General features: G+C 39.1%; 4 protein-coding genes across 4 annotated transcripts in view; 3 read left to right on the top strand and 1 right to left on the bottom strand.

Annotated features, from left to right (window-relative positions):
* The first annotated feature begins 1,042 nt into the window (after positions 1-1,042).
* Positions 1,043-9,792, top strand: LOC108677962 (protein obstructor-E). The gene is made up of 6 exons (XM_018166286.2): positions 1,043-1,143; positions 5,838-6,107; positions 7,179-7,388; positions 7,656-7,869; positions 8,109-8,221; positions 9,229-9,792. Exons 1-5 carry the CDS (start codon positions 1,086-1,088, stop codon positions 8,209-8,211), a joined length of 855 nt encoding a protein of 284 aa, XP_018021775.1. The 5' UTR covers positions 1,043-1,085; the 3' UTR covers positions 8,212-8,221; positions 9,229-9,792.
* Positions 9,793-34,938: 25,146 nt separating this feature from the next.
* LOC108677951 (protein obstructor-E) lies at positions 34,939-47,301 on the top strand. The gene is made up of 5 exons (XM_018166273.2): positions 34,939-35,024; positions 43,722-43,928; positions 44,284-44,490; positions 45,300-45,513; positions 47,225-47,301. Exons 1-5 carry the CDS (start codon positions 34,991-34,993, stop codon positions 47,265-47,267), a joined length of 705 nt encoding a protein of 234 aa, XP_018021762.1. The 5' UTR covers positions 34,939-34,990; the 3' UTR covers positions 47,268-47,301.
* Positions 47,302-58,711: 11,410 nt separating this feature from the next.
* LOC108677921 (protein obstructor-E) lies at positions 58,712-63,377 on the top strand. The gene is made up of 4 exons (XM_018166238.2): positions 58,712-58,862; positions 60,768-60,959; positions 62,350-62,554; positions 62,918-63,377. Exons 1-4 carry the CDS (start codon positions 58,712-58,714, stop codon positions 62,925-62,927), a joined length of 558 nt encoding a protein of 185 aa, XP_018021727.1. The 3' UTR covers positions 62,928-63,377.
* A 5,372-nt stretch (positions 63,378-68,749) lies between these two features.
* Positions 68,750-72,089, bottom strand: part of LOC108677944 — a 14,505-nt gene continuing 11,165 nt past the window's right edge. The window contains exons 2-4 of the mRNA XM_018166262.2: positions 71,385-71,612; positions 70,272-70,460; positions 68,750-70,057 (exon numbers count right to left, since the gene is read on the bottom strand). Of these exons, the coding sequence (XP_018021751.1) occupies positions 69,384-70,057; positions 70,272-70,460; positions 71,385-71,612 (1,091 nt within the window). The 3' untranslated portion in view covers positions 68,750-69,383. The remainder of the gene's footprint in view (positions 70,058-70,271; positions 70,461-71,384; positions 71,613-72,089) is intronic.

The raw sequence follows: 72,089 nt of genomic DNA on the forward strand, positions 1-72,089 counted from the left end.
ATTTTGAGAAAAAAATAGGCTTATACATACTACACCTTTCACTATATATTACTTTTGTAAACTGATATATTATTATTTTTCTGTGATTACTATATTTATTGCTTTATTTTTAATTAACCAAATAACGCTCACCTCGATCGCAACCCACGGTCACCACCAAAAAGATCTACATAAAAATAATCGAAATTACCCATAGCATTATGCACCATCAATATGAAATACCGGGCCATAGTAGTTAGCGGTCATCTCGCATTATTACACGAGATATTTTCGAGATGTCGTACACCACAAAACCATTACCATCAGGGCATCAACATCATCACACTCTCACTTTTCTCGAAAACGCCATTGCTAATGATCTCACCTTAATCTTCACCACCGCAGCCACTCACCACCTTCACTACTCGCCACTACTCACCATACATTTCAACCCAACTACTCACCGCCTTCACTACTCGCCTCTCCCAAACACCATAGATATTCACCTTATCTCACTCACCACACCACCAAACCACCCACCACCATCACTACTCGTCACTCACCTCTCCCAAACACCATAGATATTCACCTTATCTCACTCACCACACCACTAACCACCATTACAACTCGCCACTCACCTCTCCCTAACCCCAAAAATATTCACTTTACCTCACTCAGCACACCACCACACCATTCACCACCATCACCAGTAGCCGCTCACCTCTCCCTAACCCCCAAAAATATTCACCGAACCTCACTCACCAAACCACTCACCACCATCACTACTCGTCACTCACCTCTCCCTAACCCCAAAAATATTCACCTTACCTCACTCACCACACCACCACACCACTCCCCACCATCACCAGCCGCTCACCTCTCCCTAACCCCAAAATATTCACCTTACCTCACTCACCACACCACCAAACCACTCACCACCATCACTACTCGCCACTCACCTCTCCATAACCCCAAAAATGTTCACCTTACCTCACTCACCATACCACCACACCACTCCCCACCATCACCACCACAGGGGAAGGCAGAGGCCGGCGCTGAGGGCGCCGCTCTAGTGTCACTCTGGCGCGGTTCTTCGGCTCGCTGGCATGGCGCACTCCGTCTGGCTTCTCGTGCCGCTGGCAACGATCCTCTTCGCCGTTAACGGTAAGTTTTACAGTTTTTGCATTAAATAACAATCATCAAATTTATGTTTCAGTTTTGCTATAACTTTAACGTCAAGTTATGTAAAGTTTTTTGCATTGAATTACAATCTTCAAATTTATTTTTCAGGTTTACAAAGACTGTAATGACATGTTAGAGTACAGAGATATGTTCTTTTTCACGTCCTTCAACTGAGTTCTGTAATATTGTACCGTATTATTGTCTGTTAAATAGAAAGGTGTCAAGGTGAACAGAATGCCTTAATGATGATAAAGTCGATTATAATATTATTGAACGCAGCAAAATTAAATTTTCTATAACCATCTTCAACAAAATCAAACCTGAGCAGCAAAAATTTTACGCACCATCGAAGCGTTCATTTTATTTTGCGATATTTAAGATGTAACTAAATTACCGGAGCTTACATTGAACTCGAAGTTATTCGTCGTTTGCGCATTGGTATTCATGCTAATAATTTAAGGTTTATTTTTTTATGAATAAGAGGAGTCTGTTTACTGCACATATGCCTTGGAACCTTCAAGTGATCCCTAAAGGCGCTGGACTAGAGATCCGTTTCCTAGTGCTGGATTGAAAAGCTGTCAATCTTGCGCATCTATGCTGCGTATTAAAGAACAATCACGTTTAACAAACAATTAATCTTAAGTTTTTTTAATTCGATGTACGATTTAAGCGTGTATTGACGTAATTATTTCGATAATTTCTTCAGTAACATCCAATATCAAACATAACGTACGTGAAGACTTTGGTAGCAACACATTGTTCCTAGTGAAACATACGTGGTTATTAATAGTTTATTGCTGGGGTAATTCACGTATACAGAAACGATTTCAATCGTACAGTCTCAAGGAACTACTCCATTTATTCATGACCCCACCAAGAAAATTAGTGTTCAAATCAAATTTATGCGTTGAATTTCAGTCTCATACATCAAAATCTCTTCCAACGTCTGAGTTTCTAATACGATGCGACTGCGCCTGCATGAGCTGAGGCTTTCATGCTGTCCGTTTTTTGCATGTTGTTGATTTGTCAATTTTGTAAAATTTTGCGTTCCTTCCTAGAAATGCTAGCGGACTACGAGCTTGAGTTTCTTATTCCTATTTTTCCGACATATTGTGCTAACAAAATATTTTTTATTTGAATTGAAAGTCAAAAGTTTTATCTAAACACTTGAATGACGCTGAGCAGCGGTATTTTTGATGTAGTATTTTTCACCAACTCAAAGTGACTAACGTTGAAAAGTGCAGATAGTTTGGTCTAGAATAGAAACTGAAAGATTTGGATACTATTTGTATTGCTCACAATTAGTGGACAAATGAGGATCATACTAATCACCTGCTGATGTACTTCATCTAGCGAAAAACACAGAATGACAACGTAGATCGCTATCACAATGTTCCCGCATCCAAATACATGGGAAAAGTCAGGTATTTTATAAAACTTAGCTTTATGATGAAATTTATCATATAATATATTAAAGAATCTTCACCGTTGAATGATCTGCTTGAGCTTCTCATCTAACCTCGTGCAGATGCAGACAATAGACATGGTTTGTTCAGACGAAGCACACGCTTCTCAGCGCCGCGGGAAAGCGTGACAGCGTCGCGGTCTTCGTTGGCTTAGAAAGCAAAGCTCGACGAGGGTGGAAAGCGCTCGAACCAACACGATCGCGTGACGTTAGAGTCAGCCGTGCAATACCTTTATAGAATAGAATAGAATAGAATAGAATAGAATAGAATAGAATAGAATAGAATAGAATAGAATAGAATAGAATAGAATAGAATAGAAATGTCGGCACTGAAGAAATAGGCCCATGGTTTGTTGCTGATTCTTGTACTTTTCGTGACTTGATTCACAAGGGATCCGGCCTTTGTAACCCGATCTTTCCGTAACTGACGATTGATTGAGATAGCTGCTGGACTTATTGCCTGGTCCCTAAGTTGCCACCTTTAGTTGAGGGACTCAATAATGGATTTATGGCTTACGAATACAATGCCATTTTATATTCTGAACAGTGAGTTAATTGATCAGGAAACAAAGCGTTTTAAGCTTTTAGTCGATGGCATTTGCTGTTCTAGAATAATTAGATATTATTGAAAAATCTAATTAAAAATCCAGACAATTTCTCAATTATTTAAAGCTACTGTTTGTTAAATACCAACAGGATTTCTGAATCAGTTGAAAGTTTTCTTCGTTCGTTATTGAAATAACTGCGATAAAATGTGAATATTTGCTTGCATAACGATTAGTTACATGGCCACTTTTTCACTAGGTTAACTGCCTAGTATAACTGCAAAGCAGTCCGTTTGGTATAAATAAAATAAATATTATAGAAACTGTAATTGGTCTAATGATTTGACCATAGAACCCTTAAATGAACATGAATGTGGCATTTTTCGTGTATAAGAAGCTTGTTTTGATTCCGGTGAATTTACCGACAATTGCAACTAAATTAAAATGAATTTTATTAATAAGCAAGTCTCATTAGTTTTGTAAATAAATAAATGCCGAAAAATTTTGCACTTCCTTTTTCTATGTCACCTGTCCAATTGATCTGAAATTTTGCACACTTGTTGGAAGTCGAAGGCAATGCATGAATCAATTGACAGAATAAATAATTTTGAAAAATAAAATTTTTTGTATTAAAAAAATTGAAAAATCATTTTAACAAGAAAAATCATTCCATGTATACATGACGAGGCTTAAAAAATTTTCAAATTCTAGTCTAACCAATGCCTTTTCTGTTGTTGTGTTTGCTTTCAACAGCACGTAATACTTAATGCAGATCTATTTTGTACCTTGCATCATGCCTCATTCATCTGCAAGATTTATTAAACAGTACATTTTATTATGCGCGTTGCTGCCTTGTGATGCGTTAGCCATTGTGATGTGCGTTGCAGTAGCCATTGTGATGCGGGTTGCAGTAGCCATTGTGATGCGGGTTGCAGCAGCCATTGTGATGCGGGTTGCAGATAGCCATTGTGATGCGGGTTGCAGTAGCCATTGTGATGTTGCTACAGCAACCATTGTGATGCGGGTTGCAGTAGCCATTGTGATGCGGGTTGCAGCAGCCATTGTGATGTTGCTACAGCAGCCATTGTGATGTTGCTACAGCAGCCATTGTGATGCGGGTTGCAGTAGCCATTGTGATGCGGGTTGCAGTAGCCATTTGATATGGTAATTGCAATAAGTATTATAATCAACTACGTTGATCTGAGGACAGCCGACGTCGACGGTTTGTCTAAGCGTCTAATGGCATCAGGAAATAATCAGTCTACTGCTGCATGGCGAGAAATTGACAGATTATACTGCTATTACTCACAAGACATCAAATTATTTACGTACGTCGTTCCGCAGGCAGGACTCACGGTGCTTACTCACGAAAAAGTCATTCAAAAATCCGTTGGTTATTTAAAATAATTTATGTGAATGTGAAAGTATTTTTACTTATTATTTGCATGCTATTTTCTGTTCCTGTATCAGGCTTTTGTCCACTGTACTTCTTTGACCTCAGCATTTACCTTTAAGAAATGAAGGCAAAAAATTCTTGCACGACTGAAGCCTTGAGTTAGCATAAAGAGTGGCAGGTTAAAGGCAGCAGCAGGCCAGGCAGGAACCGGTCTGTGCCTAGCTATCAGGTCAGTGCAAGTGCCTGACCGACCTTTACCTAGCGCGCGTCGAGAGGGCATAATCCTGACTGAATAACTTAACCCTTTATATTCTGACGGTAACTCTGGTAAACAGGCCTTTAGGTACGAACAACATAGATGATGCTTAGTGCTTCTGTAGATAGAAGGTTGAAATAAACCTTGCATGTTTCGAATACTTGTTGCTTCGTAAGATGCAAACGAGGCAGCCTGCGTGCAAGTCATTATTAATTAGGCCTAAGAGAAGGTCGTTAATCAGACTAAAAACTCACTCCTTCCCTTCTAAAATTTGGTTCGTTGACTCAAGCTAGGAGCAGTTCATATCTTTTATCGCCTCCACTATGATACTAAGTTATCTTGCTTGATGTAATTTGATATTGAGCGTGAATAAAGAATTTAGAGATGAAGGCTACTACAGTGAGAAGGTAATGAGAAACCGACGCACCTCTGTTTCCTAGAAGGCCCATTTTGCAAGCTGTGAATTTCATGTGCACCGAACTTATGAAATATTCCTGCTATTTCAAAATTTTCCAACGTTTTTTTCCGACCAATTCAAAGTCAAAGTTGTGAATGACAATGGAGCTATATGTAGTGCCTAAAGTTTTTGATAATATTACTAAGCTTTTGTTTTCATCATTGCTCCTGTTCTTCGCTATTTATCAAATTTGTTATATTTATAGCGCATTTTCTCATTTATGGAAAAAATGCACTATTGTGCTCGCCATGTTCATCTGTCCGTCCGTCTGTCTGTCCGTCCGTGACTTCTCGTTTTCGTCGACGAGAATAAATGCGCTCTCTGTCACTCACTGCAGGGAGGTACTGAGTTATATTTTTTTACTATTAATTTGTCGATCTCAAGTTGGACTTTGTCGATATTTAAACGAAGTCTAAAGCGTGTCACTAAAGCAGTGCAAAAGCCTCGCATCACTTCACTAGACATAGATTATGTTTTCTTTCGTGCCCTTTGCTCGTGCAACCTTACCTGATTCTTTATAGCAGAATTGATTATACTTTTATTTTTCTCGTGCACAGGCCAACTGGTTTTCAACCCTGACCGGCAGGCGCCCGAGGAGAAGGTTCCATTGCAAATTACCTTCGACCAGACCAACAAGGCCGTGTGCCCTGAGTCTGAAGGGGTCTACGAGGACGCCACGTTCTGTGATGCCTATTGGGTCTGTAAGAATGGCGCCGCAACCGAGAAGTTCTGTGAGGATGGTCTAGTTTTCGACCCTAAAAAGGCTGGGCATGCTGATCCCTGTGATACACCACACGTCGTCCACTGCGGGACTCGACAAGAGCTGCGTGAGATTATCAATGAATTATCATTATATAATTATCAATTATTATATTATCAATTGTGCATCTGAAAAGTTTTTGTGATCGTTTCTGAGAAAACAGGAAAGCTGGGCTCTGGTTTTATTTGGTGAACTTTGACGTTAGGCATTGCAATACTGAATATATTTCCAGGCATTTCCATGATTTCTAGGAAAGAATTGCAGGAACACTCATGTAGATTGGAACATGCATGATTACAAATCATTTGTTCTGAAACCTTTACATAACCTATAACAATATATTTATTTCATTCCTTTAGCTTCAGAAATAAACTATTTTGAATTAAAAGAAAAAACTAGGTGAAGTATGTCACGAATACTTTCTAATTAAAGTGAATAAAAAAAGCATGACTTCAAGTTATGCCGAAGTTCCTGAGTTGTCCGGAAATTCTATTAAATTTTATTATTAATTATGATTCTTGAAATTGTTCATGCTAAAAGCGTGAAAGAAATTAACAACAGCATTTACTTTCAATTAACGATAATAAATGCCTTACTTAGCAGGGAATTCATGGGAGATCGAAATGTTCGTCCGTCGCTTCAATTTATTATTTCAATATTGAAATTGATCATTATTAAATAATTATTTATTTACAATATTTTAATTCAATAATAAATCTTTCAATGTCTTTCCAGAATTTCCTTTTCTCAGGAGGTTCTTATAATTCACTAAATATAAATTACTTGGTAAATTTTTGGCTGAATTATGGAAAACAGCAATTTTTCAGCATTATGGGTATCTTCTCTCCGAATATCTCTTGCTATTTTGACAGTCGTGATTTCCCTTTCAAACTATTTCAAACTATAAATCTTTCAATTTATGTCAAACTATAAGTCCTCCAAACTATTTTCTCATACTGCAATTATTTTGAGCTATTTTAAACTATAAGTCATTCAAACTATTTCATATTATATATATTTCAAACTATGAATCATTCAAAGAACTTGAAACAATATTTATTTCAAACTATTTCATACTATAATTATTGTAACCATTTCAAACTATGCGTCTATCAAACCATTTACATTCTCACCGCAGAGGAACCAACTTTCCCGAACGAGTTTTGCCCTCGCAAGTACGGCACCTTTGAGCACCCAGACCCGAAGGTGTGCAACGTGTACTACCAGTGCGTGAACGGCGTACACACAGAGGTGACCTGTGCCACCGGCCTGTACTTCAACAGCACGCAGGGCTCCTGCAACTGGCCTGCAATTTCTCAGAGGACAGGATGTGTCGACAAGCCGAAAAGTGAGTAAAATTCGCACGTAATACGTTTTGATGAACGAAAATTTGTATGAAGAAATCTACTTGGCCGCATCTCAAAGCCCAAAACCCTTATAAATATAAAATTGATCTCCAAGCATGTCTATTGTAGATTAGTTTTGTGCTCGAAAAATTTTCCCAACTGATCGATAATGAATTTTCCCGCGTCTCTTAAATGAGCCTGAAAGTCTAACGCATCAACAGCTTATTATTTCACCAGCAGATTCACACGTACCCTGTCTTCCTCAATAGTGTCCAGCGATGGGGCTTTCTCGTGTCCCGGCGGAACCCACTTGGACGCGAACGGTATTGCGGTGCCCCACCCCTCCTTCCCCAACGCCGACGACTGCTCCAAGTTCTATGTGTGTCTCAATGGCGAGACGCCCCAGGAGGCTTCATGTGACAAGGGACTGGTCTTCGATGAGCGCTCTATGATCTGCGCCCTGCCCGAGACCGTGCCTGAATGGTGAGTGTCCATTCCACGAACACTCCTGCCATGTGAGAGTGTTATCTATGACTACATCTAAATTAGTAGAATAGAGTTAGAAAGTGAATTTCTTGTGTCCTGTATATAAGTTTGCTGTAATGATGAATGTGCTCAATTTATTTGTCACGTCTATAAACCTTAAATTCAAGCAAACATCCTCCCTAATGCTCTGTTCTATATTTGACTAATGACATTTTCATTGTCTTGTCCTATCCCAGCGAGGGCTGGTACGCCAACGACCCGGCATTTGCGCACTACTATGACTCAGCCCCGGCCACCGGCCGCGCTGACCCCGGCAGACAGGACGTCGCCGGCGGCTAGAGTCATGGAGGCTAGTAACGTAGGGGCTAGTGGCTAGTGGTCCAGGTTAGTCTTTAGTAATGTTGTTTAATAAGATAATTATGTGCAAGCTACATACTACATAATACTGGGTGTGAATGGATGTACATACAGGTGGAATGAGATGAGGGAAGACAAATGTTTTATGAGTGGTGGGGATGAGATGGAAACTGTGGAACACTTGATGGAATGTGGGGCGTATGAAAGAAAGCGACAGTTTATGCTGGATGTAATTCTGAATGAGTGAGGTGAGATTAACGAAGTGGGATATGACAAAACTAGCGAAGAGTGGATGCCAATGATCGTGGGTCTGTCTGAGGGAGCGACTGTAGCTGTGTTTGACAGTGTAAAAAAATGTTTGGAGAACGTGTAGAGGTTGAGAGAGAGGAGGGGGATGATAAGAGTGGGTTTTGAATAGTAGTTGGTTGAGAGAGGGGAGGGTATAGGAAGGCAAAGGCGACCGTGCGGAATGTTTTAGGACATTGTTTCCGTATTTTTAGGATGTCAACATGTGAAAGTGAAGGTTTTAGTCTATTAGGATTGTAGTAAATACCAAATAATTGAACGTTTTTGAATTGCACGTTCAATGAATTGAACGTGCAAAGTGGGACGTGAACTTTTAATTTTTTTTGTTTTACGCTAGTAAAAGATTTTTATGCAGCGTGAATGCCGACCTAAAGGTTTTAACCGGAGGTCAGTACGCACCCAATTCCAATTCCTATTTCCTTGAAGCTATCATAGGTCTGTCACAACCTAACTAATACTTTGTAGATTGACTGACTATTTCTGGTAATTCAGAGTCAAATTTGCTTGTTGTAAACACTACAGTTGATATACAAGCTATAGTTATAGTTACGTAAGTGCATGACGCGCATTTTAGCGGAAAGGAATTCTAGAGTGACATGTTTGCAAATGAAAATCGGAACATCTCAGAATAACGAACTACTACATGTTTCTTCTTGCATTGTCTCAATAAAGTTCTATTATTATCTCTCACAGGTGCCACTCGTCCACTAGCGACCCTCGCTTCCAACGTCCTATTGGCGGCGAAATTGTGGGTTCTTGAATGTTTTGGACGGCAATTTCTTCACAAGAGCAAAATACAGTCGCACTTGGGAGCATGCGAAGTTCATTTCACGCACTATATCTATTTCATTTCACTACAGTAAATAAACGAACGATGTAAGAGACCTTATAGGATTTCATTCTAATCAATTAAATAATTATGCATTATTTAACTAAATTTAAAATGTGGAAATTATCGATATTATAGTGAAAATTGATATGTAAGTACCTCAAAGCTTGTCTGATTTATAAACGCCCTTGAAGAGGTTGAAAATTCTCTTTTTTTTCGTATCAAACATCCGTGAAAGACTCCGTTGTCACGATTTGAGAACTCCTTTTTCTTGTGGAAAATATGGTCGGGAGTGTACAAAAATGAGGTTAGCGTTGATGTTGGTTCACTTTGTGGGAGTTGAACGTTTTAGGAGAAATACTTTCTCGTAACGATACGTTATAACATAACATAACATAGTGATCTCGGCGCTGCAGCGTAGGCCTGATGTGGCCTGTCGCCGATTCTTTTCCTTTTCGTGCCTTGTTCACAGAAGATCGAAATCGTGTCATTTGACTGTATTTTTTTCATGACTGACGAAAGTTTAAAATAGCTACTTCAGCTTGCTTCAGTTAAGTTTGTAATGTTCTAAAAATAAATTCTCTGATGCACCTGTTTATTGTTGTGGTGATGTTTCTGATTTATTCAGTAACCACGGCGCGGATTATTCGTATTGCAATAAATTAGAAACGACATTTTTTTTCTTTATTTGTCCTGGCCGTAAATTATTGAAGCAGTGCCTGAAATAAATTTCACTTATTTCCGCTCACACAAAAATAGCCGGTAAAATATATGCTCAGTGTAAAGAGTATAAGTTATTAAATTGCCATCGAAAAATTTGGGTCTCGTTATACTGTGTCATTTGGAAATAAACGAAGAATAAGTGATGAAAGTAGCACTATGTCCTATATACTCATTAAAATCTATATCTCACATTGATTCATCGATAAATCATGTGTTTTTCTACGCTTGAAAAACGGTTCAAAACATAAGACCGATAATTACCTTTTTTCTGATCCGTTTAAAAAAACCAACCTTGTATTAAATAAAATATTTCACACATTATTTCGTTTCAAAAAGTATCCCGAGCACCGAAATGCTGTTCCATCAAGAACAAATGAACGAACTCTTCTGTATGAGCTAGATTGATACCGTAAGCATCAACCATTAATCACTGCTTATTCTATGGCCTTGTTCGTTGTTTAATTTTGAATGCGTGTTCTTGATCATGCGTAGAAGTCGAGAAAAAGATTCCGATGACTAGAAACGTTGGAGCTGAGGACTAGCAGAGCTCCGAAGAAACTTTGGTGACCAATGTTCATTCTATTCTAATATCGAAATAAAAATATGTGATTACTATGAGGATGCGATTCTATTAGGAAATATTGGGAATAAACAAAAAATAAACAGAGTGGCAAGAAAGAGAAATGATTTTAGGAAATGACCGGTCTAAAAAGAGCGCTATATCGCTATAAAAAGAGCGCTATGCCGCTATAAAAGGAGCGCTATACGCATAATTAGGTTACTGGTATGTACTTGGGGTTTGAAAATGGATGCATGGTTACAGCTAACGCCGAAATTACCCTGAAAAAGTGGATGAATTACCGAAAGAAGTAGATGAATTCATATGGCGACGGATGAATTCACAGTCTTCCCTTTAAGTGGAGCCAGAACAGTGCAGGCGGACGGCGCTAGCCGTTGAAGCGCGCGCCAGCTACGGTCGTAACGATACGCGCGACTCTTCGCCGGTCGCCTGCACAGCGGTTTTCGATTTCTTCGAAGACTCACGTTTGGAAAGTGCGTGAAAAGTCATAGGAAATAAGATAGAAAATACATGGAATTGATTTTGAATCCATTATATTAATTCAGACTTGACATATTTAATGGTCATTGAATGAACTGAATTCAGACGGGTTATAGAAGTTGAGACTTTTCGTTTGCTCCTGCATATTCGGATAATGTTTCAGCTTAATTAACAACCTCTGGCAAGTCAGGAACGACTTTTTTTATGACAATGCATTATCCTACTGCCACTGACAATGCATCATCCTCCTGCCACTGACAACGCATCATCCTAGTGCCGCTGACAATGCATCATCCTCCTGCCACTGACAACGCATCATCCTGCTGCCACTGACAACGCATCATCCTCCTGCCACTGACAACGCATCATCCTAACTGACAATGCATCATCCTCCGGCCACTGACAATGCATCATCCTCCTGCCACTGACAACGCATCATCCTCCTGCCACTGACAATGCATCATCCTCCTGCCACTGACAATGCATCATCCTCCTGCCACTGACAACGCATCATCCTGCTGCCACTGACAATGCATCATCCTCCTGCCACTGACAATGCATCATCCTCCTGCCACTGACAGTGCATCATCCTCCTGCCACTGACAGTGCATCATCCTAGTGCCACTGACAGTGCATCATCCTCCTGCCACTGACGGTTTAAATCCCACAAATGTCCCAAAACTGAAATTAAGAGACAAATATGAAAAGAAAATATTCAATAATCAATTAAGACTCGATGTTCATAACTGAGCTTTGAAACCATCGTTTACTGTATTGTTGTTGATATCGAAATTTTTGGAAATAAAAATGAGTTATTCACTTAAGTTGTAATCCTTTTTTCGCTTGATAAATTAAATCTTGTTTATTTGAGATAATGAAGTAATTTCATGCTTCATAAAATACAAGATTAATATGGCATAAAAGAAAAACAGGCAAATTCAAATTTCTCTCTATAAAAACGGATTCCAATATTGGTAAAATAAATGGGATTAAATAATTATTGAGCAAATGAAATCACATGATAGATCATCCCAAGCAATGAGCTTATATTCATTAATGGTATGTCAACGAAAGCTGCAGAGCCTTAGCCACATTAGACACACTCGGTTGTATCTCCTGCATATAACTATATAAATTATGTGTCGGTCGGAAGTATATATTTAGCTCATTTATTAATTACATGAAATAGCTGGGTTGAACATTAATATTTATAATTCTAAAAACTGCATATTTAAGCTTGGTTCTTCAGAAATGAATAAAAAGTGTGTCAAGTGCGACGAAACTGTTGGACAAATAAAAAAACATATTAGAAATTTGCACTCTTATTTTTCTTTGCACTGAACTGCGAGTCTCAAATTGTAAAAGAAAACTTTTAAATCATAAACTTCATTGATATTTGAGATAGGCTGTTGATTTATATACAAACTTTAAATAGGAACATTTTATTATAGACAAATGAAATCAAGCAAACGCGAACGAGAGCTTTGAAAAGATTTTTGAATTATAATTAAGGCACTCAATTACAGTGAAGTTTTGACAGAACAAGATCAGGCATGCAGAAGGGTGAGCAGACTCCATGTGCATTCTTTGGAGTGGTCGTGAAGTGGGATCACATACCATATACACTTCATTTAGTGTTCGACAAGAGGCATCAGACTCCATATGCATTACATGAAGTTTTTGAGCAGTGGGATCAGACTCCATAAACAGTGCAGGAAGTGATCATGAAGTGGTATATTTACACTCCATATACAAAATATAACTCATTTAATGTCCTAACATTCAGACCAGACTTCATGAAGTGGTCGAGTGAGTTGGGATCGCTATCAGATGATGGGGAGAATTTCTCGAATGAAAAAATCTTCTGAAATAAAAGATTGGCTTAAGCCACATAATTTATCCTACGTTGATCTGTGTGCGAGATGAAGGTGTAGCGTATGAGATCTTGCTCTAAATTATGATAAAAGTTTATCATTTGATTCTTTGTAAAGCAGAAGAATATGCGAGAGGGCCAAGCGTAATCACTGATTCAATTCAGGGTTGAAAGGTGGGATCAAGTTTGATTGCTGGGCCAGATGAAGGTTCAAGGTAGGCCTGGGGCAAAAGGCCTACTTGATTTCTTCATGGTCACTTTCGTTGCAAAGCCTGATCGTGTTCGGCTACGGAAGAAGTTCAGCTGCGAGCGTCGACCACAGAATGGATCGCCATAGAAGTTATTCTCCAAGGTACTCGAGATGGAATCATGCGATTCCAACAACAGCGATATCGTAGCGAATAGCGAGCGATATCGTAGCGAATAGAAATAAGCGAGCCTAGCTCGCTTACTCACGACTCAGCAATAAGTTACAGGTTAAAAATGAACCTGTTCGGAGAAGGGGATGCTACTATGGGCGCAAGAAGAAATTACTTACCTTGCGTACATGAAAATATTTACAAAATTTTTGTACCGGTCTTGGAGACATTGATAATAGATCTTAAGGTAACACTCAAATCCACTTGAGTGGTCACGTCAGAGTACTTATATTATCAGTTTGCTTATATCGCAAGTTCACCAGGAATTTAAAAGCAAAGAAAACGCCAAGATGAATTTGCTATGGTGAAATTTGCTTGGCGTTTTCTTTGCTTCTAATTTCCTTGTCACGTCAGAGAGTTAAGCAAGAACCCATCACACCGGACGATTCGTCTTGTGGTTGACCCAGCCTATGTACGGTGCTTCCTCCAGACATAAAGGAACCACGAAATTAATAGAAGTAAAAGGAACAACCGCACGCCACAACGCGACCCTGCGCGGTGCAGGTATAACAGGTACAGTGCCTCTGACTGGTGTAATTACTCTGTAGGCCCTGATGGCAGGAAAATTAAATGAAACGCGGAAGAGAATGTACGAATGTCAGGTAATCTTGGGTGGTGGCAGCAGCACCCTTCTGCGTTTGTAATGTTGCATAAAGAGAATTATAAAATTAGAAAATTTTTGGGAACGTACGTATAGCTGACAGCTACTCGCTGCTCATTCATAGTGTCGTAAATCTTTATAGTTAAAGAAATGTGATGGCAGATTCTTAAAAAGTTAAACCGTTAGCTTTATATAAAACGTTGAATTTGACCTGGATTATCAATTGTAAGTTAATAAATGCCTAATAATAAGAGAGGTTGACGTGATGTTTTACTCCGGAGACTCAGAGCTACCATCTCTTCTTTTAGACATGCACTCAAAATTATGTGACCTGAGCTAAAACAAATAATCGACGACTCGGGTTATTTCCGAACTTCTTTCCCACAGTCAGCGCCAGGAGCGCGTTACTGACAGATTCTTGCCTAAAATACGCCGAGCGTTTCCTCGATGATTACCGCCTGTTAGCGACCTAAAGCACGTTACTACGCTGATATACGTTGACCGTTTCCTAACTGATTAAAGTGATTATACACCGCCGGTTAGCGACCTATAAGACGTTACTGATAAGTTCCTGACTCTGAAATACGTCTAGCATTTCCTCACTGATTACCGCCGGTTAGCGACCTAAAGCACGTTACTGACAATAAATTTCCCTACGCTGATATACGTTGACCGTTTCCTAACTGATTATACACCGCCGGTTAGAGACCTATAAGACGTTACTGATAAGTTCCTGGCACTGAAATAGGGCGAGCGTATGCAATTTGGTTACTGACACTCCATGGCTTTAATTTGCACCTTGCTGTCAAATATCTGCCAGTAAATGACCTGTAAATGACCTGAAATGTCTAATCTGCTCCCCGGCTGAGGTAACCTTTCAAAATTCGCTACGTGAACGTAAGTATTTACGCTCTATTTTCTTGTATTTGAATGGTGGATTTTGCGTGAAAGGCCGTCAATGATTGGCTCATGAACTTACGATCTCTTAACTTTTTTTGAAAGTATAGGCCCTGGTCTAGTCTACCGCCGAGTAGCAAGCATGCAAAGCCCAACTCACTCTTAACAGAGGTCATCGCAGTCGGCAGATAAGACAGAAAAAGCCACCGCTCTTTACACTTGACCTCGTCCTGGCAAAAACCTGATCCCACTTGCAATATCGGCGATAGGGGTCGTTAACTTGGGCCGAACTGTCACCGATGAATGTTTTGAATTTGGGTCTGAGATAGCCAGGGGAATTTAGTTTTATTTTAGAGCACTGCATAGATCGCGGTCTTACGTTCAAGAGAATGTGGCCTTGTGAGACTTATTTGACCTCATTTTTTACTAAAAAACTATCGATTGTTTTTCGATGCGTGCCTGAGCCTATTAAAAATTATTTTGCAAGCCATAAAATTATTGTGGATGCTAAAAAATTGCATGCTATCATTACGAAGAAAATATTTTAAAATACGCTCCCCATCATTCATATTGTGTAACTTCAGCGTCTTCAATTCCAATTAAGTTTCATCATAAATAATATTCTCGCGAGTTCAATAAAATTTGAAGAGTTATACAATGAATTGTTTTGGCATATTTTTATTATTTTTTTGTGAACATTTACGGATATTATTAATATCCATTCACTTTCATCTGAGGAGATCACAAATTATTTATAAGAAGTATTAGCAAAAAAATTGTGCAGTGCTTTAGTCGGGACCGTCACACTGAATGATCTTTCAAACGCATTCCATACTCATTTAAGGAGTAAGCTTGAGGAACGAGGGCTGCAAGATTTATAGACGAACCGGTTGCTAGCTTAGCTTGTATCGCCCGACTTACCTCATAGGCCAACGACTTGAACACCAATGCAAGAACGAGCCCAAAGACTGAAGTAAAAAGTGACCTCCACTTCTGACGTAACTTTGAAGCGATGGGTCAACGGTTGGTCAGACGTTGCGTTCTCAAAAAAGTTACTGAAGTGTGCGTCGCCGCTGTAAGCGTAAACTACGGGCCTACGTGTGCAATTGTCAGGACGATTATTTGATATTATACCGTTGAAAAATAATCAATGTACGATATTGCTGGTAATTTTTACCGTCAATATGGGAGCAACTGACGGTTTGCAAACAAAGTTTGCAAACCGTCAGCTAATCCTTTCCATACGTTTGGGTACCGCGTTTCCGATCAGAAAGTTTATCAAAAATAAGGATATTAATTAACCGGCAGATCATCATGTCGCAATAACTTACATGTTGGAGCGCTCGCTCTCTACTGTAGGGCAGAGCAGGACAGCAAACATGCTTCACTTAACAGAGAGTGGTTGTGAGCCCCGCCACACCCAACCATTTCAACACTGCGTCCAGTGACAGCAATTCTCCTTGCCTGGCCTTTACATACTAACTGCACTGACAACGGTTAAAGTATCTAGACGATATCGAATAGTAGATATAGGGTTTATAGATAACAGAGAGATACAAAGCAGTACTGAAATACAATGTATCATCTACTCAAATCCTTATTTAATGAAAATAAAAAATTATTCATTGTGTTCACGTTTGTAGACCTATTAAAAATTAGTTGATCTCATTTGTGGTCATTTATCACTCGTAATTATAAAATATTTATTGAACTGAGTAAAAATAAATTTGCTACCCAACTCTCCAAGTACGTATGAAGCCTCATTTAACGACGTTGTGTCTGTTTAATTGCGCAAGTGCTGAATTTAAAATTCAATAGTGTGTATTACCGGTAAAAAAAAATAATACGAGTTTCGCCTGCCTATCGCCTCCTCTCTTCCTTCAGTGCCTCTCGACAAGAAACTTTCCACCAAATCTTGCTCTTCTTTGAAGCGTTTCATCCTAACCCTAACACTAGGTTGACCGTAAATAGCACTATTTCTTGATAGTTGAGTGTGATATCTTGTGATAAAGAGTGTAGCACTATTTCCTGATAGTCGAGTGTTGTAGAGCAGGAAACACATGTGTGTTAGTAAGTTAATTAAGCGCGAGTTCACAAGTGCAGCACTTCACAATTTCGCTGGTTAGAGATGGTCTTCTTATATTGTCGAACCATCTACACTAAGAATAGTTCAATCAAGTGATGAGGAATCGCGCGATTGTGCTCAAGAATACATTATAAATATATAAATTAATAAAGTAGATTATAAATTAATTATTCAATTTATATTACAGAAATTACATATAAATTATACAATTTTCGAAAACAGAAATAAATTGAGCAAGCGTCATCATTCGCTCGCAAAATTGGAATAAGCTTTTGAGGTAAATGTGAGCTAGCAAAACATAAAAAACTACTGAAACTTCAAGACTTTCACCTTTTAAAAATTGCAAACTAAAGAATCGGTTATGCTGCCGCAACACATTTCTTTTAGTCTTATCCAGTCACTTTTGCACTACGGTAATGATTTTATTTTTAGAAATTAGAGCGGCAAATAATTGAATTTTATTTTTCCCTTCCATTCTCCAACCAGCCATTGAATGCTCGTTCGTTCCTTCTGATTTTCATTATATCATCGATGATGATCTTGATGATGTTAGAAAACTATTCCTTAAACATTTGATTTCCGTTCCACATTTGTAGAGAAATTATTTGTATTTATTTTTTGGTGCTTTTTCTCTTGTGGAGATCAGAAACTTAGACATTTCTCCTCATTCAAATAGCGCGCATATTTATTGTAATTTAGTAACATTATCCGCAGTATTGATGAGGTGAATTTAGCAACTATTTATGATGTGAATTTCCAATTAATGGGCGGTGTGCTGCACAAAGATGTGCGACTCTGTTTCTGAAAGTAATTATCGTCATTTATGCGAAGGCGGGTCCGTTGTTCTAGGTAGCTGAAAGCTCGGTGAACTTCTAAGTCTTTTCTTTAAACTCAAAGTCTGGACCCCTGTTACGCTCGCTGCGTTATATTGGAATATATATCTTTAACAACTGAAACTTCAAGCTTTTCCAGTGCTCTCTAATGACCCACAAAACCAACATAATCATGAAATACACATGTGAAGCTAAAAAATAATCAGTATCAGCGACGAAAAATTTAAACACAAGCTTATTACAATGGTAGACATGACCAATATTAGACCTGCAATATTATATTGTTAATTGAGTAAACAATGCTGTGAAATCAAATAATTTAGTTCCGATTCTACTCTTGATTTTTTTGAGAAACCGTTGACATTTGACACAATTGCGATAACTTATAGTTTAGAATTTGATACAGTAACCTAAACTAATTGATTGAATTAAATAACTGATAGACTTCAGACTTGGACTTGACGTTCAAATGCCGGGAATGTCATAACAGCAATCGAGCACTTTTGCATAGTCAACGTCGCTCAATCGAGTACCGATGAGACGGTGCGGCGTAGTGCGTCCAATAAACGAATTTGGTTTATACTAGAATAATTTCATACGGTGATACATTGGAGTGAAAAATCGACAGTAACAATTTCGAAGTAATGAAATAAAAAAATGAAATTGAACGACAATATATTTATCATAGAGTAGGAAAAAAATTGGTAAAAGGGAAATAGCCATCTGAAATTTAATCATTATAACTGAGCACTCATTAGAAAAAACACAGAGGGAAATTAGTCGAGAAACGCAAACTTAGACATGAAGCTCTCGTTAGTCTTCGTTATCAATTGCGAGCAGCATTAACATCACGAAAGAACATATTTCTGAGGCTCTGTGAAGCGAAGTAGAAACTCTGAGCCAAGAGCCTACGCTGCCCTGTTTTCTTAAGAGAAAGCATCGTATATCCGCACGAGTGTCGCCGACTGCGCCAAAGAGAAAGAGCTGCGTCCTATTGACCAGATTTGTGGCTTGGTTTCACTCAGGCGCGCGTCATCTGCAGCCTGTAAACCCAATGCCAAGGCCGGAGAAAGTCGCAGCGTTTCTACGGACTCATCGGTCATGTGGTGCCTGCATGAATGGGAGTTCGCGATCTCACCTTGTCGTATCAAGTCGGAATTTAAAAAGATTTCAGAGGCGTCTTCTTCGAATTTAAATGCAACGTTAGTCATTGAGCAAGCCTGCCCTTGTACAGAAATTATCTTACGTGGTAAATCTTTGACAAATTTTACATTCAATAGCAGCATGTTCTTCAATTGAATCTCACCGAATCGGTTTTATTTACAGAGTGCCTACTACGCTTATTTTCTTACAAGCTTCAGAAAGAGAACATAGTGCATGCCTGTTCAGAACTGCAGCCTGTATTGCTTCATGCTATTATTGCTTATTTCAGTGCCTGAAATTATTCGCTTTTGTCAACGCTTGATGACTGTGGAGTTCGTTGCTGCTTCGTTGATTTTGCTACTTGACGTGTGCATCATAATACTTTCGTGCTCGGAGTAGGAATTGTTTCTTGATACTAGTAGGACCATTGTTTTCATTATACTTTTCTGCGCGGAGAAGAAATTTTCTATCCTGATCAGTGTCTCCATGATACTTTTCTGTGTGGAGTAGGATTGAGTTATACAGTCAGTATACAGTTATCCGTATCTCGGGTCGGCGAGTTCACCTGCCGTTGAAGCTTCCGCCACTGTGGCTAATCGCAAGCCTTCCTGTTGCAAGATAAGCACTTGCTATGATAGATGTAGCGTCCTAAGTGAACATTAACTAGAATCTGACGAATGTCTCACTGCCGGTGGTAAAAACTGGAGCGTCGGCACTTCCTCGATGCGTCTCGAGTTGCCCGTGGCAAAGCATACAGCCTAAGTCGGGCCATCCTCTGTTATTAGGTTTGATTCGGGCTGCCCTGCAACAATGCTTGAGTCACACCACCCTGTGACATGGCCAGAGTCACATGGCAAGGTCTGACTCGGGTCATTCTTTGACTCGGGCAAGGTTTGACTCGGGTCAAAAGGCCTGCGTCGGATTAATCCTGGAACAATGCCTGAGTCGACCACCCTGGGACAAGATCTATTCGAACTATCCAGAGACAAGGCCTGCCTCGGGCCACTCATTGACAAGGCCTGAGTCAGACCAACCGCATAACAAGGCCTGAGTCTGCCCACCCTCTGACAAGATCTGACTCGTGCCACACCAAATACGAACTACATGAAGGAGTCGCTTAATATTCACTCTCTTTTCTTGAGGCTTGGTCAAAACATGCAGCATTTGAATCAGCAGTAGAGTCCTGCACTACTCGTATCGAGCTCTCGTTGATAGAGTGCCACTGCAATCAAGTCTTGCGGTAATAATGCATTGACCGGTTGTTCTGTGGTATATCATCCATGTGGTATCATCATGTTATGTGGTATATCATGTGGTATATTTTATATGTAGATACTAAAGCAGGAAGTACGAGAGCTAGTGTAGGCATATGAACTTCCTGAACAAACGATGCCTTTATGATCGAGGTGTTGTGACAGGAAGCGGACAAGACAAATCATGTCGAGCAGCCCTCTGTCATTTGCATATGAAACACCGGAATTAAGCAATTTATGCGCAAGGTCATGGATTAAATCATTTAAATCATAGCTTAACCTAATACGAGCCTTTGCATTGCCTAATATTGCAAGAGGCGCTGGCACAACGATTTCGCTGTGATAAAGCGGGCAAAAATGTATATTACACCATTGCGATATTTTTTGTTTCAATTGCGTTTGAGAAATTTTTATCAGAGCGCACTTTCTAATCAGATCTCTGAAAATAGGACTATTTTCGCCGGAGTATTTAAATTTGTTACGTACCTTATTGTCTATGTTGAATTTAATCTCTATGAAATTTGCCGAGAACGAACTCGATGAGTAATCTCGTGTGAAAAACTGATATTTGCTTCAAGTGTAGTAGCTATAAATATAAGACATAAATGAGCTAGCATATTCATCTCAGTTTTTTAGTGTACAACACCCTGTAAATGTCACGATCTGCCGTAGCTACGATAAGTAAAAGTTGTGGGTTAGTCAATAGAACTGCGTTTGAACACAGCACACTGATGCTGCAGGCTCCATAATTAAGCACTTACCGCTGTGGCAACTGCCATCACTGCATTGACGTAATGGCAGCATTTACTGGGATGGGAGTGCAATGCGCTTGTGAAGAGATAATATTTGACGTATCAAGCAAGCTCTTCTGTTAGGTAATGCATCTAAACATATCTAGGTGGTTTTATACGCTCCGTGTTTAAGGTTGAAGTTATACCTCGCTACATGACCATTTGATATCGAGAAATGATGAATATCCAGAATATCTTTCAAAGGCAGTGATACATATAAAATAATCTATTATTTCCGAATCACTGATAGGTTCCGCATTTAATTGCCTATTTGATATAGTTCGAATTCCAACCCCGAATAAAAAAGTTTCATGGTGCTGCATTGAACTCAAAATTGTTTTACTATCTTAACGTACGCGTAACGTACGCGTCTTAACGTACGCGTAAGTCTCCCTCTCCCCTCACGCTGCTCCCTCAGCAAGACAGCATGACAGTCTCCCTCTCCCCTCACGCTACCTCCTCAACAAGACAGCGTGACAGTCTCCCTCTCCCCTCACGCTGCTCCCTCAGCAAGACAGCATGACAGTCTCCCTCTCCCCTCACGCTACCTCCTCAGCAAGACAGCGTGACAGTCTCCCTGTCCCCTCACGCTACCTCCTCAGCAAGACAGCATGACAGTCTCCCTCTCCCCTCACGCTGCCCCCTCAGCAAGACAGCGTGACAGTCTCCCTCTCCCCTCACGCTGCCTCCATCGCCTCGTGAGGTGCCGCCTCTCCGTGACTCACATGCCTCTTATGAGGCAGCGATGAAAGTCGCGACCCGAGTTCTGCTCTCTGCCCGCGAGATGAAAACACCAACAGGAAAGATGAAAGTGAACTCCCACTCATATGCTTCCTTCTTGCTCCCTAAAAAAAAACAATGGTTCGTATTTCCGAGGATCAACGAACATTGCGCGGTATGCACGCACGTGTACAAAAGTACTTAACAGAGTGCAATGTTACATTTTCGTGGATTATTTCTATATTTCTTTTGTTTTATTTGATCTCTATTTTATGTGCAAAATGTGTGGCTCTTAGCGTGGCTCAACATCCCTTAATAAGTAGCTCAGGAATTAACGCCGCATCTGAATATTTTATGTCCATCTCATAAATATTATCTCGAGATTATACATGAAGGACGCGCGACTTAAATGGAAGCATTGTGATGGTTTGGGTGACTGAAGGTCAACGGGTTGAAGTATTAACTTAAGTCCAGGAGCACCACTAGAAGTGACTCTTGTGACATTTTACCATGTGACTACTTACCTTACATTCAGGATACGTTGGAGTATCTCGATCACGATGTATCGGACAGTTCTGGAACTTCTCTGATGACACGCAGGTAAAACGTTTCGGGCTATTTTTTAATGAAAATTGCTGTGCCGTAATTATTTGTGGTGAATAACTCTAATGTGTTGAATAAAAGTTTTCTTTTGCTTTTCAAAAAAAAACTTTACGTTTTACATGTTTCACTTTATGTGATCGGGAAATGGATGCTGTGATGTGATCGGGAAATGGTGTTTGCGAGATAATAAGGTATTTTTCTGGAGTTGCGCCAAAATATTTCAAGTGTCGGGGAGCGACGAGCGCCTGTTTTATTCTACATGGGAAATTCAATCGTCGTCGACGATTGAATTTAAATCCGTAAACTCACCTCAATGAGCAGCAAGGCGCTCAATTCGTGTCGTCAGTTATTAATTTCTTCTTAAATCAGTAAACTTTCCTCCGGGAGCAGCAAGTGGCATATAAATATCTTGACTCAATATAAAAAGTATCTTGATATAAATAAGAAATATAAATAAATATAGGTATCTTGACTCTCTTCGGCTACGACTTCTGAGGGTTTTTAGCTGTTGGCTGTTTGTTCATTGAAGGAACCATCAAGGATGGTTCCTACAATGATGGTGAAGGAACCATCAGCTAGCCTTGTGAAGAATATCAGGGATGCTTGAGAAGATCCATCATCAAGGAGAAGGTTCCTTGGAGAAGATGAAAAGGTTTAGGTTAGGTATTTGGACTGAAGCATCCTAAGGAAGAATAGAATGTCGAGCGTGGCAGGCTGATGGCACCCTAAAGAAGGTACAGAGGGATGGAGGCTGATGGCACCCTAAAGAAGGTACAGAGGGATGGAGGCTGATGGCTCCCTAAAGAAGGTACAGAGGGATGGAGGCTGATGGCTCCCTAAAGAAGGTACAGAGGGATGGAGGCTGATGGCTCCCTAAAGAAGGTACAGAGGGATGGAGGCTGATGGCTCCTTAAATAAGGTACAGAGGGATGGAGGCTGATGGCTCCCTAAAGTAGGTACAGAGGGATGGAGGCTGATGGAACCCTAAAGAAGGTACAGAGGGATGGAGGCTGATGGCTCCCTAAAGAAGGTACAGAGGGATGGAGTCCGTAGAGAAGAAGAGAAGGTTAAGGGTTGGACTCTTATGGCTCTCTAAGGAAGAAGAGAAGGTTGAAGGATGCGGAGGGCGCTAGGCTTTCACTAGCCAACAAACAAGAATATGCCAGACGAACATAAATCATACCAGGTATGTACACCTAAACACCGCTCGGCAATAAGCACTGTAGACTTATTTTAGGTGAGGAATGCGCGTAAATAATGAACAGCATGCAATGGGAAGAAGACTTATTTTCTTATTTTGTGTGAATTTAATTAATCTCAACAATATTTTATTCGTCGCTTTCAGATTCTGTTAATTCCAACGAACCCTTATGTGATTCATTATAAAAATTAGACTCTCGATAAAGATTTTGATAGTTTGAAACGATTCTGTATATTGCGTACAAATGTAAATCAGTTGTGAGATTTAGTTTCGTGCTTGTATGAATTGAGCTCAAACGTTTAAATTGAAACTTGAGGAGGAGGTATTGTTGACTTCGTAACTTGTATTGTCAATAAAATAAGCCAAGGTATTATTTCAGAGATGATGTCGCATGACTTAACAATGGAGTCCATAATATCTAAGAGTGTTGTCTCGTGGTCAATATTTGATGTTAAATAAATGCGCCCGAGTTTGTTTCTGCACCCACATCGCTAGCTATTTATTGAAGTCAAACAGAAACAACTGCTATATACATTGCCTTGAAATTACCAGAAGCCGAATGATGATAATTGCACATTTCTTTGTCAGCAAGTACGCGTATCACATAAATAAATAAACGTACGGAAGAAATTAATGTCACGAATTGACGCCTGCCGGGAACTCGCGTGCAGTTCAGGCCGCTGAGAACTTTGTACAAATAACTTTATAATTAAAAAAAAGCAAGACAGTTTGCGCATGTGTTGATGAAAATGTTATTCGCAAATATTATTGCAACACATTAAATACACGAATTTCCTAACGTAATATTACATGATCAGTATTTGGGGATGTAATTTATGGCAAGACACAATGCAAACATCTAACACTGAAATAACGTCAATGAAACATTGTTTTAACCAAATCAGCTCATAATCAACGTTGTTTTAACTTTATTTGCCAGAAGGGTTGGTATTCCGGGAACGGGTGTGGAACGTGGAAGCTAGTGTGATGGAGTTAGCATTCAGAGTGTGAAGGCCGCGGCGGCAGACTGGTTCATGACACACGGCCACTTCCTGGCGCTGCCACGCGGCCTGCGTCGTGTCTGTTGTGGCACGAAACTTGGCCACATGAAACAACGATGAAGACGAAACTTGACCACATGAAACAACGATGAAGACGAAACTTGACCACATGAAACAACGATGAAGGGAGCAACGAGATTATCAAAGCCTATTGGAGGCATGGTCACATCAATATTGCGGGTAAATTCGAATAACGGGATTTTTTCCGACATGATGTATACTGATGTTTTCATAAAGAAACTTAAATTATAATTTTTAATCATTGATGGATTGCCAGGCGTGGCATCACATGTTTGGGTATTATTTAGCCAAGAAATATAATTCTGCAATGGAATTTTGCTAATAAAAATTGCCAACTCTCAGGTGAACAAATAGGAATCAATCATCAGCTGAATTCATTGGAAAAGGATACAAATAAATTTAGCAGTTCTTCCATGCGAGGTAATTTTTCCCGTATACGTAAGCAAGTAAAAAACAATTGCTTAATTGATACCATAAAATTGTACGGTGAGTGCACTATCCTGACCGCCATGGTGGATAACGATACGGTTTTAATATTTAATATATATAAATTCATGTTAAATAGAAATATTTTGCCGGGCATTGAGGGGAGCAGCCAGGTGTGATGCTGCGCAGAGCTGCTCTGCTTCTCTCAAAGTTTTGATTTGATTATTCATTGTTTGCAATCTGTTGATGATAATTTGCAATTCTCTTAGAACCCAAAATAATTCATGATAAACGCGATTAAAGTAATTTTTTCTTTCACAATTTCAATTTATATTGGCTGGACACCAAGCCACCAATAGGCTTATAGAGCAACTAAATAAAATTCAACATGTTTCCCTTCAGCAATGTTCCTTCAATTAATATTTCCGTCAAATATTAATGAGATTTTTTAATGTTTTTTGATCATTTCAATGTACATAAGGAAATTCAATCGTGCAATAAGCAATAAATTAAATAGAAATAAATGGTACGATTATTATTTAAGTAGCTCGCCCATCTCACGAAGAACTGTAATGAAAGTAAAAACAGGAGCAGAAGTCGAGAATCAAAAAAAGAAATCTTTTTATATGAAGGTATAAGTTGTGATAAATGACTTCATTGCAGAGTGCAACCAAATAAGGCTATCGTACTCTGATGGCGCAGTGAGACTCTGCAACACATGCTGAGGGTAATCCCTCACATGGCGGCCAACAGATGATATCAGACGTCGCTTCACAACGGTAAACTTACAGGCCCGTGACGCAACCGCGGGCGATTCCGGGAGGCGACTGAAAAAAATTTCTGGCACGTCAGTGAGCGAAGAACCAATCACAGACGTCGGTCCAGAGAAATATATAGATTCATACCTTATAGGATTGGCCTAATTTTTAACGAGATTTTATTTATATATCATGTTATGCATATGGAGTAAACTAGCTAGTTTTTGTCACGCACTAGAGTTGAATTAAATAACATCGAAAAATGTTGATGCGTTTATATACCAATAAATGTAACTTCTCAAAAATTTTATGAATATTCCGAAGCGATGTAGGTATGCCTTCAATTTTTGATTCGCGTAAATTGTACATGGTTGAACGCTGTGTGTTGCGAGCAGTGTTTCAAGTGAAGTGCTGCACTAATAAATAAAAGCTAAAAAATTATGTTTACATATACCGAAGTGTTTCTTAGAAGACCTCAACACAAGGAAATACAAAGAATACGAGGTTATAGCGTTTTTTATTTAGATTTTTAGTTGCATAATTGAATTAATTTCCACATTAGGCAAAGTCCTTGGTACACTCGCCCGGGTGACTTGATCGCTGCATCGCTAGCGCCAAGTCGTCGCTTTATATTCAAGACGATTTACTGAGTCAAGATTTCGCCACCATCTTTTTTACACGTACAAGTCGAATTGTAGCTGCAGCTGATGTTCTATAAGGCTCGGATTGACTAATATAATTCAGCCTCTAGCCCCGGCAACCTGTACATTAAAATTTAATATAGAAAATATTGTTAACCAGGTTTTGACAACCCAAATGTAGATGTCTATAGGACCATTCGAGTTCTCTTATACTGTTATGTAAAGTTTTTGTTGCCATATAACAGTACTTTTCTATATGCAGTTATTGTTACAAACGGAACGAAATGTAAAGATGCAAAAATAAACCAATGTAAGAAAACATGAGATAATCAAAGAGATTTCTGGAAAAAAATGGTAGGTTAATCGACCACTACTATGAAGTTGCTGTTTTCTGGACATTTTCATTTGAAGAATTTTCGGATGCGCCACATTCCATATTTTGTCCGAACAACTTGACGCCACGTTAATTACTCGTTAAGAGTTAGAAAGCATTTACTCTGCTGCCGAAATGCATCTTTAAATATCTGCACAAAGTTGAACACGAATTGCATTGTAAACTCGATCGTTGTTCGCTTAAAAGGAATGAGTGGATCCTACTTTTTTGCATTATTAATATTATTATTATGAAGGGGATGCGGGACAACGAAATTCGGGGAAACATATTCCAAAATTGCAGGGATTATATAGATTCAGGTCGAGACCGAGCTAACTTGCTGGTATTTTCATATAAAATTCTGTGCGTGCATAGTAAATTTTCACGTATTTTTTTTCTTGTCCACAAGAAGCCGTGAAACATAATTTATTAATATTATTATACTTAGACCATAGTTGAGTACTAACTTGAATCTCTACAATTTTAAAATGAAAAATGTCTCTCCATGTGAAAAGATGGCATGAGCTAATTTCGAGCGCGACAAAAGGCTTCGACAAGGCAATTAAATGCGCGAATGATGTTTAAGACGAGCATATGTGCAGTAATCGGAATAACAATCACAATCAAAGCCTAACATAACCTTTAAAGTGGAATATTTTAGTCTTCCCCATTATTTAACTGAAATGTCTACAAATGAAATTATTGATCCACATCCAAATCGAACGATCTAAATTTTATTCCGCGATCAGGAAGCAGAAAAATACCTAACCTCCGAAGCCCGCCTCTGAACTTCAGCCCTGCACCAAGGTTTGTTGTTGGCATTGCAGTTGCTTTCAGCATAACACGGGCTAAGTTCCAACGCATCCAGTGCATGAGCATGTGCAATGTGCAAGGCGAAGGCGGAGCGGCCTCCTCGGAACAAAGCAACAGGTGCGGTGTTGACGCTAATTTCCTTTTTAGAAGTTTTCAGCCGTCCATATCTAATCATCATATTTTCAGCTGTCCATATCTAACTTTAGATTATGTTGAAATTATGCCTTTTGTATTTCCAAAGAATCATTACATTGGCATATGTCAGTGAATCACGTCCTTAGGGCTTGACAATGATGCAAATTTTTGACATATATATTTATGTGCAGGCCTTCGTACACAGTTTATCATGTTTGATTCGGTTAGTTTCCTATTATGGAGCTACAGATGTTACAGGTATTTAGTCCGATAGACTGTAAGATTCTCGCATCATTTAGACACTGTTTATCTTATTTTGGTAGTATATGGTCTTGATGTTTCCATTTAGCGCTGGCTTGCTGTCAGTTCGATTTTGAAACTCTCAATAATTTAGAATTTTATGAAGATTTTTTGCTCGCATGCCAATCGCTCATTAGAATTTGTTTGCAGGTTCGAAGCTTGATATTGAGACCATTAGCGCGAGCACAAGTATTGTATGCTCGTTGTTTACAAGCACTAGTATTGTATGCTCGTTGTTTACCAACACAAGTATTGTATGCTCGTTGTATACGAGCACAAGTATTGTATGCTCGTTGTATACAAGGGCGTATGGTGCTAGTTCATAAGCGCTGTTCACATTAACTTACTTCACTCAGCACAATTCCGACGCCTGTAGGCTCCCGCAAAAGTTAAGCTACAAAAGAATTTTCCTCATATTGCACTTGTGTGTCAAGGAAGGGCAACGTGCGATTTTATCTGAATTCTTTTGTTAACTTCGCTTCCACATCAAGATAAGTTCCAGAGCTCTTTAAAAATTTTTAAAGTTTTTCTTTATATTTTATATAATTTATAAATTTTAAAAATAAAAAAAAAACGCGTGCGAATGTAGTGGATAAAGCATCTCCATTTTCGAAAAATTTGAACATGAAAATATTGAACCATGATTCACCCTTCTTTTTACGCGTGTAAACCATCCAAATCCCAGACGGGTTCCCTCCCCACCCCTCGCCCACAGCAATCAAACCCCACACACCAACAATCAACCCAGCTCTGCGCTATGCGCCACTTTCATCTCCTGTCTTTTCCATTTCTCCTTCCTTCCTGCCCACTCTGTGTCATTTCCCGTTTTTTCCCACACGTTTCTAGTGGCATCGCAACAACAACAACAACAACAATGTTTTTCGTACCGAACTGGGTTGCCAGCTGGTCTTTTTTCGGAGAAACGCCGCGATTTTATTTCATCCAATTACGCCGGCCGGCAAAAAAATTCACGATGGCGGTACTTCCTTATTATATTTTAAAAAGTGTGGACAAAAGGAAAGCGGTATTTTTGCACCGGAACCTACAAATATACTAGTTTATAGTGACTCTCTGGCCTTTTTGACCTTTTTTGTTGCTGGACTTGGCCGTTTTTTAGCCCTTATGGCAACCCTGGACTCCCGAATAACAACAACGATGTCCACGGAAGATTTACTGTAAAACTCAGGCTTTATCTATGCTTCTTTCAACAATTCAACAGAGTTAGTAGAATTCAACAAATGTTGAACCTAGATGACCGCCAATGATCAAGATCAGTTATTTCAGCGTAGTCGCAGGCAAGTAGATTTAGAAATTATTTTTCTCAATGCATATCATTTTTACACTGAATCAAGAGCAAATTTTTATCCTACAACTTTCAAAGATTCGTTTTTAATGGCCTTTAAATGGCAACGGATCGGTAAGTTTATCGGTAAGTAAGATTAAAAGGCACGCCTCGCAGCTTCTATTGCGATCAGAATCTTCTTTATCTTTCAAAACTGAAATCCCATTTTGAATTCACAGAAGTAGTGAGCTTCCAAGTCTTTGTATTTAACCGTTACTTATTGCCTCCGTTAGTCATTGAGACGGACACTTATAGCTTATTGTACCTCGAGTATAGATATGCTTGATACTATAACTATAGATACCACATCGTCCGCACGGCAATCCGAACAGCTAAATTCCGGATTGTAGAATTGAAGTCCTCGCTGAAAAACACAACATTTACGTGACAGCGTGTCTGGGTCATTACTTTCTTAGAATTGTCGAGCAAGAAACTTTGTTTTAGTTCTATGTATTATTCAGTGGAATTTTAGAGGATTATTCTTGTTAGTTGCAATTATTTTCGATTCTAGATTAAGTTAAGAAATGCTCTCGATTCCTTTACTGACGGAAGAAATAAATGGCCCGCTGTGAACAAAGATAGTGAAGTGCAGGAGGTATTAGAGCGTTGAACTTGAGCTATTGCTGCGCGTATTGTTGGTCGTGTGCGTCCGTGGTGGCCAGATTCATTTTTGGTCAGCCAGTATCTTTGAATACGCCCTCCGATCAAGCCAGCAGACAAATTTACCTACAATTTATTGTTCACCTAGTAAGTAACAATTCTAAATGATTTTTTCTTCAATTCGAATGGCTTTAGTTTCAGAATTAATTGGATTAAATTTTTTTGAGCGAGAACGACGATTGTTCCTCGCCCTATGTACCCTACATTGACCATAATGTTGTCTGCTGTTTGGAGATGCCAAATATAGGGGTTTGTCCCATTGCGGATCCACGATACCGGACTATATAAAGTCTGGTCAAAGACATGCTTTGCACCGACAAGGAAGGGCTTTCCATGAGCCTTCTGAGCCCAGCCAATTTAGCCAATTAATTTTTAGTTAAATTTCGCCGTCATCATCGATTTTCTTTGAAATTTCGATAGAACTAAAAATCTTTAACAAAATGGTTGGTCTCCGAAGGCTCATGGAATGCTCTTCCGTGTCGGTCTAAGACATGTCGGACTGGCGAGGCTCTGGTGACCCCAGTAGCTGGGATCTGTTCTCAGTGATGGTCCGGGGTGACCCCCAGGAGCGGGGCAGGAGTGAGGCGCCACTCCTGCAGAAGGGGAAGAGATTCACCGCATTCTTAATTGCGGCGGCTCTTTGGTGGCTGCTGCAGGCCAGGCGGCGATGCCTCCGAGAGCGACGGTGGCTGATAATAATAGAGAAACATCTAACCTGCTGGGGGTGGAAGGGTCTTCGGTGCCCAATTATTAAAATATCCTAACTAAGGAATTAAAGGTGTATATGAACCCCGTCAATCTAGAATGCTTAGACACGGGTTTTCCCATTTTTTTGCTCGACTACCACTTTGTGGTCCCTCATAGTAGCAGGGACTTGTCATTTTTAATATGAGTGCGTTTGGAGCCTTGTTTCGTAAATTTATAGAGGTTGTTCTAGCGCGTACATGGTATTACTTGTACCTCAAAGTTTATCCATATGGAAACGATTTTCACATCTTTAGTTAGTTTTGCAATTACCAATTTAAAAATCAAATTATATTTTTGTCCTTATCTTTTCCTCCCTGTTTTGCAATGCCTCACAATGATCTCACTCATGAAAAATATTACAGGACAAATTAGTCAGGTATAAAACTGTGAACTTCTACGATGCGTGGACAAAAAAATATAGCTCGGCTGGACCCAATCGTTGACGTGCCAGCGTTCGGCCGACATAAAACTTAATATTCATATGGTCAAGTTCATTCAAGCACAGGATGCGAGCCGGAGTCCAATTAAGTATTCTTTAAATATCTGTAGTCTGTACTGTAAGCGTATTTAAATATTATGATCACACCAAACCTGTTCAGCGCCGTCACGTCAAGCGAACGCAAGCATGTCGATCCTTGCTGGACTCTTATTTTTGTCTCATTCATCGAAGTTATCAATTATGAAATTGTAAAAAGTGTTAAAGTTTGTTCATGCAATAAACCTGAGTTCTGGTCAATTTTGAAAGTAAATTTAGGGGTTAAATTTTCCGGCTATTGGATAGATGCGGATAATGAACAACGAAAATGATTTGATGTGATCACAGTTACTTTTCAATGAACTTTAGCTACGACACTTCATGTTAGAGTCACACCAGAACTTTGCTTCGGGCCGCATCTCAAATTACGATGTAACTTCCGGTAAGTGAAACATAAATGTTAAGCCGAGCTCTTTAGCTCACTTTATATACATCCGGGTTGTTAATGTACCTAAACAGAAAGAGTATATTCTCTATTATTATTTTAGTCACTTTAATAATCCCGTAAATCATTAAAGTTATTGATACAAATTAGGACATGAGGATAGGTGGAAGTTTAAATAACTCAATTATTTACACTTATCGGCATCTAAATGGTTTCGAAAACATTCAGCTGCACAAAAATTATCTGATATTAGTTTATTGGTTGACATTAGATAATAATTGAACAAAAACGGTGGTTACTAACATCATAACTGTTGTCATTTCTTTAACATGAATCGCGAAATTTCTTGTGGCGTTGCATGGACCTGAAAAACGGCGTACCAAGATTACATTTTGTACTGAGAATCGGTGTAATAGAAAATGTTTACGATTAGGAGTTCTGATTTTTCTCATGGGCTATACATTAGGTGCGCTTGTTATTAATGCATACAACGAGGTTGAAGATAAGGCCAAATAAAATGCGATTTAAACCTGGGTCACTAGGCTCAAGCGATTCAGTGTGAGGAAGTCATACCAACTCTGTTCATTTAAACTAACGCGGAAAAAAACTTTATTTTTTTCCCACTAGCTAAGATCTTAACCAAAACTATACAAGTGATCCGATTCTTTTCATCAACTAAAATTATCAGCAAGTAAAATATCATCTGTCAAAAAGGTTTATTGAAACAACTATACCCCCGTGAGGTCGGGACCAGTGGTCAAGAATAAAAAGTGGAATTTCGTCTGTCCCCGTGACTGGCCAGACGAGACAGCAGTTCACGGAGGTGTCTGCATGGTCGCCTGAGGTGTATGTATGAAGCAAACACATTCAACACTTCTGGTGTTTCCGTATGTGTGTACGTAAGTGCAAGGCCGTCATCCGAATGGCACGTATCTTATTCAAATTGGAATGTGGATTATAGTCGAGTGATCGTCCGTCATTCAGCGGCCAACGAAAATTTGACCAAGAGTTCGCAGCAAAATGTCGCTTGTGGCTTCCGAGAAAGGTTGAGCTGACAACGCAACTCCTGCTTTGTCCTATCACGGACTATTTAGAATAGAATAGAATAGAATAGAAGTGTCGGCGTTGAATAAATAGGCCCATGGCCTGTTGCCGATTTAGGATGAAGTGTTTGTGTGTTCCAGATGGAGATATGTCGGACAGTTAACAAAAAATTATCTGGATGAACAAATTAATGAAATTAATGCTGGAATTTTGAGAAAATCATTGAGGCTTGCTGTAGAATAAGACATTATTCCGAAATATGATAGCGATATAAGGGTGACTTTTATTTTTTTCATAAGATTGTGTAGTAAATATGTAATACAATATGTAGATGGGTGAATACAATGAATGGGTGAATATAATGTGAATATAATCGAATGGGTGAATTCAATGGCAATTTTCGTTTGAGTGGGACTGAGCTGCTGCATCCTGGGTTTAAACAACGAATAAAGCATTTCCCCATAGTAGAAGAAAGCGGTGATGGTTATAGCAAAAAATTCAATGACATTTTCATATTTTCTTTTTTTCCGCTGTATTTTCTCTGTATAATTTCCTCTACGTGTTATTTCCTCTTTTGATCATTCCTTTCCAATTTTCTCGATATTTTCTTTTTCTGGACGGTTTCATCTCTGAAAATTTTTTCATTCCAATTTCCCCGTCGTTTTCTATTTTTCAATTTTTTATTTCAAATCATAATATATAAAATATATTTTTTACCGATTTCCTCAAAATGTTACCCTTTATTTTTTCCTCATTTCCACGACATTATCTTATTCCCGACATTTTTCGCACCCTATTTCCTGATCAACTTTAAGCCACGACAAACTTTCAAAGTCCTCTGACAAGGAAAAGACTTAAAGTAAACGTTGGTGCAATTCAGGCAATTGGCGATTTGTTAACGTTAAATAGTTGTTCCTTGTTCAATTCATTTTACAGTAACATACTTTGTATGTTGCTGTAAAGAAAATTGTAGGTTTTTGTTGTTTTCATGTGTTAAAGCGAATGTCGTTGCGATGTTCAAGCGGTACAAGGCTACGTACGGGCGCAAAGCACAGGGCTACGTACGGGCGCAAAGCACAGGGCTACATACGGGCGCAGAGCACAGGGCTACGTACGGGCACAGAGCACAGAGCTACGTACGGGCGCAGAGCACAGGGCTACGTACGGGCGCAGAGCACAGGACTACGTACGGGCACAGAGCACAGAGCTACATACGGGCGCAGAGCACAGGGCTACGTACGGGCGCAGAACACAGAGCTACGTACGGGCGCAGAGCACAGGGCTACGTACGGGCGCAGAGTACAGGGCTCCGTACGGGCACAGAGCACAGGGCTACGTACGGGCGCAGAGCACGCAGAGCACAGGGCTACGTACGGGCGCAGAGCACAGGGCTACGTACGGACACGGGGCACAGAACTTAATGTTCGTTACATTTATAATGGTATCGCGTTTGTCGATTAAGTCGAAAATATCGCAATATTGACTAAGAAAGGAAGTATTAATCGCATAATATGAACTTTTTGCATGGGTTACATTGCTGACTGAGAATCTGTGTATCATTTGCACTTCGATATGCAAAAGGCAATACTTTACTAATCTCTCACTCGCCGCCAGCAAATCTTGCACTATTCGAGCTTCTTCTTCAGTACCTTGATTACATTTAATTTAATCCTCATAGTTTATCTTTCCTCGTTTCATTCATCATTAAGGCGTTTTTCAGAGAAATTTTGCAGTTGTACAGATAAAAAAAATAACGTGCATGTCCTCATTTATTCTGCAACCTGTACCCACTTGATAGGAGGCTAGACTACTTCTTTTGTTCATGCACAAGCCTGTGACCCACGACTGAGTTGACCGACGAACCTCTGAACCTTGTCTATAAGGAAGCATTTTTTTGCCCTGAGAAGCAGTGACTCAAAAATTCCACCCATGACTCAAACCCTTTGAATTAATTACGAGAAGTGCGGAAATTCACGATAATTAATCCATATGATGCATTGAAAAGCATGTTAAACAGAATTTTTTACTTGGAGGTGTAAGGTTTCATGACTGAATTCTGAACTGGATGGAAACTTGTGCTGGAGTCGTCGGCAGCCTTGGGAAAGTGCGCGTATAAAAGCGGCGTCCTGGTCCCGTAAATGGTCAGTCCGTTCGTAGCCGTGCTGCTGTCAACGCGTTCAGAATGCTGTCCTTTGCCGTCCTCTTTGCCTGTGCTGGTGAGTCCCGTTCTGAATTATTCTCGCCGGCTGCTACATTTTTCTCTGTTTTCAATTTACTTTGGATATTCTTTACTCTTCAATTATCGACTAGTGGATTTTGCTTTGCTAGACTGTCACTAAAGGAGTAATTAACAAATGAAAAACGAAAATAATTTTTTTAGCCTGTAATTGTTGCAGTAGTCGGCGTCAATTTAAGGTAATATATTGCTCAACATAGCCGAAAATTCTTACGATAGCTTATTTGAATTCAGGGAATCATTCAATTCCAACCTTCGAAAAATTCACTGTGTTGATGGGGGACAGAAGAGTGGGCATGCTTGATGGTCGGTATTTATACCTTACACAAGTACGAATCAAAACGACGGGAAAGAAATACATAATATGAAGCTTACTTGGGTCTATACTAGCACTAAAACAGCATCTTGTGATATGCCTACAATGTGATATTGCGTCCTCCTACTGAGTTTATACATAGTTGATTGATTTAATTGCTAAATTCCTCAATAAAAATTAAAATCTTATATGACTGGGTACATAGATTCATTTCATATTTAACTGACTCAATCGAAACTTCGTACCGATGATTAACTGGAAAATACATTGTATATTTATTTTTCTCACAAAAAATAAGAATAATTGTTCGAGTATCCTCGGTTTGTGTTTGTCCCTCGGGCCGGAGGAAATGTTAACCTTGCTTACCAGTTTAAAAAATATTGTTATAAGTTTTTCTGTTGCAATTTCCGAATAGATGCTTAAATAGGAAAAATTAAAAAAATTGCATGGCTCCAAACGAGCGTCAGCGCAAATTGTATGCGAAGCAGTTTGATAAATTGATCGTTGAAGTCATTCATGGAAAACATCTCTAATTGTTCGATCAATTGATCAGCGCTTATGAAAGTTTATCGGGTGTATGTATGTTGCAATGTATTTTTGCTAACTTACGATTCGCAAAGATGCTGCTCACGAGTCAGGTTTTAATAATTCGGAGTGATGAAGAAACGATTACTTATGTTAAGACACGAGGCTGCATACTTCCGTTTGCTGTTATAACAGCAAATTTAATATAAGAACTATACTCATCTTAGGATACATAATAAACTCGTGTTCTATACAGAGGCGCTTCGCACGATGCTGGCATAGTAAGACGAGATACGTACGTTGATGCATGACGTACGAAGCATATATTGTTGGTTGGGTTATGATGCATAGATATACATGGGAGATGATACAAAAATGGATGTGTGCTGCATGGTGATGGCATCATGAGGTCATGTGGTGCTCTGGCCGAGGAAGATACCCTTTCACCGCACCTTCTGTGCACTCCTTCATGTTGGCCTACGTTTATTATTCACCAGCCTACGAACGACATCATTCACAGTCATGATGATCTAGACATGTTGCTTAATCTTTTTCATTCCAGTAATGTTCATTGAGCCCTTTCATTCCAGTCATGTTGCTTAATCCTCTTCATTCATATCATTTTGCTTAATACCTTTCATTCCAGTCATGTAGCTTAATCATTTTCATTCCATCTATGCTGACAATCCCTTTCCTTTAAGTCACGTTGCTTCAGCCCTTCCATTCCAGCTAAGTTGGCCGATCCCCTAGCATTCAAGTTCTGTTCCTCAATCCCTTTCATTTCATCCATGTTGCTTAATCCCTTTCGTTCAAGCTAAACTGACTGATCCCTTTCATTTCAGTTCTGTTTCTGAATCTCTTTCATTTCAGTCATGTTGCTTCAGCCCTTTCGTTCAAGCTAAACTGACAGATCCCTTTCATTTCAGTATGTTACTTAATCCGTTTCATTGCAAATGATGCACTTAATATTTAACCCAGCAAGCCATTTCTAACAATCAAACTATCATTACCATTAAATTCTAGTGACGTTAATACTTCAGTTAATAAGAGAGCTGCTCTTGATGGAACATAAGAGGAACCCGTCGCTAGGCGGAGCATGCGAGTGATGAGCTGCGCACGTTTTCCCGACCGATGTCGGTGTTCTCTTTCATATACTAAATTTGGATAGTAATATTGTTATCGTTAATTATTATGGTGTTATAATATATCAATATAGATATTAAATTCTGAAATTATAAGCGGTTAAAGCAGTTATTGTATAAGCAATTATGCAAGTGTCTTTAGATGTAATTATATTATTCCTTTCATAATACGTAAAGTTACATTCATGGCCTCTGGCGCTGCTGTTTGTGACAAAATAATCAAAACAGTAAACGCGCAAATCAAACGGCGCTATTAATCGCATACATTAACATTAAATAATCAAATAATCAAATATAATTAAAACGTTCGTTAAACTCACAAATCAACCACGGCAAAAGCCTGAACATATCTCATTGCATTACCATAATTTTTCTGCTTCTGTGGTAGAATGATAGCAATTTCATTCATTTTTTCAAAATTTTCGACTCACAGTCGCTGCACGATGAAGTTTTCGCTCCTTATTCATGATGCATTGTTCTGAACTGAAATATTCAGAGCAAGACTTGTGAACTTTAGGGCAGCGTTAGGAATGTTGCGGTGTAAAACACAATCTTTTGTCCAGTGTAATACCAGCCAAATATGAGTCATACGTGATCTCCTTGACTTGTGAGTCTGGTTATTGAAACGTGGTGCGACATTTTTGTGATCAAGAATGGATTTTATGGTTGTATTGATACGAGTATGAATATTCAACTGAGGTGTCGCGGAAACATTTAGCTTCATGATAAGTGAATGTTACTTGATCCATCAAATTTATCAATAAATTCGGAACTAATTAACTCCTTCTATTAATTAAAGCAAATATTTCATGATTTAATCAAATATTGATTCAGCGATTGAATTAATTAATCATATGCAATTCTATTACAACATATAATGCTCTGAGAACATTGTCTCGCAACAGGCATTGTTGGTCTCGGCACCATTTTTGCAGCTGACTTAAATTTCATTATAATTTTTAATGGACGATATAAATTTGATTTTTCATAAGAAAATAGGAAATGCATAGTTTTTTATTTCGATCGTAAATATTTTGCGGCCTAAGGATTTTTTCTAAGTATTGGACTTCAGCTTTAGTTTGTATCTCTCATTCCACGAAGTTAAGCCCGCGGTATTCTTTGCCATCTTGTTTTGAAATCTTTCTTGGAAGTCCGGCTAAACAATCAAACAGAACTGTTTTTTTATTTGACTGGACTGGGTTACCTGTGACAGGGTCTTCCACCTTCTTGTTGACTTGGACTTGATATGGTCTAAAGATATGATCTTCCTCCGTCTAATTGACTGGGACTAGGTCTACTGAGATAGGGTCTTCTCTCTTCCATTAATTCTTGACTAGCTTACGGAGATATAAGACGAACCACTTATTTCGTAAGATATCCTGAAGTTCCTTGCCTTAGAATATCCTAAAGTTCCTTGCCTTTAGATATCCTAAAGTTCCTTGCCTTTAGATATCCTAAAGTTTCTTGCCTTTAGATATCCTAAAGTTCCTTGCCTTTAGATAACCTAAAGTTCTTAAGTCGGGACGCTTGCACTAAAGACTGCCGTCTTGGCAATCTCGCAGCAGTCATGCAAATCACACAACTATAAAGATGCAGATTTATATTCATGGAGGATGACTCGTACACGCATCACCGTGACGTTTCGTGACACGTTTGCGTGCCGTCAAAAGTTGCGTGTTCTTTTGCGTTTTCGGGATGAAAAATGTCTAAGTAAGAACTCTCAAGTTAATGGAACTTGAATTCTTGTGAAGAATCAGACGTAGTACAAAAAATCCTCGTGATGTCCACGATTCTTTCGAAGGGAATTCACATGTGGGAAGAGTTTTCTAACCTTTTGTAGCCGGTCTGCCTCCTCCTGGGGAAGGTTTAGGGGGCCTCAAGGTCACCTCCAGGCCACAGCAATTCTCTGGCTCCCGGTCTCGCTTCATCGTTCCGTTCCTTTGTCTTCTTCCCAGAAATTTCGCGATCTTTTCTTTGGTAACCACGCTTCACTCCCCCGGTTCACACGCACGCTGGAACTAATCTTTGTATATCTTTAATCTCTCAATAATTTGGATTTTTGTGAATTGGATTAATTTTTACTTTCGTTGCTCGGTGGCCCCAAATTTTTAGAAATTCTGTCTAGGAAAGTTCGAAATAACGAATCATAAATAAAAAAATTTATTGTAAATTACCGCTCCAAAATTTCCCGTGCCTGGCAGTAAAGGCAAGTCGGTTAAATTTTTGTACAAATTTACCAATAAAAAGTCTTGATTAAACCATTGAAGGAGATAGACTCAATTTAAATAAGATTCAATTTTGCACTGAGCCGGTATCTCTTCTGTTTCTAATCGCTGAACAGATGTTATTTCATTTATACCTTCACAATAAGCATGATTTATGACAGGGGTTATCCTTCAGTCCCAGAACTTCTTCTAAGTCATCGCTAGACTCACAACTTGATTTGACGATGTGATATCACGTAACAGTAGCTTAAAATAAATATTGACTTTATATCTTCTATTACTTTATCAACATAATTATCATAGATGTTTAGTTTGCACACTCAAGTTATTTATTATTCATATGAGCTCATCAATTCCCCATAAAATGGAAACGCTTTATCATAGATTCGAATTATTTACGTCATATTGTGAGGTATAAATTGTACGAATTAAATCTAATCCTATAAAAATACCGCTTATTCTCTTCTCTATAGCGGGAAAACCTTCATTTTTTTCATTTCAGCGAAGATATTAACTGTTTTTCATCCAGTTTAGAGAGGTGGAGAGCTTCTTTTCTTCGCTTCATGCGAAAAAAAAACTTATTTTTTCTTCGATCCAGCTGGGGTAATATTTTTTTTTTCTGACTTCGCGGGGAAAACTTCATTCTTCGAATCAGTCTTTTTTATCCAATTCAATGCAAAAAAAACTTTGGTTTCTCCAAATCATAGGAGACCAGAGCTTGTTTTCCAATTCAGCTTAGAAAACAACTTCTTTTCACATGTTCTTAAGAAGGCAAATATTTTCTTTCCCAACTCAGCGGAGAAAATCTCTTCTTATTTCTTCTCATATTCAGCTGAGAGAACAGCTTCAATATCATCCTGTTTTCCTGCATTCCGCGACAGGATCGCTGTTAGTTAAGTACGAGTAGATCATGAACTTCTTCCATGAGTTTCGTGTTAGAATATTCTATGGCAATTCTAATCAAATAATCTATAGCAATAATCTATGTCAATACTAGTCAAATAATCTATTGCAATATTCTATGGTAATTCTAATCAAATAATCTATTGCAATAATCTATGACAATTCTAATCAAATAATATATTGCAATATCATTTGACAATACTGATCAAATTATCTATTGCAATATTCTATGTCAATTCTAGTCAAATAATCTATTGCAATATCATTTGACAATACTGATCAAATTATCTATTGCAATATTCTATGGCAATTCTAATAAAGTAATCTATGGCAATAATCTCTGCTGGCAGTTCTAATCAAGTAATCTATAGCAATTCTAATCAAGTAATCTATAGCAATAATCTATGGCAATTCCTGCATTTTATTTTGGCCGCGTAATTGAGATGCATAGCGGGGCTGGCGCTGCAGTGCGAGTGAACGCACTCAGGTCGTTCACCCATCCACCGTCCTCTCCTCATCCACGGTCTCGACGCTCCTTCACATTCTTCCCATCCCATCATTTGCAAGTGTAATCCTGTAGGATGCGTAGATGTGGGTGCAATCTTCCTCAAATTTAACGTATTTTGGGATTTCTTGTCGTAGTTCATTGGAGTAGATGGAAATTATGAGACTTTCAGGTTTAAATTTGATGTTCCCTCAGAATTTGCGTTACAATTAATAAGCAAATTACAGTATTATGAATTAAATAGAAATTTATTTATAATATTTTGTTTCCCAATAGATATTCATGTTAAGGCTCATCATACATAGCAGTTGCTTATTTTGATTCGAACGCAGCGAATTGCTTATATGCACAATTGGCTTATTTACGCTTAGTAAAAACGGATTTATTTCCACGGCACCCGACGAGGAAAGCATTTGCACGTCAATCAACCAGATGGAAATATTTTCAGTGGATGAATCATCAACGGAAATTGCGAAAGTTTTATTTATCGATACGGTAGTTGGACGCGGTCACGCTTTTCTTTCGCGTTGCTGAGATGCAAGCGAACCTTCACTCAACGTCTCTCTCTCGTACACTGCGCTTCCTTTCACTTCGCAATCTTTCCAACAAACTGAGTTCTCTATGTTAAAAGTTTAAATTTGTTTGATCAGATGATTTTTCCACGAATATTCGATCAACTGCCAATGGAAGTTTTAGCTTTTTTTATTTCCACTCGTTTCCTGAAAAATCCTAATGTCGTTTTCTGCCATATCGACCGCAAAAAAATCCCATTGAATGAACTTCTTATTCAGAAACGTTTCAGAACTTCCATTTTACATGTAAATATAATACTGGACGAAAGAGATGGCGTGGTTGCAAGAGCTCGTAAAAAGAGTATTTTAAATCCCAGTGAAAATTTACAGACGTGGCAGCTTCGGATTTGGTGTACCAGAAGCTGGGGCGACTCTAAATTTTGTTAAGGAACTACCTAGCTTGGATAATTACCTACTGCGCGTAGAAGTCTCCAGAAATTCTTGAACCTGTCTTCCTAATTTCGTAAGAAAGATACATTTGTATCGCAAATTATGAACTTCTCTAGTATCTAATTGCTTGCAACCACAATATTTCATTTCTAAATTTAAATTTGTATGCACACGCCAAAAATATCAAATTGAGATCACTTAAACTGACACTAGTCTTTGACCCTAAAGCCTAAACTGCTATCTATACAAGCAAACTTACTAATAACCAAACCAATTACGTATAACTCGTATCTACGAGTAGATAATAACGAATATTTCTATTTTTTCTCGTATAATTCTAGTTTTTTACACATTATACGCTCCCTATTATTATTATATATTAAAAAAATACATCTTTTTGTCCTCCAAGACGCCTTATTTACGCGACTGCATGCAAATTTCATATGATAGAGCAATCAGCCAGCCAGGAGATGTACAGCATCTTGAGGCCATTCTTATCTCTCTACTCATAATATTTGGTGCAGGGCTAAAATAATCCACATTATGTTGCCCTGATCGTCCCCGAAGTCCCACTCATGCATTCGAGTTGAGGCGAGAGATATGTACCAATATTAGGACGGCCTTGAAGTCACTTTCACCGACCTCTCAACAATGCGACACCTTTACAGCGACCCCAGCCTTTGCCCCCTTCAAAGGCGGCACTGATGGCGAGCGTTTGCGTGTTAGCGTCTGCAGACTTTTTTTAAGTCTTGAACTTTGGCAGAAAATTTGACTTAGTTTCTCTTTGATTAGTGTGTATATACGCAGAAAAACTCTCGTATAGGAAGATGACTTGAGGACAAATCGATCATGAAATGCGAGTTTTTTTCTGCCATCAGAGTATTTATGAATGATTCTCTGATCACAAGTCAGCGGGAAGTTTGCACCCGCATCGCTCCTAAATAATCAATTATTTAAAATATTAGATTCTGAATTATATTTAATGAAATTTACACATTTATTTTAAATTCTTTTGTTTGAGCGATCATGCATTTCACGATGCAAAACCAAATTAATACGTTTCTTTCTATGTAAGAAAAATAGGAACGGCAATATTTTTTTACGAAACAAACGTTGTCACTGTCAAGTTACCAATCGAGTCTTGAATTTGAAATACTTGAAGCATGCAAATGCGAACGTTTTTATTGATATGAAGTTGGCTATCTAAGTAACTTTAAAATTGGAGGAGTTTCGCCTTTCGACCGTACGTAAATTTAGTCATATGTATAATAACCACTCCTTAGTAACGACCTTAGTTGATGCTAAAAGATGTTACTTAAAAATTACAACTACTACTTAAAAATTACCTCAGACACTACTTAAAAATTACCTTAGAAGACCCACAAACGTTAATGGATATTTTAGCGTTCAGGCGCGCTCTAAAATCTTGAACAAGTCTCCAAAGAACGGTCGTTCACCTCAGCTGAAACAATCGTAGAGTGATCCTCTCTCCCGGACCGCAGTCTGGCCTTCAGTTTTAAGTACTTGCTTATGTCCCCACCTCAGAGCAGTCAGGTACTCTGCTACGTGTCTTGCGTCAGCTCTGTACAGGGAACAATCTCTACGTAACCGCAATGCGAACAAAATCCTTCTCTCGATCATTTGTCTACTACGAAATATTCTCATCTCAGCAGTGACCCAGGACAGGGTTGTCCTTTGAATTTCAAATATTGCTGCTTCACGTTACTCCATAGGTAATTACATGAGCAAATGAAGGTCTCGACATTTGATGTCATGTAACACGTAATGATCGTCACAAGGGATAACTGAGTCTCAGTTAGACATTAAATTGAGCTAATATGAACGTTCACTTTAGTTTACACTAACCGTTTTGATTTCATATTGAATCATTGATTGGCATCACATATTCGTACTATCCATTTTTCTTCATCAATATATAATTTCAAATTTTTGCAATAGAAGTGAACTTGTTTAAATCCACTTCAATAAAAATAAAAGTGATAAGATGTTGTTATGAAACACCATTTGAATTCAGCAGTGTTTAACAAAACCTCCTAATGACGAATTCGAAGTTAAGGTTCACTTCTGTTGGTGCGCAGCTCTGGCGAGCGCCCAGTTCCAGTGTGGACCCGACGATGGGTTCTTCAGAGACCCCGTACAGTGCGACAAATACTACGACTGCTACAGAGGCGAACAAACCGAGAAACTCTGCCCCGACGGTCTGGTGTTTGACTCATCAGTGGGACCCCGCGTAGAGCAGTGCAACTACCCCTTCATCGTCTCTTGCCCTGAGGGCGCCACTCTTCGTGAGTGACGCGACGTCTTGTGGATTTTACATTAGTATTAATGATGCATGTCAAATGTAATGATGAACCTCTTCAAAATTGTTTAAAAAATTAAAATTTAGATTGAAAGTCCGTGCAAAATGAATGAAATGTGGGTTATAAGTATATTTATAATATTGGAATATGTCTTATCTTATAAATTCTGCGAATTGATCCTGAACTGATAATTCTGAATATACTCAACCTTATACCCCTTTTCCTTATTAAATTTGAGTGCCATTCAAGTTTCACGTAACATGGAAATAATTCAATCTTTGTTCCCTGCAGAAATAATAGTTTCAAAGTTTTGAGATTATATTTTGTTTTTGTGGCACAGAGCCTCCCCAGCCATCAGGCATCGAGTGCCCGCGTCTCAACGGCTACTTCGAGCATGAAGACGCGGCCAACTGCGACCAGTACTACGAGTGCACCAACGGCCTGGCCGTGCTCCGGACCTGCGCCACGGGGCTGGTCTTCGATGAGTTCACCGGCACCTGCCAGTGGGAACACACCGGCATCAGGACCGGCTGCGGCGTCCGCGTCGGTCAGTTCAACAATCAATTGTTTTTAAATTAAATTAAATTAGAAAACTTCAGCACGTTTGGCTGCGCCGTCCGCGTCGGTCAGTTAACCTAGGATCTTTTCTCAAAAGAACTTATGCCTGGCTAACTAACCGTCCTATCAGAAAAAGTTCAATTTACTAATGTTTATTTCAACGAGAAAATTTGATAACAAAACTTAAAAGACATTGGATCAAATTTATTGGATAAAATTACAGTAGATCTTTTTCCGGCGAAATGTTCATGTATCAAATATATGTCATATTCCGGCGATAAATCATATATTTGATTACGCGATTTTTTATAATGAATATTATTGCAGGTTAAATTTTTCACTACGGTGCAGTGAATTTCATGAGATTTTTCATCTCAATTTCTTCAGATTAACGCAGAATAATGGTTCTAAATTTATGATTATTTTGTTGACTGAGGTTGTTGACTGGTTGACTGGTTGTCGTTGACTGGTTGTCGTGCAATGATTCCAACCATGCAGGTCCACATTTTAAGCCAGTCCCTGTTTACAGAGGTTCTCTCGGACCGATTATCTTTCCTTAATATTTATTAGGTCCACATTTTAAGCCAGTCCCTGTTTACAGAGGTTCTCTCGGACCGGTTATCTTTCCTTTAATATTTATTAGGTCCACATTTAAGCCAGTCCCTGTTTACAGAGGTTCTCAGGGACCGATTATCTTTCCTTAATATTTATTAGGTCCATATTTTATACTAGTCCCTGTTTACAGAGGATCTCAAGGACCGGTTAAGGTCCACATTTTGAGCCAGTCCCTGTTTACAGAGGTTCTGGAGGACGGGTTCTCGTGCCCCAACTCCACACAGGTCCACACTAACGGCCACATCCTGGACCACGCCCGCTACATCAAGCCCGACGACTGCCGCAGCTTCTACATCTGCATGGAGGGCAAATACCCCAGCGTGTCAGGCTGCCCTGAGGGCACAGTCTTCAACGACCTCACCCTCAACTGCGACGACCCCGCTAACGTCCCCGGCTGGTGGGTGCTCTCTGAAGTTCCCTTAGCTAAATAGTGTTTGTGGATATGTTATGATATCGAAATAAATATTTACACAACTTAGCTCTAATTTTCTGTGGCGAAGCTATCATTATATTATCAGTCTCTGAAAATCCATTAACCAAATAGTGTTTGTGGAAATGTTATGATATCGAAAGGCATATTTACATAATATAGCTCTAATTTTTCGGTAGCAAAGCTATCATTATGTTTTCGATTAACTTCTGTTATGTATCATGCGTAGTTATTCATTTCATTTTTATGATCAAGTTGCGATTATATCAAACCGGGATATAGTCCTGCTGAAATTGTGATATTCGGGGCTTTAGTTACTGATATTTTCTGAAAAATTGCGACGGTGAAAATTAAATTCAAATAATACTTCGATTGCAAGGTTTTTATCAGAAATGTCAACTTCACGCGGCATGCGAAGGCACATTCTTACCTCATTCTCGACCTCACTTGAACTCGTATTTCTTCCTTTTATTTTAAACTCTTCCATACTCTTTGATTCTGATATAATTTTTTAGTCTTAAACCCATGAGCATCTAATAGAGTAATTTTCAATTGCTATTACTATTTAAAAGATGGAATGTGTGTTCATTTGATTCAAACATAATACTTTCGTTACAATGTTTTATACGTTGTTTAATTTAGATAATTTATTCATTCGTTCTCAATTATGGACGACATGCAAATTGAAAGTCATTTGGCCTAAGTCGATAGTTCTCCAGCGATCATTATACTCCCACAGTCCCAACCGTGTGTTATTACCGTTACAGCAACGTCCCGGTAATAACATTTAAACATTCATCTTGAGCGTAAGCCAGGCTCACAGTACCTGATGCTGCAACACTTTCACACGTCGTGTGCAATTGCATTTCTCTCACGTCGTGCATGCACGTGACTCTCACTAACAGAAATGATTGAGACTTTGTCCAAATATCGATGATATTTTTGCCCGTGTGTGGGTCATCCTGAATTAGTTTGATCCTGTGTAGAGCGTATCTTTGTTACGTTACACCAAAGCGTTTCCAGTCTTGTATACTCTGAAATTAACCAAAACTAGATAGACCCTATCTAGAGGATTGAACCTAAATAGACCCTATCCAAGAGGTGTATCTAAAATCGAATTAAAGTGGGTAATTCATATAGACTTCCAAAGCCACTGGGAATCTAGAACTATGTAATCGGTAGAGCATTGGAGTGGAAGTGTGAAAAGTTAAAAAAAAAACTATACAAATCAATAAATTTATTGTTATAGTAACTAGGCTTAGGATATCAAGACTCTTTTAGGATCTTCTCCAGATCATTCCATACAAACGAGCACAGTCACCTTCGATCTACAAACACCAACGATCCGGAACGCTAATCTTATTAACGATCCGATATTAATCTTAACGATATTAATCTTATTAACGATCCGGAAAACAATTTATTATAACTTTAACTCCTCTCTTCATAGAATCGTATTTTGTTCTCAATTACTCGTATACGAACATTCAAAGTGATAGAATAAGAAGTTGACATTCAACCATGGAAAAAAAAAAAACCATGGAAATGAACCTGGAAGAAAATGCATGGGCTTCTGTTGAGGGGGATATTTAACCAGCCCCTAGCGGACATGAATGTAATAGAATGATTGGTTTCATACAAACCTTCCGTTATCTAACCTTAATTTCTTTATTTTCAGTGAAAATTATTACGCCGAACTCGGTGGTGGACCCGCAGCCTAAGCAACCAATCAGCGGCAAGATTCACCCCCCACCCCTGCCCCTTTCGACCTCCCCACCAATCCCCTCACTCTCAGTTCTGAGAATGTCAATTTTACGATTAGATGTTACGATATAAATAATGAATGGAGTCATTGATGAGCAATGAGGTCACTAATTATTATCCATGAAATTAGTTAGAACTTGCGTAAAGCTTTAGTCAATTGAAAAATTCCCCATGCCAGAAATTTTACATTTTGGTCTTGTAGGTGTACATAGTAATTTTATTATTTGCATTTAAGTTTATCGTAAATTTATTAATGGTTCAAAATCATTGCGAGAATTTCAAAGAACTCATGTCTGTTTAAACTGTGATTTAATATATCTCTCATGTAGTCTCTCTCTGTCTCACAAAGTGCATAGTTAATTGATGTTGAACAATGCTCAATTTCACTTAAACATAGACGCTTCAGTAGCACTACAGACGACTCTTAGTTATTCTTACAATTGCATGTGCCCATTTTTTTGCCACGAGCTGTTGTTTTATCTATGTATTATTACCCAGCTATTAGTTAAGAACATGCTCATCTTTACGTTTCCAAACTCCATGACAAGGTTTCTTCTAACTCAAGTTGATGAACCACCAAAGTTTCTTCGATTGTTTCGTTCTCTTTAGTGAAATTTTTGGTCTCACATCGACGACGTTTTCACTAATTATCTGAGCCGTCTCGCCTCACTTCGCGTCACGGCTGCGATGTCGAAACTTCCTCCCGTAATTTGTTGTTGACCCACAACGACCAAACCATTTGTGTTAGTTATTTTTTTGTTCATTCCAATGAAACATTCTTATTATCAAATTCTTTTTTACCCTCTACTACGGATTACTTACTCGACAGCGTGCGCTACAGGATTAGAAAAGAAATGCCCGCGGAGAGCAGTTATCAGAGGCATGTTTGATTACAGCAGAAATTGGCCTGATTTAAAACGATTAGACGTAACGATGTTTCAGATGACGATGTTACAGTAACGGGTTTCAGACAACTCAATGGGAACTTTCCCACTGAGTAATATAATGGGACCTTTATTAACCAAAACTTTAATGGACTCTTTTTGCCACAAGCCGTACACTATTTTTAGTGGATGAAGACCAAATTTGAACTTGATATTAAAATAAAATGCACAATATTTACTAAATTAACCGACCTGCGACGTCACGACGCAAGAATATCAGATGCTGCTCATAAGGCAATAGCGATGGCTGTTTATTGTTCAAAATTGTATCCGAATTTCAACGCTTGAAATAATATGGAAACTTCAAAGCATTTTGATGAATTTTATTCCTAGTAACGGACATTTTTAGTAAAAGTTTTGACATTTAATTGCGGTTAAGGTAACTTCTTAGTATTCACAAAACTCAGTATTACCTACGATGATTTCACAAATGCATCAAAATTAAAAACACCGCGGAAGGAGCTCGTAGGTTGCACAGGTAAAATACAAATGCGTGAACGGCTTAAACGGAGAAAAAAATTCAAACGGTTCTTTCATCTCTGGCAGAATTTACAGTTAAAAGAGAAAAATGGCAACAATATACGGTCACGACCCTTGACATAAAAAAAGACATAAATATATTTCATCAATAAAAGTTTTTTTATACTCGAACATTGATAAATATAAATTATTTTCCAATCCGCGACAAAAAAGACATTAATAGATCGTGACAAGCGAATAAATCGAAAGGCATCAAAAACGAGCAACGTTATGGCGGATCAGCCTATAAAGACCGCCGATAAAACCCGTCCCTCGTTAGACGATTTGATAAGTTAGTTACATCATCAATTTGCTATCATAAACAATTCAAAACAACTGCAGTGTCCGATATTATTATGTTTCTTAGCAATACTGAAATAATTAATCTAAATCGTAATTCTGGAGCAAAAGTAGCAAGAAAATATAATTGTATCGGTCTTAGCCATAATTCAATTGCAAAACTGAAAGTCCCAAACATTCTTCAAATCAGGACAAAATGATTTTACTCTAATTCATTTACAAACTTCCTTCAAACCGTCAGTCCCAGTTAGCCGAATATTCATTTAAACTCGTCCCGAGTTTTTGATCGAAAGCTATTATCATTAACAGTTATAATACAAATGTTACCGAAGCCAATACCTTTTTTGCAAAGAAAAAAATATACACGACGAATCCGTATCGTTTTTCAAGGGGAATATGAAATAATAAAGGTCTTAGGTTCAGTTGCAGTACAATACCTGCAGGTTTATTCAAAGTGTGGCCATCTAACGCTGAATAATAATTAATAAAGATGGTGGTCCAGATGGTTTACTCACCTAAAGTTTAAAGGCATGACGGTGGATTTAGCTAAACTGGCGCTAAATCTATATTTATGGCATTCATACATTAACAGGGTCCAGAATGAGTTGAAAGCGATCATATCTTATGTTTAGGATCCCAGCGACTAAACGCCCGCTACGCTGCACGCACTTCAGACGTGACCGTTCCCGCATTGATCGCTGCAACCCGAAGACTTAAATGAATGTTGGTAGAGAGCTTGCATGCCGCGATTTTTTTCATTTGAGAATCAATCAAGTTCTGTTCAGCTTTATTTGTCATATATGTAAAGTTTTTCTATTATTTTGCTAAATGCTCATCCAAACTCCATGTCAAACAAGAGGAAAATGAGTTTAAAGAATCAAACATTCACCTCCGCGTAGTTTAATTGTATTTAAATTTAATTGTATTTTTAATTGTATTTTTTTAATGATTGTCGGTATTGCACAAAAAGTGAGCAAAACGTAGAGAAGAATAATCTATTTATCTAGATAAGCTTCGCAGGCTGAATATTAAATTAAAAAAGTCAAAAATTATAGAGAGACTGCAGCCTTGCGCCGCCTGCAGCTCAGACGCGCCAGTTGGCCACCAGCTCTCGTGCCAGTCGCGTCAAGATGTTGTCCCTCCTCTTCATCACAGTGGCGGTCGCCTCAATCGGTAAAAAACTCAACTTCATGACTCTGAAGACACTTTATTAATTTGTTAGCAAATTTATATGCATGCAAAGTCTTAATATGATTGTATTTCTGTGCTTTTTAACTTCATGCGTACTCAACTTCACTGATGGAAGTGCAACATTCAAGGTTCTTTAGCGAGTTTCCCTCTGGTCCAACTTCAAGGATAATGAGCCACGTTTAGCAGGACTGGCAACACTTTCTCTTATCGTCTAGCATCTTCTAACTAAAAACGTCAGGAATTATATATTACACATGTTCTGACTCTGATAATAATAAAAAATCTTTATTTAAAGTTGTACAGCCAAAGTCACCGACTGACGGCTTCATGAAAGACTTGGGTGGATTTCTTTAATACTAAGTTAGTGGATAGTAGAAAAATGTACGGCATAATTGATCGTGAAGTTTGTGAATGCCCAAAAAAAACGCATTCTGTGTTCCTACTCTATGATCATTTGTTCGACGTTGATTAATTTACACGATACCTTAATGAAAACCATCTGCTCACTTCCAGTGAATGCATTCACTATTTCAAAATACTCTCTTGAATTTATTATTCATTTTTTTAATTATCGTGATTGCAGTATTTTTTGTTCTTTTCAATTCGCTTTCTCAATGAGCATTGTTAATGCTATGACTGAATAATTTTGAAATAATTTCGAGGGATTTTTCGCATATTAATTTCAGTTTTCCGCCATCGTTTAGTGTATATTTACTTCGTCCTGCTGATGTATGATTGTGAGTGATGTATTAACATCTATATTAACACAGCTCCTAGTACTTCAAACGTATTTCCCTAAACTAACTTCCCGAGTCTAACTTTAATCAAATCTTGAATATAATTTTGGAGTTATAAAATATTTTTACATTATATTATTCCTACAATTTCATGCGAAAATTATATTTTAATAGTACTTGAGCAATGACAATGCCTGTTCACATGCAAAGCTCTACCGACGTAGATCTTTCGTTAATGCCGCAACGTGTCCATGCAGAAGAGCGCACTGTTCCATCCAGTTGTTGTTTTAGGTAGGTATAATTATTACGACCCGAATTATTGTTTTGAATAGCAAAATATTTATGAAATATATAACATGGCATGAAAGTAGATTTTACATGCGATGACAGCCCGAAGTTTAAGAACACTTCCTTTGCAATCCGACACCGCTCTTCAATCTGCTAGCCTGGAGTTCAGAAAGCAGGGTAGACCCTAGGGAAATATCATCCATTGAATATCTCATAATAATTCTGGGATGGAACGTAAGGTGGAGCACAGAGATCGGTTTCGGTGAAGACGCAATAACAAAAATGGATTGTGGCGCAACCCAAAAATTGGCTAATTGATGGCACACACTCGCGCTGACTGCAGCAAATTCTTATTTGTAAAAAGGTTTCTTGATAATAATCTCGGTTACATTCTCTTGAATGCTTCAGTTTGCTTCTTGCAAAATCACTCGATATGAGTTAGCAAAAAGGAAAACCATCCGAGTTGGAACCCAGACGCAGCTTTGAGCTGTGGCTCTTACATAGTTACAGTACATGTGGTCTCTTCTGCGACAATAATATTATTCTCCTGCGACTGAAAGCTACACTTCTGCGGTATTGAAGTTATACTCCAGAATTTTATACAGGCATTATTAACTCCTCAAACAAAAATCTAAGCCCTTGTTGTGCCTATGCCAACTATCATCGCGTGTTTCAATGGTCTAAGGTCGGCTACTTACAATAGTTTGATCAATGATTTGATTTACTGTTATTTATTTATTTCACTTGCGTCAAAAAAGATTACTTTTTACATGTTTCTCTGTCGACATCGCTGCTGCTTATAACCGCTCAATATCCTGCTCTTTGGTGGAGTTCAACTCTCGTCTCCTACAAGAGTTATTTACACGACCCCGTTACGTAAGACGTCTATCATTACTGAGCGATACTCGTATAATTAACATACAATTGTTGGTTGTTCGACATGCAAATACATCGACGCATAAGTTCAACGCTCCGAACGCATGGTTTGCTGAAGTGGTTGTTGTCATGTGAGTCGCACCGCTGCATGGCGTGTGGAACATGCTGTTAGCGTGTGAATTGTAGCGTTAACATGTAAGTTGTACCGTTGGTGTGTGAGTTGTAGCGTTAACTTGTAAGTTATACCGTTGGCTTGTGAGTTGTAGCGTTAACATGTAAGTTGTACCGTTGGCTTGTGAGTTGTAGCGTTAACATGTAAGTTATACCGTTGGCTTGTGAGTTGTAGCGTTAACATGTAAGTTATACCGTTGGCTTGTGAGTTGTAGCGTTAACATGTAAGTTATACCGTTGGCTTGTGAGTTGTAGCGTTAACATGTAAGTTATACCGTTGGCTTGTGAGTTGTAGCGTTAACATGTAAGTTATACCGTTGGCTTGTGAGTTGTAGCGTTAACATGTAAGTTATACCGTTGGCTTGTGAGTTGTAGCGTTAACATGTAAGTTATACCGTTGGCTTGTGAGTTGTAGCGTTAACATGTAAGTTATACCGTTGGCTTGTGAGTTGTAGCGTTAACATGTAAGTTATACCGTTGGCTTGTGAGTTGTAGCGTTAACATGTAAGTTATACCGTTGGCTTGTGAGTTGTAGCGTTAACATGTAAGTTATACCGTTGGCTTGTGAGTTGTAGCGTTAACATGTAAGTTATACCGTTGGCTTGTGAGTTGTAGCGTTAACATGTAAGTTATACCGTTGGCTTGTGAGTTGTAGCGTTAACATGTAAGTTATACCGTTGGCTTGTGAGTTGTAGCGTTAACATGTAAGTTATACCGTTGGCTTGTGAGTTGTAGCGTTAACATGTAAGTTATACCGTTGGCTTGTGAGTTGTAGCGTTAACATGTAAGTTATACCGTTGGCTTGTGAGTTGTAGCGTTAACATGTAAGTTATACCGTTGGCTTGTGAGTTGTAGCGTTAACATGTAAGTTATACCGTTGGCTTGTGAGTTGTAGCGTTAACATGTAAGTTATACCGTTGGCTTGTGAGTTGTAGCGTTAACATGTAAGTTATACCGTTGGCTTGTGAGTTGTAGCGTTAACATGTAAGTTATACCGTTGGCTTGTGAGTTGTAGCGTTAACATGTAAGTTATACCGTTGGCTTGTGAGTTGTAGCGTTAACATGTAAGTTGTACCGTTGGCTTGTGAGTTGTAGCGTTAACATGTAAGTTGTACCGTTGGCTTGTGAGTTGTAGCGTTAACATGTAAGTTATACCGTTGGCTTGTGAGTTGTAGCGTTAACATGTAAGTTATACCGTTGGCGTGTGAGTTGTAGCGTTAACATGTAAGTTGTACCGTTGGCTTGTGAGTTGTAGCGTTAACATGTAAGTTGTACAGTTGGCTTGTGAGTTATACCGTTAACATGTAAGTTGTACCGTTGGTGTGTGAGTTGCACCGTTGGAATATGAGTCGTACCATTGTGCGTCGTACCATCGTTGGTGTGTGATGAGTCGGATCACTGATGTGGCACTATACAAAAACCTGCATACCGGCGCTTTAGATAATTTTTGATTAAACAGATGTAGTCCAAATCGTGAATATCACGACATTTGCGACGAGGGTTTACTTCCTATTAACTAAGAAAGGCCGAGTTTTGTTTGATTTTAAATTGCTCGAAATAAATGGCGATACGTACCAATGTATATGCATTCAGTTTATAATTCAAACTGACTTGAAAGTATAAGCTTTTCACCGAGCTTGATGCGACGTGAAGTTCGTAGTAGAAGGCTTGAAGATTATTTTCTCTTGCCATGAATGCATGAGCGCCCAGATATTAAATAAATTCCAGTAACGTGGCGCTGCTGAATAAACAAGATCTTTTTCATTTTTCACAAATATTAGATAAACGAAGCTATATTATAAAAAATAATAACGTCCTTGATGCGATCCAAAAGTTTAAATTTGTGAAAAAAATGCATTTAAATGTTTCTTTCATGTTGGCATGAACAACAAACACTGCGGTCACGCCAGGTGCTCGAGGCCGACGTTCTGATACCATCGCTCGAGGTCAAAACAATGAACGCTTATCCGAGAATCAGCTTTGCCGATCCATAAAATAACAAAATAACAAAGGTAATGGTTCCTGTGAACTGCCAACGCCTTTTACAACATTTCGCACTTTGGAAAATGTGTAGCAGTTCATGTTATAACAGGCACATTCCTATCGAATTTTTAACCGTTGATCTTTCTTTCCAGAAGAGTCAAATTAAAAAAAATAGATTGATTCTACGCGAATTTGTGCGTGAATATGACGAGCTCCATTATTTTGCCATTAAATCATAGCACAAACGCTTCTGATTCTTCGACGTTCGTGTCTGCTTTCTAATTTTCTGATACTGTTTTTTCCATTTTCTATCGCATCATCACGCTTGTTTTTCAATTCATTTAAGAAAAAACTTATGCAGGCAGACAACCACGAATTGCGTGTTGCGACTTAATAGTCCTGAATTGTAGGCGATGTTAGCGCCTTTCACTCGATCAGGAAGTCGGCGCGTCTTGTGAAAGCTTGCATTTCTTTAGCGCGACGTGTCAAGCGCGATACGTCGATACGAATGTTAACATGACTTTTATAAGCCATTAATTTCTGAGCGTCGATAAAGTACGAGAATAACTCAACTCAGAGGTTCATCAGGACGTGTTTCAGATCCAAACGATGAAATTAAAAAAAGTAGACCTGACAACTTCATTCCTATATATTTTCTGTTAATTAATTACCGGGGAAGTTTACCTCGATTTGAGTAATTGTTGCTATGAGTTTGCATGGTTATGATATTAGTCAAATGAATCTTATGCGCTTGGAATTAAATAATCATAAGTTATACAGAAATTCAGCCCCCGACATGACTGCCTTTGAGACATGAGAGTGCCCTAGAGATTACACTAAATAAATTACCCTAGCATAAAAGGCAGTCGTGTACGCGAATTTAACCAGATATAATTATATCACAAACGTCATTAATGTCAGACAGCAGTTTTTCATACGATTCTTGTTCATCTGGTCTGCTGCTGGGAGCCGAATGTGTATTTTCAAATTAGTCTGGAGTCCAGAATATCATTCTTGTCTTTCGTGTCGTTCGTATTATTTTTTAGTAAGAAATCGGATGTAATCGGTTCAACGCGATCTGATAAACGATCTTGTGGAGAAACGATGTCAATATAGGTTATAAAATCGGAAAATAATTATACAATTGATGCCTTTATTGTTCCTTCATTTTTGATGAAACACTTAGAGATAATTCCATCCAACTAATGTTGTGTTCTTCGACGCATTTTCCTGATCTCACTCATTCCTCTTTAATTTCAATTTAACAGTGGCTGTTTGCATTGCTTAAGTGACCTGCCTTCTACATCATAATTCTCATAGATTTCTCCAAGTCGTCACCTGTTGTTTCTTGCTGCCTTCTTTTTGACTTGTTTGCTATGAAACCGAAACGTTGCTCTAATATTGTATTATATCGTTTGGTCTATCATCTTATTATTTTTTGTTGTCTTTACGGAAATCTAAGCTTCAATGGCAGGATAATGATTATTTTAATTTATTAATTTTTATATTTTTCAATTTCCGACTTTGCTTTACTCAGGCGTTCCAGTTTAATGATGCCGTGTTTGCTCCTTCGTTTTCCCGTACTTAGATTTCTTCAACAATATAAGTATAATCAATAGAACGACGACATTTATATACAAGTGACTATAACCAAAATAACAATATAAAGTCAAGTTAAACGATTTGAATGAAGTAATAGTCCGTCGATTAATAATTCCCAAACGGATTATAAATCTAATCGTTTAATTACGTATTATAAATCTAATCTTTATGCATGGTTTGCGCTTAAAAATATCCAGCAAGTCTGAAATCATAGCATATCCTTACCCAAAATCTTTACATCGCTTCTATAGACAGTACCGACACAGTACCGACTACTTTACATCGCGTGAGCTTGCAGAGTTCAAACCCTAAAACTTCTGCAACGTTCTTCGGCCAATCTTTAGAAATTATGTGAAGTTTATTTAGAAGAACGCCGATTAAGAAAGAACCAATTTTAAAATTATCGAACAAAAATATTTTCGCTAAATACTTTGCGATCGGAATCTTTAACTCGTTGAACAAATTTATGATTGAGCCAAGGCAAGTCAAATTGTAAGAAGTAATTTTTCCTATTCCTAGGGAATATCTTCAGAAAGTTGCTAAGAAAAGAGCTTCTCAGTTTTAGTAAACAAAGTTTTCGACTGAATTTCATACAAATTAATATAAATAAATTCAAATTCAAAATAACATTAATGGAGGGGCTTATTCTGCATTTGAGGTATTTAAATTTTAAAATTTAATTCAATTTAAAGCGAAATGAGCAGAAGCTACCGGTTCTCGTGCCTGAACCTGTTGAATTCGGTTTTTGAATAACAAAAGTCTGATAAAATCACATGAAAGCAGTTAGATTTAGTTTCTTTACAAGTAAGAAATGACAAAGTGTTGTTAGTTTCAATCTTCATAGTTAATATTATCGTTGAATGATTCAAGTAAAAAATCGAGCAAAGGCTCCTTTTTGGCAGGATGCTTAATGCTTATAAATGCCTCATTATCATTACAATTGCACGAGGTTAGCTAAAGATCAAGGGGACAATTGCAAGCATAAGAACCGCATAAAAACACTTTAAACTGTTCGCAGAATATTTTCAATGAAAATATTAGAATTTACTTGGAATTATTTTCGATTTTAAATTCCTACATAGTTTGGGATTTAAGCAGACAAATACTTACAAATATTAAAAAATAAATCTACATTTAGATATTTCTTTCCTTACATTTTAACGGCACAGCTCATCGTGTCTGAACCGCGCAGCGCTCGCGCAGTCGCTTTACGCGCGGCGTTTCCGCGTGCAGCGCCGCGTCAAGGTGAGCTGCTGGCGGCGCTTCGCTGCAACCTTCGGCGCGCCCTGTGTGGCCTCCGGCGCCACGGAGGCCACTATTATGTGGCCTACATTTAATAGTTAAGGCTTCCATTTATGGCTGAAGGCCTCAACTTAATATTAGAGGCTTCCATTGAATGGTGGATGCTACTATACTAACTTTTCCGTGGCCAACATGGTGATTAGCAAGATATTAGCTTTGGTGCTATACAAACGCGTTTGATAAATATTTAAGTTTATGGAACGTAGAAAATTTATATACATTTTTCAATTGATATTTTCAGATTTTTCACATAATCTTTGTGCATGGTTGTCCAGAAGAAAAGAAGCGGTGACGGCTAAGATAGGGCTGGAGTTACGACATGAGATTTCCCTAGGACATTGGTTCAGCATTGCTCTACTATGAGGTGGTTACCGGCTAAAAACTTCACTTTTGAATATTTTAAATCCTTATGAAATTTGGAATTATTCCTGAAAGTTCATGCTACGTGGCCCGAAATTGAAAAAAAACGCTCATCAAAGACCTCCATTGCCATTATAAAAATGACTAACATCGACTCCAATTTCATCGAAGGCTACTTGAGCTGCGTGACATCACTGAACTGTGCAACACCAGATACATTATACAAATTCACCTCGATCGAGTGCAATGTGAACTTTACTACTCAGTGTTTTACATCTTACACCCTGCCATATTACAAATTATACAGGACACGATACTGCGCATTATACAATATTACTCAACACCACACATCACACATTACATCATACGACGCACAACAGAGCACATCGAACATGTTACTGATTTTTTGCGCATTTTCTCATTTATGAAAAAAATACACTATTGTGCTCGCCTGTCCGTCTGTCCGTCCGTCTGTCTGTCCGTCAGTGACTTCATGTTTTCGTCGACGAGAAAATGCGCTCTCTGTCACTCACTGCAGTGAGTACTGAGTTAATTTCCTGTTGTTGCAGGCGAGGCCGCGAAGCTCGGCGGGGCCTCCGACCAGCAAGTCGCATTCAGTGAGTCTAGACCTACCCGCACCCCGACTCCTGCCATTCAGTGAGTCTAGACCTACCCGCACCCCGACTCCTGCCATTCATGAAGTAAATTGTCCCGACGTAAACAATAGCTTTAAATTTATACACTGAAGTGAATGCATAGCGCACTGAAGGTCTCAACAAGGGTGATATTGTCGACAGTCTAATGTAGGTATTTAGGTGTTTCAAAAATGTTGTATATAATGTTTCCCAGACATATACAATTATACATATATTCTGGATGTTTGAATGTAAATGTAGATCTTTTATAGCCACAACCCTCAACAGATTAAATTGTATCTGGTAATTTGATTACCATGTCGTGAGTTCAAATAGAAACTATAACCAGAATCGTCAATATGACATGATCCTGTTGCAAGTGTCACTAAAGCAAGCCTCGTCTCCTGACGTGGTCTATTATAACATTCACTATAAAAAGATGCATATTCACTTTCTGTTACAATATTCAAAGTAACAATACATACATAAATGCATGCCCTGTTTGTTGCAGTACTACAAATGCGCGAACGGCACACTCACCGAGGAGCTCTGCGAGCACGGTCTTCTCTACGACGGGAAAGGCAACGTCTTCGACAACTGCAACTACCACTGGGCTGTCAACTGCGACGGTCGATACTCCGATGGTAGTAATTGCGTCTATTTATTGTTCTAGCAGTTTTGAACATATTATAAAATTATTGATCACTTGTGTTTTAATGCTCAACGGTCGGCACGAAAAGTTTGTCATGATTAGAGAAAGAGAATTTTAGTATCAGTATGTTTGCGGTTTATGACATTGTAAGTGAACCAACTTTTATATAATGAATTTTTCCTTCCTTACCAAAGCCCGCATAGCCTAATTTTTTAGGTACAATTTCTGTTGTTGGTCACAATATTGCTCATTGTGAATGTCTTAGCGCCCGCTTTTTAGGCAGGATTGTCATTATTACAACTTCTTGAAACATTGATCAACGGCATTTCCGAGAGTTACACCACTGGGACGAAGAATACTTTATCATGTAAAACCATCCTAATCCCCGCAGTGGTGCCGCACTCCGGTGGTAACTGTTAATACGGCCTCATATCCTAATCCCCGCAGTGGTGCCTCACTCCGGTGGCAACTGTTAATACGGCCTCATATCCTAATCCCCGCAGTGGTGCCTCACACCGGTGGTCAGTGTTAATACGGCCTCATGTCCTAATCCCCCAGTGGTGCTTCACTCCGGTGGTAACTGTTAATACGGCTCATGTCCTAATCTCAGGTAGGACATGTGCCTATTCATTGTTGTAGCAGTTTTGAACATATTAAAAAATTAATGATCACCTGTTTTTTACGCTCATTGGTTGGCGCCACAAATATAAGGTCATGATTAAAGAAAGACCGCGTCGTGAGTATTCGTGTCAGTTTTTTTGCGGTTTTTCGTATCAGTAGATTGCTTAATTTTTTAAGGAGAATTTTTGTAGTTGGTGGCAAGATTCATCATTATAAATATCTTAGCGCCCGCTTGCAAAATCACTTTATAGCAGGTTTGTCATTATTACAACTTCTTGAAATGTTGATCTACGGAATTTCCGAGAGTTCCACCCACTGGGATGAAAAACATTAATTCTTTTAACACCGTCTTAATCTACCACTAGTACCTCACTCCAGTGATCAATTTTAATACGGCCTCATGTCCTAATCCCCGCAGTGGTGCCTCACACCGGTGGTCAGTGTTAACAAGGCCTCATGTCCTAATCCCCGCAGTGGTGCCTCACTCCGATGGTAACTGTTAATACGGCCTCATGTCCTAATCCCCGCAGTGGTGCCTCACTCCGATGGTCAGTATTAATACGGCCTCATGTCCTAATCTCCCGCAGTGGTGCCTTACTCCGGTGGTCAGTATTAATATGGCCTCATGTCCTAATCTCCCGCAGTGGTGCCTCACTCCGATGGTCACTGATAATACGGCCTCATGTCCTAATCTCCCGCAGTGTTGCCTCACTCCGGTGGTCACTGATAATACGGCCTCATGTCCTAATCCCCCGCAGTGTTGCCTCACTCCGGTGGTCACTGATATTACGGCCTCATGTCCTAATCCCCCGCAGTGTTGCCTCACTCCGGTGGTCACTGATATTACGGCCTCATGTCCTAATCCCCCGCAGTGTTGCCTCACTCCGGTGGTCACNGTTGTCAGTTCTAACACGGCCTCATGTCCTAATCCCCCGCAGTGGTGCCTCACTCCGATGGTCAGTGTTAATACGGCCTCATGTCCTAATCCCCCGCAGTGGTGCCTCACACCGGTGGTCAGTGTTAATACGGCCTCATGTCCTAATCCCCGCAGTGGTGCCTCACTCTGGTGGTAACTGTTAATACGGCCTCTTGTCCTAATCCCCGCAGTGGTGCCTCACTCCGATGGTCAGTGTTAATACGGCCTCATGTCCTAATCCCCCAGTGGTGCTTCACTCCGGTGGTCAGTTCTAACACGGCCTCATGCCCTAATCCCCCGCAGTGGTGCCTCACACCGGTGGTCAGTGTTAATACGGCCTCATGTCCTAATCCCCCCCAGTGGTGCCCCACACGGGGGGTGCGTGTGAGTACGACTTCGGGATCTTCTCGGCCGGGGCTTGCGAGACGTACTACCGCCTGTGCGAACACGGCGTGCCTCTAGACTACCCCTGCACTGCCGGCCTGGCTTACGACGAGCGCATCCACGCCTGCAACTGGCCCGACCTCATGCTCGAGACATGCAAGCCAGAGCGTAAGTTGCGATGATCTTACAATTATATGTTTTTTATCATATTTAGAAAGTAAAACCATCTTTGAGTTTTACAATTAACGTTTTTTATCATATTTAGAAAGTAATACAATCTTTGAGTTTAGAAGTTATGTGCGAGATTGATCTAGTGTGCGAGGCAAAAGGCGTCATGGCTGATGTGGGTGATCTTGGAGATGGTAATCAATTTTATGGGAGGCAGAATTAATTTCGAGATGAATTACATTGGACTGTATCAAAAAAGAAATTTTCCATCAACGGAGAAATTATCAATTAGCAAATAGATGACAATTCTCATTAAACACGGTAATAAAACTTCTGACAGTTAACTTTGTCTCTTACGAATTCTGGAGTTGAAATTTCTCCTTCTGAGGTCACTAAGACACGCTCCTTGATATGGTTCTGTGTCTAACGCAAATCATTTTACGGGCTGTAGGACATTCAACTCATCATTAACCCTGATGCATTCTCTGAATATTGTGTTTTTAGCGCATTTTCTCATTTATGAAAAATGCACTATTGTGCTCGTCATGTCCGTCAGTCTGTCCTTCTGTCCGTCCGTGACTTCATGTTTTCGTCGACGAGAAAATACGCTCTCTGTCACTCACTGCAGTGAGTACTGAGTTATATTTTTTATTTACCAAATACCTGTGAATAAATTATCCTGAAGAAGAGTATTCATCAAATGTAATTTCTGCTTCAACTAAAAATGTAATCGAGTCCAGTTTTTTTAAGTTCTTCAGTAGCTACAGTTGAACCGATATTTGGACCAGCATTTTTCTTAAATACTCTTTTTTTTAAGAACCGGAATTTACATAAAAAAAATTTCAAACATGCAGAAATATAACAATGAAGGAGTTTTTCCCACGCATAATTTATTAATAATTCGGGTGAAAAAATATCACACAACCCTCCAACGACCAGCTACTATGCGAGAGCAAAATACTGCATTGTATCCATACCGCATTGCTGAAATTTATTCATTAAAAAACCTCACCGACGGCGAAAACCGACAACTGGGCATAGCTGAAATTAAAGCCATTATATTTTACCAATTGGACTAATGAGCTGTAAAAAAAAATTACCCGTATGAAAGGCGACAGCTGGACGATAAAGGGGAAACAAATGCAAAAACGTTCGCATTGACCTGGCAAAACCATTTGCCTAATAAACGTTCGCCCTGACCCGTGAACCCCAATTAACCAGTGCATGCTTGTATTCCCCAATGCAGAGGTTGTAGTGTTCTCGTGCCCCGACTACGTGGACCCCAATTAACCAGTGCATGCTTGTCCTCCCCAATGAAGGTGGTAGGGTTCTCGTGCCCCGACTACGTGAACCCCAATTAACCAGCGCATGCTTGTCCTCCCCAATGCAGAGGTGGTAGGGTTCTCGTGCCCAGACTACGTGGACCCTAAGTCTCTGTCGGCGAAGTTCTTGCCGTTCCCGCGGTTCCCGTCAGGAGAGTGCGGGTCTTACATCATTTGCGTGGACGGCCACCCGCGCCGCATCGGCTGCGGTGACTACCAAGTCTTCGACGATGAGACCTTGTCCTGCCAGGACCCCGAGCACGTCCCCTCCTGGTGAGGACAACTATTTAAATAAGTTATTTATTTAGATTTATTTATTGCTAAATAATAAAGAAAGTGAATAAATTAATAGGGATGCTATAATTGATTAGGAGATGATATGCGCATGATCATGCGCCTGTGCGCCTGGTATTCTTTAAGTAGAGTTTATTTTTTGACTTTCAAATATTTATTAGCTTTAGTTGGCATTTTTAAATTCATGTTGATAAAGAAAAAGTAGATATTTTCATATTAATTAAAATTTTCTATATATTGATTGCTTGCTTATGTGGTTTTCTGCGTTGAAAGCCGAGGTAACAAAGTAACTTTCCTATGTTTATGAAGACATCGTGAATTAACTTTTCTCGTGTTTTACAGCCGAAAGTAAGCAGTACAAGAGGCCCGCCATGCAGCATATCAAACGCGTCAGCTGAAAGGATTAATCTTGTCAGCTTGGAAGACCGATTTCAGCTCTGAGAAAACAAACATTTTTTGGTTAAAGCACTCCGACAATTTTTTATTTCATCGGTTTTATATCTGTAAAAACTGATCTATGTTTTTAGTTTCAGTTGTAGTTCTCATACCTACTCTTTGATGTTCTATTTAAAAATTCTATGTAATCGTTATGTCAAAAATTGATGATAAAAATGCAGACAATGACTTTCGATCATGAAAATATTCAAATAGATTTCTTAATGAAGTCGTAAAACCCACAACAGAAGAAAAACCTTAACAAATATATATTTTAAGTCTCCTATGTAAGGAGAGAGAAAATCGCTTCTCTTGCATGCGCAATGGAGCTAAAAAAATCACATAAACGAGTTACGCAACGAAAACCCCCATAAAAGTCACGAAAATCAAATTTAAAAATATTCAAATGAAACAAAATCTTCGTCTGCTTAGCAGGCGAAATAAAAACTTTGAAAAATAAAGTTAAAAAACTTAATGGTGAATGAAAAACCTATAAATATTAGTAATAATAATGGGTCGTACCCTTATAAAAATGAGACTTGCTCAAAAGGTTAAGTCAATGTTATTATCTTAAGAAAAAAAGAATTTATAAAATCCCATAACAGTAACAGAAAATGGTCATTGGTTGTTTAAACCAATGATTTTTAAACAAATTCCTTGCATAATATGAACAGAAAATGTGATTCTGATTTTAATTTTGTCTGTTTTAACGATTAAACTGCGATGGTATAATAGTTTTCAGAATTTGAAAAAATTACATTTTCAATTTATATTTTTTTTCAATTTGACATTTCTCATAAGTAAAAATGTATACAAATTTCCAGCATCGTACCCGAACATAAAAATCTCACTCAAACATTCAAACTTCAACATTTATTGCTGCGTAGAGGCGCACTTTTTGCCCCGTGTTTCTTCTTTAGTTCTCGTAATATTTGAAATTATTTGAAATAAATTGTCATCACAATAATGTCTCTCAGTTCAGCCTTGATTTATCCCCCCCTTTGTTTGTTTTTATCCTTTGTATTTATCCCCCTTACCCCCCTTGTTGCTCTACGACACTTAGATGTACGTAACAAGGTTATACCCTGCACCCAATCCCTCCTCTAGCCAATACCTCCTCTAGCCAATACCTCCTCTAGCCAATACCTCCTCTAGCCAATACCTCCTCTAGCCAATCCCTCCTTTAGCCAATCCCTCCTCTAGCCAGTACCTCCTCTACTTCTACCCTCTAACCTATCCCTCATCTACCCTCTAAGCAATTTGTTTATCAAACTTTAAGTATATTTGGACGGTTTTTTCGAAGCCAAATAATATTTCTATTCTTCGTTATTAGTTTCTGTTGGTGAACTTCAGCAGAGTGACGAGACTCCCCGTGATATGAGCGCGCTTGTCGTCTTGGTCATCAATATTCAGGGAATCGCCTGACATTCTTATTTCAATGCTCAGCACACAACCGAAGCGGCCCAGTGGTTGCAGTTCAGAGTACCAGGATTCTCGCAAGGATGTGCGGGTTCGATCCCAACTCTGCACCAGTTTCTGGTCAGAATCGGCGAGGAGGCCGGGCGGTTAGGCAATGCAGAGTTGGTGCAGTGATTTGCGAGTTCGAGACCGCAACAAGCTGTAGATGTTCTGCTTTGTTAAGAATTGGTGACAGGCCTACGGACTGATAAGCGCTGAAACCGCTATTATTTTTTACTCAATCATTCATTTATAGACCCTTTCACCAGAAGACACCATCGAACAAATGAGCCGTGAAACAAATTGCTTTTCCACTCGTACAATTATGGATCTCAGACCCGCAGACCACGCACGTCTAATGGGTGCGCAATTCATTGCAAACTTGTCACTCAATGCGCCGCTCGCGGATGCCCTCCAAATTTCCAAGTTTCGGTTTATTAAAAATTTTTCACTCTCGTTTTTAGGCGGAAAATCCGGTGACTCGTAACAGCCTCAGATAATCACAGATAAACTTGTGATCGTAATTCTTACAAATGTAACCGGCCGGTGCAGCTTCGAACGGTAGAAAGAAATCATACCGACGGCGAATTGGTATAACCAATATTGTCTGATCGTTGCAACAGAATTTTCAATAATTCGTTTCTTTTTCTCCTGTCACATTTTTTTTTTGTTACCCTGACCTTCGTCGTCCTCACTCGTCAAAAAATGTACGGCTATTAATAACTGTTTCTTACGAATTTTGGACAAAATAAGTTATTTGCCCATAAAATAACAACTCACTTACATTCAATCTAAGCATTAATTTCTCATGTACAATCATTAGCCACTTCAGCTTAGCTATGAATCTTGATTTTGTTCTTATCTCTGGCAAGTCAATACGAATACAGCTCACAAACATTGATAATGAGCTAAGTCTAGAGGTTAAAAATATTACTTTAAACCGAAAGCTTGAAATGCTAATTCATGTCATCAAGTCACTGCAATGCATTTGCGTCTGTACCTCCTCGTCTCATGCGTACCTGCGAGGTACATTGAACTGTTATACAGCAGAACAATTCGCAGATGCGAGGCCGCTGTTCACATATCAGCTCATGTAATTAGAGTTTGTACTGAGTTAGTTGAAGTACTATTATCCTGTTGTTAAATAATTTGTATTATTTCGTTACTTTTGTTTGGCAGAGAAGAATCAATCTCAATTTATTCTTCATGTCTCACTATGAGAAGGTTTCCGACGTTAGTTATACAGCATGTCCTGACCAGTATGAACAATTTGATGAAAATCTTCTGGTAACCGTTAATATTCAGATTGGTAAACATACACAATGATCAAATCTAATCTTTGAATTCGATAGAAGCTGCATGGCAATCTCATCTTGATATAAAGTTACTGTATAACACCCCGTTTTAATTAACCATATCTTTTCAAATATATACCATGGGACCTTTCTATTCATTTAAGGAGGAAGATCAGGCAGGTTCCGTTAACAAAATGAGTGAAGCAGGCGACCAAGAGCTGGACGAACAGCCGTAGAAGAGGCAATCAGTTGGTCCAGTGGATGACTTGCCCAATGTTCAACCTAAGACTCTTGAACGACGTTCTAAATAATTATGTAAATATGTTAAATAATTCTTTAGGCTAAGTTTTACTGAATTTCGTACGTTTTGATAGTCAGTGTGCAATATATTGAATAAATTGGTGTTCGTTTGGCGGTTACTTCATCCGTAATTTCCGCTGGATTTATCTGTCATAATAGAACCCTTGTGTAAGTTTAATCGTTAGGTGGAATCTATATTTTCCAGTATTTGTTCCTAACTTCGTGTATTCCTTAGAAATTTTTAATCGCTAGAACATTTTTAGTAGTGTATAGTATTCTAAATAAACTGTTTTATGTCACAACTTAATGCCGGCAATCGCGCTAGTGGGGGGAAGTATGTAGCCGCGCCTCATGCGTCTCTAATTTTTGTACCGCGATTTTCCTTATAATTTTTTGGCGATCATTGAAACAGTTATTTCTTATATTTTTGGTCTTAAATTTGTACTCATTTTTCCATTAATGTTTTTGTCTTTCGGTTTTACTAGCATTTTCATTTAGAGAAAAAGCCTGTTCATCCTGATTATCCGAAGCGCGTCACTTTCATTCTATTAGTCGTGAAGAACTTTGCACTTCACTGTTGGTGAACCTTAATTCTTTGACCTTATATATTGTGACATGTAAATTAGTGCGTGATGATTGTGAATAGTTATATTGTGATATATAAATTCGAGTTTTGATATTTATTAATAGTAATTTTGTTAGGAATAACTAGGATTAACCGTTATTGCTACATCTTAAATTTGTTATTCTTTGTTTGCAGAATCTTATTGGTTAACCACGAACAATAGGTTCAGTACCAGCCATCCGCTGGGTTTTTGAGTTCATTCCGAGTTTATTTTGGGTTCAGTTGGAATTTTCACTGTTCCCTTTACCACGTTTTACTGAACCTAACTCGGTTATCACGATCAGTTAGCTTCAGTACGAGCCATCCGCTGGGTTTATTTTGTGTTTACTCTGGTTCACTCTAGTTCACTCTGGGTTTTTTGGGTTCATTCCGAGTATTTTGTGTTCTTACCAGTGCCTGTGTTACCAATAAATCGTCAGACTACCAAAGTTCACTTCCCTGCATGGATAAAGTTTCGTTTGTCTGGCTGGTGCTGACGTAAGAGCGTTCGGACGTCACCGTCGCGCTTACATATTTTACATCCAATCCCTTTTCTACCCTACCATCATTCCTCTTCTAATCATCCACCCCATCTCGCTTCTATCCTGCATCAATAAAAAATTGACCTCGTGAAATTCTCATGTAGCAATCAGCAGGCATTTCCTGTTCTCACATGACCTTTACAGAGCCTTGAGTTTTCATCCTGGTTTGCTGTAGACACGACATTTGTAACTGTAAGTATAATAAGAAAAACTAATTATTCCACATGATTACTAAATAATGGTTTTCGTTAGTGCTGCAGTAGAAGAACAAGTGATTGCATATTAATTTCAACAAAACTCTCTGTATCGCTCGTAACTAATAAGTTGCCCTACATGTAAACAAGGAGTGGCGAAACATGGTCTGGGTACGTGCAAATAATATGGTTGATAAGTTATGTAATTATTGTGGTTAATTATGAACTGAATATTAGATTAAAGAAGCCGTTATATAAATAAGATAAATTTTACGGGCATGAGTGGGAAAACCAATTCGTTTACCCACTGAGTCAGCATTGAATCAGGATCGTCAAAAGAGCCGCTGAATCAGGATGGTCAAAAGGGCCGCTGAATCAGGATCGTCAGAAGAGCCGCTGAATCAGGATCGTCAGAAGAGCCGCTGAATCAGGATCGTCAGAAGAGCCGCTGAATCAGGATCGTCAAAAGAGCCACTGAATCAGGATCGACAAAAGAGCCGCTGAATCAGGATCGTCAAAAGAGCCGCTGAATCAGGATCGTCAGAAGAGCCGCTGAATCAGGATCGTCACAAGAGCTGCTGAATCAGGATCGTCACAAGAGCCGCTGAATCAGGATCGTCAGAAGAGCCGCTGTATCGGGATCGTCAGACGATGAACGGGATCGCAGGCCCGGGAAGTCACGTCCCTCAGACGCAGTCCGCAGCCAGAAGCTCATAACATGAATAAATGTATTGGCCTCGATAAATATTTACAGTAATTAATCTTTGACTTTTGTAAACAAGTCGATGCCTTGCATTTACATAAAACTGTCGTTGGGCAGCAGACTCTAGTCTGCTTGAGATCGAGACTCATGGTGAATGAGTGACTCTAGCATGACTTGGCGCGAGACTCATGGTGAATGAGTGACTCTAGCATGACTTGGCGCGAGACTCGTGGTGAATGATGGACTCCATGTTAATCAAGGCTTCATCGTTAAATATTCGTATAAATTTATGAATGCATCATGGTAATTGGAGAAAATTTTTACTGTTCATACTCATTTCTTCATATTGCAAAATGAGTTTCCAACAGGCAGCAGAGAAATCGTGAAGCTCGTATGTTCGACAGTTTACTCTTCTAAAAATTACCCACGTGCGACTAAATTTCATTCGTTTCCTGAATAATTCGTCGATAAATAATTGAAATGATTTTCTTATCTTGCGTCAGTAGTCGCAAAATTCGTCGATCGTTCGGACGTCGAATAGATTAAAGACAAAAAGAAAACCGAATACGAACAAAAAAATAAATTAATTAAATCAGAATACAACTGCTTTTGCTTATCATTCAAAAGGAAACTAAAAAGCAAATTTTCAAGATATTTTATTATAAAAAATGACAACAAACTTCCTCTTGATACAAGGAGTTTCACGCAAGATTACAAACGTCGCAATTAACGGCACGCAAGGGACCAACTGCGAAGACATCAACCCAGCGTCGAATTTAGAAAATAATTCATTCTGATTCTCTTGTAAGCGCTCGTCATTTAATGATTTGTTGTTCTCACAGGAGCTCAAGTCGAGAGTAAATTTAAGTAGTAATTTGTAGTTCAAGGTTACATCTAAATAGCATCGTTCGATTTCCTCTCACAAAGAGTAACGATCTAATCCCTCTCGGTCTTGAACAATCTAGAGCAGTTACCTAGATTAATCTACCTAATTCGCTCGATATCGTTACTATTTTTTAAGATTCACTATGTGAAATAAGATTTACACGGTAATATCAATCCTTTTAAATAGTTTCACATGTTTTAGCCTTTTTAATCTTCGTATTTCTTCAGCAACATGGCACTCGCTCACGATTAAAGCTAACAACCAATTAAACTGTTGCGATTGCCAATAGCACCCATGATCGCTATTCGCTTACTAACCAATTGTATTGTGTTTGTATCACTGGCTCCTGGAAAATATGATCAGGACATAATTTTTCTGACGGGTCACAAGCCTAATTCAAACGAACTGGGATGGCGCCGGGGATGGGGGGTAGCCTAGGGCCGCCGGCGCCGGTGAACTGGATGGGCGTCGCCCCTTGGGGGATGAAGGGGAGCTGGGGAGCTGAGGAAAACTCATTCTGAGGTTGAGGCCTGGCGGGACGTAGAGGACGAGCAGGTGGTTGTTCCTCTTCCAAGGGAGGCAGGGGCGCAGCTTCTTCATCTTGGATGGGTGGCTGGAAATCCAACTGATCATCTACAAACTGCTCTTGTGGCGGCAGTTCCTGCTCTAGAGGCTGGAATTGTTGTCTTTGAGGTACTGGTCTTCTCGCCGGCTGAGGACGTCTAACTTGGGCGGGCTGCTGGAATTGAGCGGCAGGTCTTCCGCCGTCGCCTTCTTGGAACGACTGGACCTGGTTAGCTCTCACGTTCTGTGACTGTTGTTGCTGCTGCAGAGGCTGTTGCTGCTGCTGCTGGACGCCTTGGCGGGCCTGGCTTTCTGGACGCGGGGTTGTTGACGGGACGTCGCAGTCGGCAGTGGGAGGAGCGATGCAGCGTCGGGAGACGCGGTCGAACACCAACGTTGCTGGGCACCTCTGCAGACGAGGGTAGCCTCCTTGACAGGCCCAGTAGCGTTCGCACGATTTCCCCAGCTGAACGTTGGCGTTAGGATCATCTTTGCACAAAGCTGAAAGTAGAAATGGGCGTTCAATTCTTGTTGTTCCATAGTAAAACAGTAAATCGTTTTGAATAAAAGGACCAAATTTTTAATCAATTCTGCTACTATTATATTGCTAAAAATACTATTTTCATAGACACCATCAATTTTGAAGTGAATCAGCCTAATTTCACTTGCAAATAAATACTAGCTAAGCAATTTTTTATTCGACAAACAAACTCACGATGCTTTTGACATCCAACGACATTCTGGGGCCAATCGCAAGCGTGCGTTTCTTCGTTGTAGAGGAGACCTCCGATGCAGAACTGCTCGGTGGCGGTGCCGTTCCAGCAGGTCCAGTAGCGCGTGCAGGACGTCTCGTGGCCGAAGATGCCGTACAGCCACTCGCAGTGTTCGGTCGAAATCGGTGCATCTGAGAGAGACGCACGACGCCATAAAGCGAGTGAGCGAGGCTAGGCTACCGAATCAGAATTATAGAGCTGATCTAGCTCGAAATGACAACCATGTAGAGACATAACACTGCCTCAAAATAATAACATAATACTGCTATTGTTTTCATAATTCAATTACTTGTCTCACAGTATCGGGTAATCAGCATATGCCATTATTACCGTAAATGTTATGCTAAAATTGTACTCGTGTAACTAATGCCAAGTGGTGCCGTAGTAAACACGTTTAGAATAACACTAAGAAGCTTACCCATAAAGTGCGACTCGCTTACGTTCAATCATCTACAAAGCAGTGAATGTGCAAGTAGAGAGTAACTATAGTAATATCATCGTTTAATTACTCGTAATTTAGAGTCATGCAGTAAATTGAAAGTTAATTTCCAGCGACGAAGATCTACCTTCATTCTGAGATATCCTGCGCAGTTCCCTCGACATGCGAACGTGAAAGCGAACACTCACCTTTCCCCTGCACGTCGTCACGATCGCGCCGCACGATTGAGATCGCATCAAATTACGTCGATTTAATTAACGAAGGGAGAAGAAACTGTGAAGCTTGCTGCAGAAATGCGTTGCATAAAAGAATTGGTTCTAATGTGTACTGATAAATTCGGGAGTATTCAATTTTTAAATAAAATTTTATTATGAAAGAACGATTGAACAATGTTATTGTTTAAAGCTACAAAACAGCCCTGCTGTTTCCAATCTCCGTCCATGCTTCAATACAGGATGACATACTTGTTGAATTTGAGCTCTCTGTATCATAAGCATAATCTACTGCTAGATTCGAATGCAAAAATCTCATTGCAAAAGTCCACTCCTGATCATTTTAAGCAAGCTAATCGCAATTCACAGGATTTGTTAGAACAAAATCGGCTCAAACAACTTACTAGCTGCCTGCTTGTTAAAGCAATAGTTTCCTCTCCATGGGTAATCACAACCCTCAGCGATGCCTCTATTCCTCCCGACGAACACAAGTCCGTTGGGGCAGTCGAAGAGCTGTGCCTGACCGTTGACACACTCCCAGTAGCGGTCGCAATATGTCACGTCGCCCACCACGCGCGTCTTCAGCGTGCATGGGTCGGGCTGTCCGCCGGCCGCTTGCCCTTGAACAGAGCCTGAGAGAAATGGACGGGACTTTCATTACCAGAGTTGGAGCTTCACTTTAGGGCTACGACGTTCCCGGGCCTGCAGAGTTACGCTGATAACCTGGAAACTCATGGTGAAGGATAAAAAGCTTTAAGATTGTTGCAATAATTACTGTTTAAAAATAAGTGTGCACGGTCAACTTCCAGAAACCTGCTACGTGATTCCAACGAGTTCCTGAACCTACAAGTGCAGCGTAATGTGTACATCTAAAGCTAATCCAATAATTAAATCAGTAATAACAAACCATTTGACGACCACCTTGCAGTCTACAAGAAAAGACAAAATAGAAAACCTTAACACATACCAGTAAACTTCGGTAGAACGGGGATTTACATCAATTATTTGCTTCGAAGCACGGAAAATTTTACCCGCTGCAATAAAAATCCGCCCCAGCGGAAGTGATTCAATAAATGTGCAGTCAAAGGTCAGCGCAGAATAATTGGGAA

The sequence above is a fragment of the Hyalella azteca genome, unplaced genomic scaffold (assembly GCF_000764305.2).
Source record: "Hyalella azteca isolate HAZT.00-mixed unplaced genomic scaffold, Hazt_2.0.2 contig8251, whole genome shotgun sequence".
NCBI lineage: Eukaryota > Metazoa > Arthropoda > Malacostraca > Amphipoda > Hyalellidae > Hyalella > Hyalella azteca.

Coding starts and splice junctions, on each gene's coding strand:
- LOC108677921 (XM_018166238.2), top strand. CDS start 58,712: ATGCCCTGTTTGTTGCAGTACTACAAATGCGCGAACGGCACACTCACC. Junction 58,863..60,767: donor CGACGGTCGATACTCCGATG/GTAGTAATTGCG, acceptor AATCCCCCCCAG/TGGTGCCCCACACGGGGGGT. Junction 60,960..62,349: donor CGAGACATGCAAGCCAGAGC/GTAAGTTGCGAT, acceptor TCCCCAATGCAG/AGGTGGTAGGGTTCTCGTGC.
- LOC108677962 (XM_018166286.2), top strand. CDS start 1,086: ATGGCGCACTCCGTCTGGCTTCTCGTGCCGCTGGCAACGATCCTCTTC. Junction 6,108..7,178: donor CGGGACTCGACAAGAGCTGC/GTGAGATTATCA, acceptor TTCTCACCGCAG/AGGAACCAACTTTCCCGAAC. Junction 7,870..8,108: donor CCCGAGACCGTGCCTGAATG/GTGAGTGTCCAT, acceptor GTCCTATCCCAG/CGAGGGCTGGTACGCCAACG.
- LOC108677951 (XM_018166273.2), top strand. CDS start 34,991: ATGCTGTCCTTTGCCGTCCTCTTTGCCTGTGCTG. Junction 35,025..43,721: donor CGTCCTCTTTGCCTGTGCTG/GTGAGTCCCGTT, acceptor GTTGGTGCGCAG/CTCTGGCGAGCGCCCAGTTC. Junction 45,514..47,224: donor CCCGCTAACGTCCCCGGCTG/GTGGGTGCTCTC, acceptor CTTTATTTTCAG/TGAAAATTATTACGCCGAAC.